Source organism: Oncorhynchus nerka, linkage group LG2 (assembly GCF_034236695.1).
Source record: "Oncorhynchus nerka isolate Pitt River linkage group LG2, Oner_Uvic_2.0, whole genome shotgun sequence".
NCBI lineage: Eukaryota > Metazoa > Chordata > Actinopteri > Salmoniformes > Salmonidae > Oncorhynchus > Oncorhynchus nerka.
The window spans coordinates 65,307,624-65,364,924 of NC_088397.1; the positions used below are offsets into that span (position 1 = coordinate 65,307,624).

The 57,301-nt window shown below is 42.5% G+C and overlaps 3 protein-coding genes and 1 long non-coding RNA gene across 6 annotated transcripts; 2 read left to right on the top strand and 2 right to left on the bottom strand.

Moving 5' to 3' along the window:
• Window positions 1-8,672: 8,672 nt before the first annotated feature.
• On the top strand, window positions 8,673-16,358 carry LOC115139888 (zinc finger protein Eos-like). Its single transcript, XM_029677733.2, is given in 9 exon segments — window positions 8,673-8,945; window positions 10,095-10,146; window positions 10,281-10,379; window positions 10,555-10,818; window positions 11,010-11,177; window positions 11,336-11,485; window positions 11,616-11,747; window positions 11,959-12,549; window positions 12,552-16,358. Coding segments are annotated over 8 exon segments (1,674 nt in total). The 5' UTR covers window positions 8,673-8,945; window positions 10,095-10,109; the 3' UTR covers window positions 12,785-16,358.
• A 1,116-nt stretch (window positions 16,359-17,474) lies between these two features.
• On the bottom strand, window positions 17,475-19,337 carry LOC115139925 (uncharacterized). The gene is made up of 2 exons (XR_003865181.2): window positions 19,250-19,337; window positions 17,475-19,033 (listed from the first exon to the last, which is right to left on the bottom strand). It is a non-coding gene; the product is annotated as an uncharacterized LOC115139925 (long non-coding RNA).
• ccdc65 (coiled-coil domain containing 65) lies at window positions 19,275-28,755 on the top strand. Of its 3 annotated transcripts, none has more exons than XM_029677774.2 (10): window positions 19,275-19,364; window positions 20,849-21,081; window positions 21,214-21,381; window positions 21,637-21,806; window positions 22,536-22,674; window positions 23,094-23,291; window positions 25,115-25,333; window positions 25,471-25,623; window positions 25,707-27,437; window positions 27,567-28,755. In XM_029677774.2, exons 2-9 carry the CDS (start codon window positions 20,935-20,937, stop codon window positions 25,998-26,000), a joined length of 1,488 nt encoding a protein of 495 aa, XP_029533634.2. In that variant the 5' UTR covers window positions 19,275-19,364; window positions 20,849-20,934; the 3' UTR covers window positions 26,001-27,437; window positions 27,567-28,755. The 3 variants fall into 3 exon arrangements, with proteins under 3 accessions (XP_029533634.2, XP_029533625.2, XP_029533643.2); XM_029677765.2 differs by lacking the exon at window positions 19,275-19,364 and adding an exon at window positions 19,941-20,605; XM_029677783.2 differs by lacking the exon at window positions 19,275-19,364 and adding an exon at window positions 19,941-20,605 and having other exon boundaries at window positions 20,874-21,081.
• LOC115139918 (peptidyl-prolyl cis-trans isomerase FKBP11-like) lies at window positions 26,159-28,748 on the bottom strand. The gene is made up of 6 exons (XM_029677794.2): window positions 28,631-28,748; window positions 28,359-28,421; window positions 27,322-27,412; window positions 26,901-26,934; window positions 26,590-26,660; window positions 26,159-26,425 (listed from the first exon to the last, which is right to left on the bottom strand). Exons 1-6 carry the CDS (start codon window positions 28,742-28,744, stop codon window positions 26,226-26,228), a joined length of 573 nt encoding a protein of 190 aa, XP_029533654.2. The 5' UTR covers window positions 28,745-28,748; the 3' UTR covers window positions 26,159-26,225.
• Window positions 28,756-57,301: the final 28,546 nt, after the last annotated feature.

A 57,301-nucleotide genomic window follows, 5' to 3' on the forward strand; every position in this document is an offset into this window, starting at 1 on the left:
AAACATAAAAAAATTACCTCTTTAAAATTGGAATATAATCAGATTCTCTCAGCTAAAATTGCTAAATCTTTTCTCTATGCCAAGCAAAAATATTTTGAGTTTGGTGACAAACCACACAAATTACTCCCCAGACAACTTCGAAAAAATGTGAGTGACCGAATGATTCACAGGGTTAAATCTGCATCTGGGGAATTACTCTCTTCCCCCAAAGACATCAATGACAGATTCCGACTGTTTTATGAGACTCTATATACATCTAAAGCGGATCCTAACCCCTTAATTATGCAAACATTTTTGGAGGACTGTAATCTTCCTGCCCTGAACCAGGAAGATTCTAACTTCCTGAATAAGGAAATATCTCTTGATGAAATTGGAGAAACAATTAAATCTCTAAAGAGTGGCAAGACCCCGGGCCCAGATGGATACCCTGGTGAATTCTATAAAACATTCAGCAACATGCTCTCCCCCTATCTGCACAAAATGTTGATTCAGGCCAATGAGGATGGAGCTCTCCCTTCTACTTTGGACGAAGCGTTCATTACAGTTATACATAAGAAGGGTAAAGATCCAGAAGAGGTAGGGTCATACAGACCAATATCTCTCCTTAATACAGACCAAAAGATTTTAGCAAAAACTCTGGCTAACAGGCTTAGCACTTTAATTGGCAAATTGGTCCATTCGGATCAGACCGGCTTTATCCCTAACAGAAACTCATTCTTCAATCTCAGGCGCCTCTTCAATATTATGTATTCTCAGAGGTTACCCAACGTGGACCTTGCCGTCATATCTCTTGACGCCGAAAAGGCCTTTGACCAAGTTGAGTGGCCCTATCTATTCAAGGTCCTACAGAAATTTAATATTGGAGATAGGTTAATAAATTGGATCCAGCTTTTATATAGGAACCCCTGTGCCAGAATACTCACTAACCAATCATTGTCGCCCCGATTTAACCTCAACAGGGGGACAAGGCAGGGTTGTGCGCTGTCGCCTATGCTCTTCGCCCTAATTATCAACCGCTCGCTCAGACGATTAGATCTCATGCAGCAATACACGGCTATAATACTAAAGATACTCTAAATAAGATCTCCCTATACGCAGATGACATCCTCCTCTATGTAACAGAACCCCAGGCTAGTATCCCAGCTATTCTTGATGTGATCAACTTGTTTGGTACCTTCTCGGGATACAGAATAAATTGGAACAAGAGTGAATTAATGCCCATACGGTTGCAAAATACCTCCTGGCTAGAACATCTCCCATTTAAGTTATCTTCAGAAAAATTTACCTACCTAGGAATTGTAGTTACCAAACAATACTCCTTACTATTTAAAGAGAATTTCCCCTCTCTGATACAAAAACTCAAAGCAAACATACTATTTTGGAGAACTCTCCCAATTTCTCTGCTCGGAAGAATCAATGCCATTAAAATGGTCTTCCTCCCACAACTGCTCTACCTATATCAGAACATCCCAGTATTCATACCTAAATCCTTTCATAAACAACTGGACTCAATTATCAATCCTTTCATCTGGGATTATAAAACACACAGGATAGGTAAAAAACACCTCTGTAAATCCAAGATGGAAGGAGGATTGTCTCTCCCAAATTTTATATTTTATTACTGGGCCGCTAACCTCCGCATTGTTACATTTCTGTTGGATGACGTACTCCCGGCATCCAGCTGGCTTAGTATGGAGCGTGAGGAGTGTCACCCCTTCTCTATTGGCGCTGTGATTTTGTCGCCTGTCAATCTGGAGATGTCACTTTATTGTAACAATCCTATAATACATAGCACAGTCCGAATCTGGAAGCAAATTAAAGTCCACTTTGAGCTCAGACCAATGTCATTCATGCTCCCTGTCGCCAGGAATCCCTCCTTTGCCCCTTCTAACCTTGATAACACCTTTGAGCGATGGGGAGAGTTTGGGATAAGTACCATAGGGTATTTATACATAGAAGGGACCTTTGCTTCCTTTGAGCTGCTGAGGGAAACTTATAATCTTCCCAGAAGTAATTTTTTCAGATACCTTCAAATTAGAGACTACGTTAGAAAACACCTCCCAACATTTGGGAATGCTAAACCTTCCATGTTTGACGGATGCATAAAAATATGCCCCACCTCAGATAAACTGATATCGCGTCTATATGATGCTTTTCAATCTGTTAGCACACCTTCTACTGATACCATCAAGGCAAAATGGGAGGAAGAACTAGGGACTGACATCTCAGTGGCAGACTGGGAAGAGAGCTTGGAGTATATCCACACATGCTCCATTAATTCCAGACATCGTCTCATACAATTCAAAGTATTACACAGATTACACTATTCCAAAACTAAACTGCATAGGATATTCCATCCGTCTGCATCTCCTGCCGGCGCAGGGTTTTTCTTTGTGGAGAAGACCGCACTTCGGTCTGCACTTCGGTCTGCAGGTAGTATAACTTTTCATTACATTTCATTATAGTACAACGGTTTGATTTGTCTAATCTTAGCAATTTCTTCTTAGCTAGCTACATAGCCGTCTTTGTATCAAAGATAATTGCGTAATTATCGTATTTCGTCGTCCTAACGTATCTGCCCAGCAGCTAGCCAGCTAGCTAACGCCCACCGTCTACATAGCTAGCTACATAGCCGTCTCTGTATCAAAGATAATTGTGTAGATAATTGTGTAGTCTAGAGCGATTTTCTAGGTTACCTAGCCAGCTATTGTCGTTCTGTTAACGCAACGTAACGTAATCAACACTGCTAGCTAGCCAGCTAGCCCCTGAATCAACAACGCAGCCACTGCCAGCTAGCCTACAAAGTCAACAACGCAGCCAATGCCAGCTAGCCTACTTCAGCAGTACTGTATCATTTTTAATCATTTTAGTCAATAAGAATAGCAGCACTGTAGAAACTATTACCCTCAACTGAACGACTTGATTAGTGTAGTGTTAGCTAGCTACATAGTTGTCTTTGCTGTCTTCGTATCCAAGATAATTGTGTAGTTTAGAGTGTGTAGTTTTTAGAGTGATTATCTTAATTTACCGAGGTTAGCTAGGCAGCTATTTGTCGTCCTTAACGTAGGAGACACTGCTAGCTAGCCAACAGCTAGCCAACGTCTACCGAATAGAACTTAACAACCCGGTCGCATTCCGCCTCGCTCCACAGGTAGTATCACATTTTCATTTCATTTCATTACAGTACAACGGTTTGATTTGTTTGATCGTAGCTAGCTACATAGCTAGCTACATAGCCGTCTCTGTATCAAAGATAATTGTGTAGTCTAGAGCGATTTTCTAGGTTACCTAGCCAGCTATTGTCGTTCTTTTAACGCAACGTAACGTAATCAACACTGCTAGCTAGCCAGCTAGCCCCCGAATCAACAACGCAGCCACTGCCAGCTAGCCTACAAAGTCAACAACGCAGCCACTGCCAGCTAGCCTACTTCAGCAGTACTGTATCATTTTTAATCATTTTAGTCAATAAGATTCTTGCTACGTAAGCTCAACTTTCTGAACATTCGAGACGTGTAGTCCACTTGTCATTCCAATCTCCTTTGCATTAGCGTAGCCTCTTCTGTAGCCTGTCAACTATGTGTCTGTCTATCCCTGTTCTCTCCTCTCTGCACAGACCATACAAACGCTCCACACCGCGTGGCCGCGGCCACCCTAATCTGGTGGTCCCAGCGCGCACGACCCACGTGGAGTTCCAGGTCTCCGGTAGCCTCTGGAACTGCCGATCTGCGGCCAACAAGGCAGAGTTCATCTCAGCCTATGCCTCCCTCCAGTCCCTCGACTTCTTGGCACTGACGGAAACATGGATCACCACAGATAACACTGCTACTCCTACTGCTCTCTCTTCGTCCGCCCACGTGTTCTCGCACACCCCGAGAGCTTCTGGTCAGCGGGGTGGTGGCACCGGGATCCTCATCTCTCCCAAGTGGTCATTCTCTCTTTCTCCCCTTACCCATCTGTCTATCGCCTCCTTTGAATTCCATGCTGTCACTCTAAACTCATCACAAAGCACAAAGCTCACAAAGGCAACATTACCTCCTCCACACTGATTTAAACACGAGGGCCCCACAAGGGTGTGTCCTCAGTCCCTTCCTGTACTCCCTGTATACCCAAGACTGCGTGGCCTTACACAGTTTCAACTCCATCATCAAGTTCGCTGACAACACGACAGTAGTAAGCCTGATTACCAATAACAGCGAGACAACCTACAGAGAGGAGGTAGGCACTCTGACGGCGTGGTGGCAGGTAAACCACCTCTCCCTCAACGTCAGCAAAACAAAGGAGCAGATTGTGGACTTTCTGGCGGAACCATGAAGGCCTTGGAGGCGGTCAAAAAATTCAAGTGGTGAAGAAGGCACGGCAGAGGGTGGTACGCTCAGCCGAACACACTATTGGGTGCTCACTGCCTGTTTTCCAGGACACATACAACACCAAGTGTCGCAGGAAGGCCAAGAAGATCATCAAGGACCTCAGACACCCGAGCCACGGCCTGTTCTCCCCATTTCCATCACTCAGACGCGGGCAGTAAAGGAGTATCATCGCAAAAATGTTCAGACTGGCCGATAGTGTCTACTCCCAGACCATCAGACTACTGAATAGCCACTAGGTAGTTAGTTACCTGCTCCCCCTGTCCCCCGGACTTCCTGCCGCTCCCCCTATGAATGTTCTTCCGCCCCCTTCTAACAGACACTTACCCTGCCCACCCAACGGATTTTTATTTGTTTTTATCACCTTTATTTAACCAGGTAGGCCAGTTGAGAATAAGTTCTCATTTATAACTGCGACCTGGCCAAGAAAAATCTAAGCAGTGCGACAAAAACAACAACATAGAGTTACACATTAACAAACGTACAGTCAATAACACAATAGAAAAACCTATGTACAGTGTGTGCAAATGTAGAAGATTAGGGAGGTAAGGCAATAAATATGCCATAGATGCGAAGTAATTACAATTTAACATTAACACTGGAGTGATAGATGTGCCAGTAGAGATACTGGGGTGCAAAAGAGAAATAATATAAATAACAATATGGGGATGATGTAGTTGGGTGTGCTATTTACAGATTGGCTGAGTACAGGTACAGTGATCAGTAAGCTGCTCTGACAGCTGATGCTTAAAGTTAGAGAGGGAGATATAAGTCTCCAGCTTCAGTGATTTTTGCAATTCATTCCAGTCATTGGCAGCAGAGAACTGGAAGGAAAGGCGGCCAAAGGAATTGTTGGCTTTGGGGATGACTAGTGATATATACCTGCTGGAGCACGTGCTATGGGTGGGTGTTGCTATGGTGACCAGTGAGCTGAGATAAGACGGGGCTTTACCTAGCAAAGACTTATAGATGACCTGGAGCCAGTGGGTTTGGCGACGAATATGTAGTGTATCATTGCTACAATTGTAAAGTGTATATATTCTTATTGTCATTTGTATTTTTTTTTTTTTTATTATTGTCTCATTCATTCCCTTTTTTGACCTGCACCGTTGGAGCTCGGAGCATAATAATTTAATCTAATCTATTTGACTGTGGGTGTCTATACAGTGCATTCGGAAAGTATTCCCTTTTTCCACATTTTGTTACGTTCTTATTCTAAAATAGATTTTTTTAAATGTTTCATCAATCTACACACAATACCCCATAATGTTATTTTGCAAATAACAAAAAAATATATAGAAATAGCTTATTTACCTACGTATTCAGCAGCATACCACCCAGCATACCACTGCTGGCTTGCTTCTGAAGCTAAGCAGAGTTGGTCCTAGTCAGTTCCTGGATGGGAGACCAGATGCTGCTGGAAGTGGTGTTGGAGGGCCAGTAGGAAGCACTCTTTCCTCTGGTCTAAAAAAAATCCCAATGCCCCAGGGCAGTGATTGGGGACACTGCTCTGTGTAGGGTGCTGTCTTTCGGATGGAAGTTAAACGGGTGTCCTAACTCTCTGAGGTCATTAAAGATCCCATGGCACTTATCGTAAGAGTAGGGGTGTTAACCCTGGTGTCCTGGCTAAATTCCCAATCTGGCCCTCAAACCATCACGGTCACCTAATAATCCCCAGTTTACAATTGGCTCATTCATCACCCTCCCCTGTAACTATTCCCCAGGTCGTTGCTGCAAATGAGAACGTGTTCTCAGTCAACTTACCTGGTAAAATAACAGATAAATAAAAAATTCAGACCCTTTACTATGAGACTCGAAATTGAGCTCAGGTGCATCCTGTTTCCATTGATCATCCTTGAAATGATTCTACAACTTGATTGTATCACGCTTTAGGGAAGACCCAGATGCAGACAGTGTCGAAGTAACAAAAGTTTATTACTAGAACAGGGACAGGCAAAACGACAGGTCAAGGGCAGGCAGAGGTCAATAATCCAAATCAGAGTCAAAAGGTACAGAACGGCAGGCAGGGTCAGGGCAGGCAGAATGGTCAAAACCGGGAAAACTAGTAAACAGGAACTATAGAAAAAGACAGGAGCAAGGGTAAACCCGCTTTTAGGCTTGACGGACAAATCGAACTGGCAACAGACAAACCGAGAACACAGGTATAAATACACTGGGGATAATGGGGAAGATGGGCGACACCTGGGGGGGGGTGGTGATAAGCACAAACACAGGTGAAACAGATCAGGGTGTGACAGATTGGAATCCACCTGTGGTATATTCAATTGATTATACAAGATTTGGAAAGGAACACAGTTGACAGTGCATGTCAGAGAAAAAACCAAGCCACGAGGTTGAAGGAATTGTCCTTAGAGCTCCAAGACAGGATTGTGTCAAGGCACAGATCTGGGGAAGGGTACCAAAAAATGTCTGCAGCATCAAAGGTCCCCAAGAACAAAGTGGCCTCCATCATTCTTAAATGGAAGAAGTTTGGAACCATCGAGACTCTCCCTAGAGTTGGCCAGCCGGCCAAACTGAACAATCGGGGGAGATGACTCTGGCCTTGGTCAGGGAGATGACCAAGAACCTGATGGTTGCTCTGACAGAGCTCCAGAGTTCCTCTGTGGAGATGGGAGAACCTTCCAGAAGGACAACCATCTCTGCAGCACTCCACCAATCAGGCCTTTATGGTAGAGTGGCCAGACAGAAGCCACTCCTCAGTAAAAAGCACATGTCAGCCCGCTTGGAGTTTGCCAAAAGTCACCTAAAGGACTCTCAGACCATGAGAAACAAGATTCTCTGGTCTGATGAAACCAAGATTGAACTCTGTGGCCTGAATGCCAAGCATTGCGTCTGGAGGAAACCTGGCACCGTCCCTATAGTGCCAGCATCATGCTGTGGGAATGTTTTTCAGCGGCAGGGACTGTGAGACTAGTCAGGATCGAGGGAAAGATGAACGGAGCAAAATACAGAGAGATCCTTGATGAAAAACTGCTACAGAGTGCTCGGAACCTCAGACTGGGGCAAAGCTGTTCACCTTCAGGACAAGTCTTTAAATTGCTTCAGTGGCCCAGCCAGAGCCTGGACTTGAACCCGATCTAACATGTCTGGAGAAACCTGAAAATAGCTGTGCAGCAACGCTCCCCATCCAACCTGATGAGTGTTTGAGAGAATCTGCAGAGAAGAATGGGAGAAACTCCCCAAATACAGGTGTGCCAAGCTTGTAATGTCATATCCAAGAAAACTCAAGGCCGTAATCGCTGCCAAAGGTGCTTCAACAAAGTGCTGAGCAAAGGGTTTGAATACTTATGTAAATGTGATATACATTTGCAAAAATGTCTAAAAATTTGTTTTTGCTTGGTCATTATAGGGTATTGTGTGTAGATTGATGAGGGGGGGAAAAACTATTTAATCCATTTAGAATAAGGCTGTAACGTAAAAAAAATGTGGAAAAACACTTTCCGAATGCACTGTATGTGAGAGACTTTATCAAATGTATTTCTCCTTTATTTAACCAGGTAGGCCAGTTGAGAACAAGTTCTCATTTACAACTGCGACCTGGCCAAGATAAAGCAAAGCAGTGCGACACAAACAACACAGTTACACATGGAATACACAAACGTACACAATCAAGAGTCAAGAATCAAGACGCATCAAGAGACACCAGAATGCCACATTTCAACTGATATCATGCAATTAAATCAACAGAAACCTATTCCGATAGTTCTCAGGCGCTACATGGCCTTATTTGGATGTACCATGCAATCACATTTTCTCTTTTGGACACAGAAACACACACACACACACACTGTACAGCAGTAGTGCCACCCTGTGGCAGATAAGTAAACAGCCGATCTAAACTGTTTCGTATACTGTCTTTAACATTACTACCACTGCCAAAGTTCTAGTTTTAGGAATACAAATATGTGATTGAGCTTGTTTTTCACCCAGGTCAGTATAAATGTTTGAAGTCAATCTGCATTATTAGACATGATCAGTGACTGTACCCGACTCTTTCGCAGTCTTATGATTGATATTTTATCCTTCAAACGATTTTACTACACTTCTTCTTCCCAACCACTTGATTTTCATAAACCCTCCACTCATCAACATCTTTAGGGAACAAAAATTATACTGCTAGTGGGCTGCAGCCTAAATGAAACCATCTTTGATGAATACAAGGGCAGCCTAGTTTAGTAAAAATACAACACTGGTGAAAACGGAATCGCCAAGAGTGTGCAACAAATCATTGCATGAAAGAAAGACAGCCTACAGGGAATAAAAAACTATCACATTTTCCTCAGAATTAAAAAACGGGACTTTGTAAGTCCTAGGTCCTATGTGACATTTAATGTGCAACATGTGGGTCAGTGGGGGAAGATGGCAGTCCTTAGCGGAGCCACAAACTCGATACACGACATTCTGTTGATGAGAATCCATGGGAGTTGGAGTAAACCGGTCTGTATCCCGGAAATTGTTTAGGATTTGAGGTAAACGCTGCCGGGAGATGCTGTCGCCGCAAGAGAAAACAAGCGTAGAACCAGAAAAATAAAATCACAGAATCGAGGCCTATCGTGACAGGTACGGGAGATTTTCGAAAAAAGATTTGTGTAGATGCTGTTTCTACAGATGTTTTGTTTAAATGGTTTTAACTAAGTGTATAGCTGACGATGCCATCAGCCAGATAGGCTAGCCGACTGATTAGCTGTAGCAATAGTGAATGTTTATGGGCAGTGGGTACCATAGCAACCGCTTAAGAAACATTATTAATGTAACTAGCCAGCCAGACATGCTAAAACGTGGAATTGAGAGTATACACTTGTATATACAATGTTTGCAATCGATATGATTTAGCTAGGCATCATTAAGAGTAATATTTTATTTTCTTTACTGTTTTGTTTTTGTTATATCGAACTGTCACTGTCGGTCTTTCTGACTTCGGTAGCTAGCTAGCCAATGTTAGGTATCTGAAAGCAATTGGCTAGTTACAGTAGTAACGTTCGTTAACAACTTTATCAGTTGGCAGGCTGGCCAGACAGCTAGCTAGTGGTGGCTGAGCTCAGTTAGCTAGCATGTGCTAACAAACTAGCCAACTAATGAGCCATCTGACTAACGTCAAATATCTAGCTAGCTAACCCTTTCATCTGTGCTACCACAATATTATTTTTGCTAAGGTAGTACAGGTTACAACCCCCACCAAAGTGAACAAAAACGGGTAACGTTACCCAGCAAGAATAAAGTATGTTTGGTGGTTATAATAACTTGCATAACCAATGTAGCTAGCTTTTTAGGCTGTCGCACTTTAAACAAGTAAAGTAGCTAACTAGATGTTTCGATACACATTGACTGAGTGTTAGTGACTATTCCGTACATAAACTTAGCCAAAAGTATCTTGGTTTTGCCCAGTTAGTCTTTCATTGTTATGTACATGGCTGGTAACATATTTGCTTGTATTGCAATCTAGCTCTACCAACCAACTATCCTAAATTACAGACAGTATAGGCCTAGTCCACAGTCTTGAAGAAATTGATAGCTAAGTGTTCAACAAAAGGCCATTGTATCTAGCTCCATTTCATGTCCCCTGAAATTGCTGGGCTTGGCTCAATGAGGGCCAGTTGCACTTCAGGAATTTTCATCTACTATGCATTTCCTGGAACTGAATGTGTGTACAGAAGAACAACTGTAATAATTTAGAGGCTCTTGTCTACATGTTTGTTTTTTCCTTTTCAGTTAGCTGGTGATAGAATGGATGAAGACTGCAATGGCCATCCCTACATGTCAGGTATGGAGGGCAGGGCATGGACAGTCCTTTGTATTAGCTGACTTACTGACCTTATGGTTGAGAAATTATTGAGATGACTGAATAGAATGTCAGTAGGCCTGTGTGGTGTGTCTCTGTGTGTGTGTGGACTGCAGGCAGTGGAGACTCTTCGAGGGAGTTTTCAGGGGCCGTGGGAGGCCGCACAGTGAGCACCCCCAACAGCCAGCACACTTCCCCCAGCCGTTCTCTTAGTGGTCAGTTCCAGTTAGTCAATTCCTTTGTTGTAGAAGTAGGGAACTTTATTATTCCCAAGGGAGCGTATGGTAGTTGGTTTTGTGGCTCAGATGTTTTTATTCAACTTTAGCAAGCACAGATGTGTCTGCTCTCATCATATGTCACTCTCATGGTCTATTCACTGTCTCTCTCCAGCTAACTCCATCAAAGTGGAACTGTACAGTGACGAGGAGGTGGGCCGTGGCACAGGACCAGAGGATGAGAAAGGGGACAAGGTGGAGGAGGGGGATTCTGAGCAGGGAGGAGAGGCAGGAGGTGGCTACAGGGAGCTGGCCAGTCCGGAGCCCATGTCACCAGGAGGTGCCACCCGGCTGCCCAATGGGAAACTCAAGTGTGACGTCTGTGGGATGATCTGCATTGGGCCCAATGTCCTCATGGTGCACAAACGCAGCCACACAGGTGACTGACCAATTAATTGAGTGTTTAGTCCTTTATACGATAAGATTAGTTTGCGGAGCAGATCTGCCCCGAAACCAGGTTGACATTGTGATTTGGGCAAGTGACTGGGAGTGAAACTGATTTCAAATTACTCAAACTGGTTTGAAATTTGGTTTGTTCGGGGTGTGTAAACGGGTATGTGCCTCCCCCAGGTGAGCGGCCATTCCAGTGCAATCAGTGTGGGGCCTCCTTTACACAGAAGGGGAACCTGCTGCGTCACATTAAGCTGCACTCAGGGGAGAAGCCCTTTAAATGTCCCTTCTGCAGCTATGCATGCCGCAGACGGGACGCTCTCACCGGCCACGTCCGCACTCACTCGGGTGAGAGGGATACACTTATTGTACACACATTATCACACACACTTGGGTGAAGAAAATAGGGTCTGAGTTGAGCCTGTCAGTTCCTGTGCAAAGTACACACACACACACACACACATTCTGTATGTACTGTATTTACGGTACGTTGACTTTGTCCCCAGTGTCGTCTCCCACAGTGGGAAAGCCCTATAAGTGTAGTTACTGTGGACGCAGCTACAAGCAGCAGAGCACCCTGGAAGAGCACCGCGAATGCTGCCACAGCTACCTACAGAGCCTGGAGACACAGAAGCCAGCCAGTGCTCACACTCAAGGTAGTGGCAAATAAACGCACACAGAGCAACCTATAGAGCCTTGATAACTTTGACATTTAAATCACATTCATACATACACAAACACTGCATGTTACTGCTTTTATCTACGGTGTGATCATGTTTTCTATAGTAGAGGAGCTGAGGGACCTGGAGTTCATGCCTGACAACCTGCCACAACCTTCCTCAGACAAGATTACGTTCATCGATCGGCTGGCCAACAGCATCACCAAACGCAAGAGATTCACACCACAGAAATTTGTAGGTCAGCACATAATTGGAATGTGTAAAGGGGTGGGGTGAGCAAAGGCACCACTCTCACACACACACACACACACACACAGGTAACACAAAGGGTACAACATCATTGATGAGATCAGGTGTCTGTTTAAAAAAAAAAGAAGACCTACCTTCACCTCACTAGTTTCTCTGAGTTGTGGTACAGTGTGATTCCCTGCCTTCCATCTGCCCTGCAGGACAGAAGCACATGCGCCACAGTCTAGCTGACACGCCTTTCGAGCTCAGCGCCGCCTTTGACAAGGACGGGGAGAAACACCACGGTCTGGACCAGCCACACTACACCGTCCTGGGAGGAGGCTACCTGGGGGTGCCAGGAGCTGGTGGATCTGAAGGCCTCCAACCCCTATGGCTGCCACCCCCTCACCCCTCCTGCCTGTCAGAGCTCCGGCCAGTCATCAGCTCGGCTCACACCCCCATGGCGCCGCTGGGGCCGAGGCTGGACTGCATGGGGGCCGGGGCTGGCCTAGGGTCCACAGGAGTGGGGGGCAGGGAGGCTGCAGAGGGTCACGAGGACCTACCACTTGGCCGCAGCCACGCCCCTTCGCCTAGCAATGTTTGCCAGGACTCCACAGACACTGAGAGCATGCCGGATGAAGTGTTAAGCAATGTGGCGCCTGCCCTGCCTCTCCACAACAACAATCACCACCTCCACTCCAACCACCACCCACCCCCTCCGCCCCTACTGCACCACAGGGGTAGGGACAGACACAGCCCAAGCCACGCCAGGGAGAGGGAAGAGGATGGCAACTCTGCCACCCCCCAGCCCCAGGCTCCCCCACCTCCAGGGAGGCGTTTCGAGTGGTGGACGGAGAGGGGCACGTGTTGCGCTCCTTCCGCTGCGAGCACTGCCGCGTGCTCTTCCTGGACCACGTCATGTTCACCATCCACATGGGCTGCCACGGCTTCCGCCAGCCCTTTGAGTGCAACATCTGTGGCCATCGCAGCCAGGACCGCTACGAGTTCTCCTCGCACATTGTCCGCGGGGAGCACCTGCTAGACTGAGGGATGGCTGGGCAGGCCTCTGTACTTAGGTTTTGTTTGTTTTTTTTACTCTGAGAGAAGGGCCTGCTTGGGTTTGGTCTGCATCACAATAGGGGGTAGGGGTAGTACGAAACTGCTTTTAGTAAATTATTTGTGCAAAGGCGTTGATACTGTTACCACATAAACCTTGACTTCAAATAGGCACATTAGGTCAATTGCATCACTTTTAAAAAAGGAAAGAGAATCCTCACCACTCTGAATGCACTTTTCAAAATGCATGAATTCTTAATGAGAATCCTTATCCTCAAAGTGCCTTTCTCTGCTGTGGTCTACCTTTCCTCTCTTCTCCTGGTAAAAACGGGGTGCACAACAGCGATGCTACCATCTAGACAATGTGATTTAAATGTGACATTTTGAGTTGTTTCGTCGACTGCACTGTAATCAATATTTTAACCAACATAAGAACAGTCAGGCTTCCTTGGAATTTGTCAAAGCTCTATTTGAAAAGCACTTAACGGATCTATTCCATTCCGTAACACACCTAGTCCCTGGGGGTGTGGCAGACAGTGTTGTTTAAGATTGTGTGTAGATGGTATATATTACTGTTGGTCATTTATTTTAATAAGTTGCGGTGCAGACTGGACCCAGGATCCCAAGTTAAATGTTCAGAAGAGATTTGAGGGGTTGGCCTCAATGAGGAGTGCACTTTTGAATTTCAGTTTGGGTATATGTGTGTATGTTTGTTATTTTGGAAGTTAAGTTAAATGAGAGTTTTAGGCTTTTAGCAGTGTGAATGTCGTGGAATGGGGTGCAGTATGTTTGTTTTGTTTCCTTTAATTGCTTTTGTTGCACTGAGATACCTGCTGAGATAATTTATATTTAAAGAAGATTACATTTATGGCCTGCACCTTTCTCTGTGCAACATGTTGAAAGAAATAAAACGTTTTTAAAACTCATTCCACAAAAGAAGAGAGCCACTGCCACTATTTTGGAGTTGACGTCAACAAAGGGCTGGGATGAGATTTTTGGCCATTTTAGGTCCTTGATATCCCACTGCTTTGTGTACTACAAAACAAACCTAAACATGATTATTATTTACAAGTGAGACTTAAAACAACAATTGTATATTCATTGTACTGTGCCTTTCATATGACGTTGACCTGGGGGACATGTATTAACAGCCTTGTCTTGCCAACATATATCTTTATGGATGAGAAGATGTAGTTATTTTGATGATATAACATGAAATATCCTGTCTGCCCCTGCTAAGTAGCCTGCCCATGCTGAATGAATTGCCCTTCACTAGTCACTTTGATTTGCACAGTCACTCATTTCTTAAGTAGCCTAATCATGTTGATGTAAATTGTATTACATCGTCCAAAAAGGAAATAAACATGTTTTTAAAAAAGCACTCGGGCATATAAAAGATTTTAAAATATCCGTTGATAAGTACATGTCCAGAAGATTGTCACCTGCTGCTAAGGCATAAATGAGTAGTGTGTGTGGTTGTCCACAGTCCTCTGTGGTTGAGATTGAGTACGTGGTTCTTCCGAAGTGACGTTGAAATGCTTATTCTTGTTCAATGATTTTCCTTTTTTCTCATTGGACTTGTTTTTATAGAGCACTGATGTTGGTAAACATTTTCCTTGGAATCATGACTCATAGATCCCTTTGGTCAACTTTGACTACCAAGATGTATAGTTTGTATTTTATTTTCCACAACAATGCTTTGCTCAAAGGAACTTGATGAATACGCACTTGTGAATTTAAAAAAAGCACTTACATTGAGAGATTAGGAAAGTGAGGCTAAGGGGTCAGTTAGGTCCTGATTGGTTTTGGCAGTTGCCTTACTTGTTTACCTAATCTCTTTGTCTTCACAGTGAATGAACTTGGAAGCCCGTGGGGTTTATAGCTCTTGATTAGGGCCCCAGAGTTTTCTATGGTCAAGCAAAACTACTGGCCCTACTTATGACACAGATGAAGTATGACAGACTGGAAAATCTGCCATGGGATTTCTTTATAAAATAAATGAAACTTTACCTCAGAATTGCCTCTGGTGGGGATAAAGGTTTGGTGAATGTTTATTTCTTTTGGTGGTTAATTTGACCTTTTATGTTTTGACAGCGACAGCTCTGTATCTTCACTATTTGATATTTTAATACATTTTACCAAAAAAGAAGGAATGTGGCTTTGAAGTGGAGTACAAGAAAATATCAGAAAAGATCTTAAACTATTTAATTACAGGGCATAGTTGCATTAATGTTAATCTGTACTGCTGTTCTAAATGTAATGCCTTATGAACGGATATTACTCTTCAAATTAGATCATATTTAGAATGTAAATAAAAAATGGTGTGATTATTGAACTGATGTGGAAGTTGTGCATCGTTTCACACTAATTCGAAGGGCAGGATCTCTCCAGATCTGTTGTTTCTCTTTAAAAATCGGTCTATTGTGCCTTACTCCCTGAGGTTCACTGTTTGAGGATGTTGGCTCAACATAGATTTGAGGACAGAACACTTGGTCCAGGGTCAATCTCAAGAAGAAGTAACAAATGTATGTGACAGATATTAGGGGGGGGGGAGACTTTAATGAGTGTTAATTATAGCTGTTTCACATCAGTCACCAATCCGACACCTAGCTACATTGACATGACCTTGTCGTTCCACAAACCAGGCTGATGGCACAGCACAAAACTCTAGCTTCTGACTCATCTCACAATAGCTTCCATTTACAAATGTGCTTGTGACTTTATTCATGTGTTATGATGCAAAAACATTTTTTTCTGTAAACCAAATGGCATGTACACAATAATGTACATTAACTGCCAAAGATTAAAGTTTGAGATGGCATGATCTATGTATGATATTACGGGTCTTTATAAGAATGAATTCTGCCTGTCCCAGAGTAGATAGATGGCTTGTTCTAACAGAGCTATATTAAAGAGCTTGTCAACTGAAATACTAGCAGAGATGTCTGGGCTTTGGTAAGTGTGAAAATGCCAATTCAGTTAACCTAACCAGACAAGGATAATATGACAGGATGTCTCATACTTGCCCTGGCAGTGACCAGTGCAGTTTCTCTTACATGAAATCCATTTTGACCAGAAGGTAAGCAAATCCTTGAAAAAAAGTAAAGGAGGTGATCCTGGATTGTATTCTTTGGTGTACTACACTGGATTGCCGTTATGCTTTCAAAACCTGGTGCATGTGGTAACAATGTGGTCTGCTAAACCTTAAAAGTTTTCACAAAAATCTAAAGGACAAATGAGTAAAGCTTATTTTGTATTTCCCCTTAAGTCACCCCAGCTTCAGAGAAAAATATTTTGTTACTGATGTGTGCTTGTTTTTGCCCTCGTTTCAATGTTCCTTTCCCTTTCAAGGTTTCTTGATTGCACTGTGTTTGTGTTCCCTTTGACTTGACTATCTGCTCTGTTACCTTTACTCCTGCCCCTGTGAATTGTGTGGATTCGCTTGAACTGCAGAGCCTTTTTCATGTACCATAATGTAATTAAGTATTTGTGTATCAAGATTAATCTACTGTAAATTTTGTACTGTATTGAAGGAGGGTATTCCAAATAAATACACTTGACTGGCTGATATTTTCTACAATGATAAGACATTCATATTTATAAAGATGTATATAAATGTTTTGCAAGTGAAAAATATATTCAAATCAATCTGTTTTACATGGGCTGTGGAGGAACTCTGGGTGGGCCACCCTGTAGAAAGAGAACACATTCCATCAGAACAGTATTCCACAATCACATCATGCAATAACAGCCAACGTTAGAGGAAAAGCAAGAATGGAAATGTCAGTTTCTGTATTTGACTGAGGATTCTCTCAATCCAAGCAGATATCTCAGACTTGAGGATTTGTGCAGGCCACAGGTGTCAAACTCATTCCATGGGTTTTCGCTCCTCCCTTGTACTTGATTGATCCATTACGGTCACTGATTATTTAGGAACTCCCCCTCACCTGGTTGTGTAGGTCTTAATTGGAAAAAATTGAAAGAAAATAAAGAAAACTAGCACATAGCCCTCCATGGAATGAGTTTGACATTCATGATCACCATTTAATGGACATGGCAGAGCTTGGTGCTTGAGTATTCACAACTGGGCCTGAAGCGGGATGGTGGTGTGCGGTCCTTCCTGACCTCTGTGGAGTGGTTCCTGACCACCTTACAGTGGATGGCACAGCTCACGCAGTAGTGCAGTTTCACATAGAGTTTGGGCAAAACAGGCTTGCCAGAAGAAAGGATGTTTGAGTATGAAGTGTAATAAACCAAGGATCTGGTGGATCTAATCAAACAAAATACATGCTCCAGTGCCATTCAATGCTAGCATTACATGACTAGTTGCCCTCAGACCATTCAACAATCTACTCACATTCAAACACGCTAGCCTCTTGAGATATCTACGGCAGCAGCCTCAACAATGTTCCTGATGACAAACTTTTTTTATGGCCTAGCACATGCCCACAGCCCTTCTTGGCACGACCACAGTTCCGTCTCTTCTTAGTCTATAAACAAAGACATAATGAATATCTTGAAACATCAGCAGAGGCTCACTGTCGAGTTATTCACAAGTGTTCCTCAACTCCAGTCCTTTGTGTAGGTTCATTTCAGCCAATTAGCTACTCCCATTAGCAAGGCTCAGTCAACTGATCTAAAAACATCACAAATGCTGCATCAGTAATTACAGTATAATTAATATAGGTAGAATAATTTGTTTATCACAAACATACAGTGCATACAAAGAACCAACCTGCGATATACCGACTCTTGGTCAACCAAAACAAAACCCATGTTTCAAGCAGGCTCAAGTTCAGTTTCCTCAACTTAAGCCTTATTCAACATACAAAAAGAGAAAATGTTTATAATTGTTGCCTAAGAGTTTCCTATTAGTGCAGTGGTCTTTGTCAGAATAAGCAAGAAACTAGCTAACCAACCATACCGTACCGGCAAATTAGCAATCTAGTTAGCTAGCTGGTCCACAGTTATACAATATTCAATTACAAAGCCTGACTTACTGCATCAACAGTCACAGTACTGTAGAAATGATTTTTATGGCTTTGTTTTTTATTAATATTAATGAGTATGTAAAACAAATAATTCAGTTGAGTTGTTATATAATGAATTGAAATGTATTTAACGTAACTTTAGACAACTTTAATTCATAATGGGAAATCAACCCTGTGAATTGCATTTGACTGATCAGTTGATTCAACATCTTCATGAATGATATCACCACACAGGTTACACAGGGCAGCACAGATTCAAAGTATTTTGTCCATTTTCGATGAGAGGTCGATTGGCACTGACTGTGAGATGATTCTAAACCGTTTGAGCCTTTGAATTACGCGTTCCACATGAACCCTCACGTTGGCTATCAATCTTGTACATGTGGTGTCCTCCACTGACAGCTGTGCGCCTATTTTTGTGAAGGCTGGAATTGTTCATTTAACCTTCCTCTCATACACCAGTTCATGGATTGTGAAGCCCCGGTCAGCCATGACCTCATAATCTGGACAGAGGTTCTCCAAGAACCTAGAATCCAACGTTATATATTTGTTGCTACATCTACCTCCACATGCTGAAGAAATTAACATCACCAGACTGACCACAAGGTACTTGATAGTGTTCTGGGTGTAGTAATGGTTGAATGACTCCCCCCTTGAATCCAGATTCTTGCATTCTGTAAAGCAATTTCTGAGCAGTCGATAATCCAGGTTGGTCCTTGGTAGTAGTCCTTAAAACATTGTGGCATTGTAGCACGGATGATCTCCCTTGGCAACCATGGAATGTACTCCCTCAGACTCTCTTCCATCATGTCAATCCAATAACTAATCACTCAACTGACAATACCCTGGAAAACACCAAACCTTTCTGCTATGTACTGCTGCAGCAAGTTGAGCTTCATCAGTGTCATCAGAAGTTGGTCTGTCAGGTCTAATTGAAAGCTGCCTTTGTAGAAGGGTAGAAGATGTTCTACCAGGAGGGTAGAAAGGGCAGCAAGAGACAAGCCTGTATGCAGTCAACAGAGTGCTTCATTCCTCAGCAGGGTTTTGTAGAGCAGTGCTGCTGGGCACTGTATCCCTGCCTCACAGATAGTGAGCTTTACATGATCACCTGAGCTGTAGTTGTGATCACTTAGAGATGGGTCTTCCCATTGGGTTTGGGCATCCTTCTCTGAAGGTAAATCCATTCTTTCTATTCGTGTTGGCCAATCCCCATTTTCAATTTGGTGACAACTTGAACCTGTTGTGTCATCTGTTAAGAAATCAGTATGGCTTGTCAATGGCAAGTCAATGGACAATTTATAACAAAACACCATACTGCATGGATGCTCCTAATAATATGTAATAATCATAATAATTAAGTATATATATTTTTTTTATTGAGTTGTAGAGGAAATAAATTGTGCTATTATGAGACTGCTTAGCTACAAGAGCATGCAAACTGCTCAAGCGTTTGGCTTAACGTTACCTGTCGCTGATGACTGCCTGACCAACACCCGACGCGTCTTCACGAGTGGAGTATCGTAGCCAAGCCATTTTTCTGGGTGTGGATGCTCCACTGTAAACTTATTGTCAAAGAATTGGTAGGAGCATACAATGGGACGTTTTGGTGATTTCTTTAGATTAAACGCTTTGAGCCAGAGCCGCAAAGACTGTGTCTTTAGGAGGTGGATGCAGGTCATATGGGACTCCGGTTGGTGTTCAAAACATTGCTGTTGTAAAAACTGCCTCCTTCATCAAATTGTGACAGCCTCGTACTGAGCATATAATGATTGTCAGGGTGATTAATTGTAAGATTTTGTGCGGTTCTGTCAGTGTAAAACTTTCAAGCTCTCAAAGGAAAGTATCACTTTTGCATGCGCTAGCGTCACGCGAATGTTGCCGGAAATAGAAACCCTATTGCAACGAACTCGCTGTGACGTTCCAGAATAAGGCGACTACGTTCCATTTTTTCTGCATCAGAATATAAACGAACTGGACCGGAAGCATGGGTGCCGACCGTACATTTCACAACAATGAGAGTTTATAAAAAACTAATTCGTTTTCAAAATCATGGGCAATTCAGCTAAGCACTCACCACCACAGGACCTGAGGGATGGGTGGCGACCGAATTATCTCTCTAGCAACCCTGGATGTTGTGAATGACACAGAAAGCACTCATATGTATTTGTTTTTAATATATAGTTTGCATAATTATGCTATTATCAAATAAATCAAATGTTTACTTATTTTAGTTCTACAAAATAACAATACTATTTTTCTGCGGAAGGATATGTATGTGGCATCTTTGCTAGTAATAGACGTCATTTCCCATTATGCATTGCCATTAATCCGCAATTTACAAACATTTGTTTGTACAATCGAAGTTTCTCTGTTGATCTTACAAATTGACTGGCGCTTCGCTTCGGCATTCCAATACTTTCCTTTCAATGTTATTTGTAAATTATTCTACGTTTTCCTGTCTGTCCTGGACAGCGAGAAATGTCTCCCAAGAAAGGGCACATTTGCCATTATGTTACGCAAATTACGCTTGCTTTATTTGCATAATGTATCGTTTCTGCAACTGGGTATTGATAAACCTACTTTGCACATTATCACAAGTTACTAAATTAATTCATTGTATGATATTGTTCATTCATTGATAATGATTGCTTTGTCGATGCATAGCATTTTCCCTAGCACTTTATTTTTGGCACATTGGCGGCGCGGTATGTGCAGTCTGGCGCGCCCCCTGGGTGGGTTTAACTCCTAGAATGTTGCTAGGAGACCAAACACAAACTCATTTTGTGGAGATCCCGCTATCATATCTCTAGAATTCACACAGGTAAGACATCGCATCATGTTAGTTGTCGCAAATACAATTACGGGTTGTTTGTAAAACTGCATGGACATGGCAGGCTCTGGACAAGACCATATGACAGTAGCTAGGCATTGGTCATTAGTTTTCTTTACTATGCGTTTGCTTGGTTATTGGACAATGACAACCAACTTGATGTTAATTAAATGTTTAGGCTGTTTTGTGTGGGTTCCTCATTTTTTTTAAAGTATGTCTGTCTTACCTCTTAAGTCTTGGCTTCCCATTCTGAATGAAGAGAGCGAAGTGGGCTGAGTGACACCAAAACAGCACCCCAGGAGGAGCTTGAGAGAGGAACCATGCCAAAGAAAGGTGCAAAAAAGGGGGGAGCAGGGAAGCAGGCAGGGATGACGGAGGAAGAGAGACTCTTGTACATGCAGCAGAGGGCCCAGGCAGAGGACGAGATGGCCAAAAGGAAGGAAGACATGCTAACTCAATTTCTCAAGGTACGTTCAAGAATGTAACCCAATGAAAAGTCACACAGCCTGATGCAACTTGTTAAGCCTATTCTATTCTCAAAATGTCCTTGCATGACCTCTAAGTACTGTCCCCATCATCTCTACCCGTAATGCAACCAGGATAAGCTGCAGAAGGAGGAGCGCAACAGTGCAGTGAACCTGCACAAGTTGACGCAGCAGTGGCGAGCAGTTCTCCGCCAGACACGGGCAGCTGAACTGCGCAGTGACATTGCTGTGCTCAGCCAGACCTTTGAGAGGGTGCTGGACCGGAAGGACAGTGTCATCAAGGTTAGGTATTTATTTATTTCCACAAGCATCTGTGAGAGACTTCTTCTTGGTGTGTGTGAGAGACTCAGAAGGCTGCTGAGGGGAGGACGGCTCATAATAATGGCTGGAATGGAGTGGTTACAAACACATCGAAACCATGTGCTTGATGTCTTCGAAACCATTCCATGAATTCTGTTCCAGCCATTACGTCCTCCCAAATTTAGGTATCACCGGCCGCCTGTGGTGTGACAGTCTATATCTCTCTCTCTGCTGTAGTGTTTGGTGTGTGACCTGAGTGAGGCAGAGCAGCAGTCAGCCCAGGCCCTGCGCTCTCACCTGGAGTGTGTGGACTGCCTGCTGGCCCTGCAGAAGGGTAGGCTGGCATCGCTGGAGCAGCAGTGGAACAGCGGCCTGGAGGGACTGAGCTACGAATTCAATTCTGAGAGGTGTGTGTAAAACCTTCTCACACACACCATGACAGATAGACCTATCCGTCCAGTTCTCTAATAGACAGCCAGAGACACTATACACAGTTCTGCACAACAATTAATAACATTTTACATTTAAGTCATTTAGCAGACGCTCTTATCCACTGAATTATGCTGCACTAAACTATTTAGATTAAAAGCTTTTCTAACCTTGATGCAAGTTTGATATTTACTAGATATGCTCTGTGTTGTATGTGAATTGACAGCTGCGTGTGTGTCACAGGCGACCTGTGGCACCTTAATTGAGGAGGACGGGCTCATAGTAATGGATGTAACGGAGTAAATGGAATGGTGTGGAACACATAATTTCCATGTGTTTGATACCATTCAGTCCATTCCAGCCATTACACACCATTCCAGCCATTGTTATGAGCAGTCCTCCCCTCAGCAGCCTCATGTTGTGTGTGTGTGTGGGTGATAGTGTGTGTGTGAGAGAGTGTGTATCTTAAATAATTCCACCCCCCCCCCCCAAAAAAAACTAAAGAACTTTACCTTTCTTGAACTAACACTCACACTTGACTTTTTCCTACTAGTACTGACTTTGTTGATAGCTTTTTTTATTGTACTTACTATGACTAAGATATGTGGTTGTCTCACCTAGCTGTCTTAAAATGAATGCACTAACTATAAATCGCTCTGGATAAGAGTTTCTGCTAAATTACTTAAATGTGTGTGTGTGTTTCCCAGGGAGCAGATCCTGTCCCAGCACCAGCAGGAGTGTGCTTACCTGGAGGATGTGACCTTTGCCATGGAGCAGTTCTACATGGAGGTAGACGGGGAGGCTCGCCAGGACTACCAGAGCACCAGAGACGACATCAAGAACAGGGTAGGGGTCTGGCTCAAACAACCAGCATCAGTTGTTTTTCCCTCTGGTGGGCCTCTTTCATTTCCCCTCCCTCCATTTGCAGATCCTCACAATTGATCTAGGATAATTTCTCCTCTTTAGCGTGCTAGCAGATACCCATAGACTTCCAGCCATTGGGCTAACGCTAGTTAGCATTGTCTTACAAAACTACCTCTAACTTCCTTCATAATGGACACAGACATAAAAATGGTATCCACGAGTTCATCTGAGTTCATCATTTGGGGAAGAAGATAAAGGGCCTCATTGCCAAAATCCCGAAGTATCCCTTTAACCTTAATCGTTATGAACAGAACAAAACAAGCCTTGAACCAGCTGTTAGGGGATGTTGTGTGAGCTGGCTTACATTCCCTGTCTGTGATTTCCTTTCCCTCTCCCATTAGAACATAGAGGAGAAACATGCGTTGAGGATCCAGTTAGAGGGGACGGTGGAGGGCCTGTGGCGTCAGTTCCAACAGGCCCTACGCAGCTACAATGAGGCTACAGAGGACCGTCACATCGCCTTTGAGTCGTTGAGGACCCGCGACCAGCGCAGTGCCCAGGAGATCGACACGCAGATGAGGAGGCTGCAGAAGATGCAGGTCAGTGTAGGGCTACTGAGACTACTTTTCCAATGGGGGCCAATTCAGACTTCGGAAATCTATGCCCTTTTAACATGTTTTGATTGAAACACTTCTCAGTATTTGGTATTCAGACTTACCGTATGCAGGTGTGCAACAAACTCTTTGGGTGTGCCTCCAATATCTGCACTGAATACATTTAATTAAACTGCTGAAAACCCTCCCACTTGTTGGCCAACAGATTTTCTCATGGAGTTTTAATTTAATAGGGTTTTCAGTACATTTATCAAAAGCCATCCCGTTAAATACAGTGTACCTTTTAATTATAATTTTCTCAAGACTCACTAGAATATATCGAGAGAACGGGTTCTGAGTATTAGAGATCAATGAAGAAAGCCATCAAAATATGTTAATCATATTAGTCTGTTTAGTAGATTTAAAAATCTGTTGATTATTTAGGATTAGGAAAGTATTTATGAATCTACATAATTAATACATTTTTAAAAAATGGTTTTGAGTGCCTTTATGCACAACGTATATTGATTAATCAAAAATACATAGGTTTGGTTCATCCTGAAAGTTGCCATATTCAGTTGTTCAATCCATGAAATATTGGAAGGGGAGAAAAGTGTAGTCATATAAATCTACCTTAATCCTCACTGATGATGGAACTGTGATGACAACAGTCCAGTTGTCATGAACCGTGCGCCAAGCTCCAGGTTTAAACTGCCACATTTGGTCTGCCTTCCATAATTATTCAAATAGGCTACATGTCCCAAAATATTGGACAACTTCTAAATAAAAATGATTTACTACTGCTAGCGACCCTCCGCAACAACCACATGGACAGGACAGCGTTTAGAGGAAACAAATAAAGGCCGGCAAAATCAAACAATGGAATGAAGGGAATTAACCCTAAATTGTCAGTTAAATATGTGTGGTTATTACTTATGGTCGCTACCAATAGGAAATTGTAGGAAACAAGAAAAGTTGGGGAATATGATGAAAACATTCTAGAGCGCACAAAGGTACAATTTGGCATGACTGTCATTCTGCTCGGCTATGCATTTCCAAGATTTATCCTTAAAAGTTAAGGCCATACGATTTAAATTATGCATAGCGGAACAACATTTCATACTGTGGGAAAGGAGCATAAATACCTGTCATGTTGATAAGCTTTTCAGTTTGCAGCCATATTACTGATTTCAAATTTGTCTCCAGCGATCATAAATTAAAATAAACCAAAACCAATTGTTATTTATATTTACAATCCCCTTATCCAAACAGATTACTCATTTACCTAGCTCTTTATTAATTTATAAATTACAGTGCGTGGAGAATGGCGTTATTACTATCGGGTAAAAATAAAGTAGTTTTTTTTTAAAACTTGGAACCGACGGGTTGCTTGACCTTATTCATGGTTTCCTCGCGAGTAAAGGTGAAATTATGAGGGAATTAAGTCAAGGTCAGAATAGATGAATCTGTAGACACACCTCCATTTCTGTGATCACATCCCCAAACTAATATCTGGCTGTCACATGCGTTTCCCCATACTTAAGATCAAGGTCAGAATACACAGAGAAAAATGCATAAAAATGGAATGAAGTTCCATTTACAGGCACGTAACTCGGGTCTCCTATGTAGGGGTCCTCCTATGTAGAATAAAGGGTCAAGAGGACTACTCTGAGCAACAGTCTACCATATGAAAATAGAATGCTTACATTGCTCATTTGTTATATGTGATTGTATTATTAACTTTATTTGAATACAGTATTCATGCATGCCCTCTGTGTATGTCAGCATGAGTGCTCGTTTCCCACTGTATTGGTGTCTCTCCCCTCCAGGACTCCATATCTGCTCTGCGCTCTAGGCTGAACTCCAGCCAGAAGGAGAGTGAGGGGGCAGCACGGGGCCTGAGGGCGGCCAGGGAGGAGGTGACCCTGCAGGCTCGCCAGCTCAAGGCCCAGCTGAGCCGTGCCCGCGCAGCCGAGAGGAACCAGCTCACCAACCTCACCGTGCACAGCAACGCCGCTGCCAAGAACCTACAGGGCATCATCACTAAGGTGCTAACGTTAATGCATGTAGACACATACAGTATGTACATTTAGCAACCAAACATACACAGCACACTTATGCATGTGTACTGACTCACATTCACTTCCTATGAATTCTCACACCATCCTGTGATGTTGTGGATCAGGGGGAGAGGCTGCTGCGTCTGGCTGAGATGTGTCGTAAACTGGAGACAGAACATGAGAAAGTCCTGCCTTTCTACACCTCATCTCTCACTGCTGAGGAAGAGAGCCAGGAGAGAGCTAATGCTATGGAGACTCCATCTGAGGAGCTGGCACAGGTATTGGTAGTACTGTATTATACACACACTGATCTGATCTGTGACTCCCACCCAACTTCTCATTTGTAACCCGGTTTGCTCAGGCCATGCTGGACTACCTGGTTCTGGAGCGGTTCTGGCAGCGTTATAACAAGGTTCTGCTGGAGCGGCTGTGTTTGGAACGGGAGAGAGGAGCTCTGACCCAGGAGAACCAGCAACTGCGGATCTTACTGCGCCAGTACCTGGATGGCATCTCCGTTAGTGACGAGATCCTCCGCCATCGCAACCCCCTGCTGATGGTGTCACGGCCCACCCTCGGCGTTCAACCCACTGCTGATGCCCAACGCAAGCGCCACACTGTCATTGAGGCAGCACATGTTGTGCAGCGCACGCTGTAGACTCAATAACAGGCTCACATCACACACCATCACTCCTAGATTAACTTTAAACTGCCAGAATGCACTCCTGACAGAACTCAATTCCTTATTCTATTTGTGTGTTACTTCTTTCTACCAGGTGTCTTACAATATCCATCAAATAAAAGAGGACTATTCCATCCGATAATAACAACGTTCCCTTGTTGTTTTTACATTTTATTATTTAAATAGTTCTGTGAGTTTCCTTTATTTATTCTTTCTCTTCTTGGCCTTCTTGCCTGGCCGCTGGGCATTGGCCTTGTTATAGAGGTAGAGGCCCACCATGCCCAGCAGAGTGGGAACCAGGCCCAGACACACTAGAGGGAAGACATCGTTCACCATCTTCTGCCATGGGGTTACCTGGATCAGTGACATCACCTCCACTTCAAACTCTAGGGCAGCATCAGCTAACAGGACAGAGGGAAGAAGAGTGAGAGAGGATCAACTACTGAGTGTGTGTTGCTGTGCTCAGCCAGACCTTTGAAAAGGTGCTGGACTAGCTAGACAGTTATCAAGGTGAGACATTTATTGCTGTATTTATTATTGTGTGTATGCAGATGTGTTTAAGTACCTGGGATGGTGGGAGGGTATCCTCGCTTTCCATAGGCAAGGTGTGGTGGAATAGTGGTCTTGATTTTTTGTCTAGAGGACCATAAGACAGAACAAGGTTATTCTCATAGATTTACGTTATCCACTATTTGTGACATTTTACCAAAGTAATTTCAGACAGGATCTTTGATTTGCTTCACATAGTGGTAATATCGATATTTGAAACATTGTCCTTGCCTTGCCAAGTCGTATTGAATTCCTAGTGGAAGTGGTTCTAAATTAATGTAGTCCACTTCAAAATGTTGTATTGGCAGACCTAGACTGTTTACTTACCCTTCACAAACTCCTACCAAGCTCTGTTCCAGACCTGTTGGAGATACAGTCTCCCAGTGAATGATGCAATAACAAACACTGCACTGCAAGTGTGAGCTATATTTGAAGGTATATTTAAACAATAAGGCACGAAGGGGTGTGGTATATGGCCAATATACCACTAAGGACTGGATACAGCCCACATACCACAAACCCCCCAGGTGCATTATTGTTATTATGAACTGGTTACCAACCTAATTAGAACAGTAAAAATAAATGTTGTCATACCTGTGGTATAAGGTCTGATATACCACAGCTGTCATGCAATCAGTACTCAGGGCTAGAACCACCCAGTTTAGAATACTGTTAACTTAAGCTAGTGTTCCTGTTTTGTGTGATCAATATATTGTCAAACTGTCTTTTTGAATGGTTGTGATTTTACCAGGGATAACGGTCCTCTTTCCCAGCACAACAACAAGGGGGTCCCGGGACAGTGATGAGTCAATCACCTTGCCATCTGCCAGCAGTTTACCCTGTTCAGAGCATTGGAACAATATGGTAGGTGCATGTTAAGAGATTTTGCACCTAAACTGTGATTCTAATCTAAATAGAAGGTTAAGATGCACATCCCGTTAAAGTCACAGTAAATTGTGAAACACTTGACATACTGTTTAACGTTCTTTACAGGAGTGGCTGCACTGGGCACACTGGTTGAATCAATGACCTCGTCTGTCAATGAAGTCACATGGGACCATTCTAGCCAATGATGGCCGACGGTTTTCACTAGTTAATAGCCACAGTCAAAAATGGTTTTATCGTAAAAATGAAAACAAAATGTGCTTTTTGGATTTAATGGTTGGCAGTGTGGTTAAGATTAGAAAACGTCACCTACTGCTGAAGACAGATTTTAGGCCCAGTTATGCCTCATCCTTTCTGGTTTGGTCATGTTCTCCTGCTCAGACATGACAGATCTTACAACGCCTGGTTAGGTATTTTACTTATCAAAACCACATGTTATAGAAATCTGGTAATGAGCAGGAGTGCTGACGTGTTGCAGCTCCCCCATCACACTATCTACCAAGTAGAATGTTTGGCACGCGGAAAACGTGTCCATTGCACATGGGGTAAAACACGCAATTTACTTGCCATCCCAGATATGATTACAAACTAAGTGTAATGCAAAACTGAAAGTTGCTTTTATTTGACAATATTTGATTGGCACACGAATTTCCCCGTCTTTAGTGAAAAATGAACTTGCTGCTTCACACCGTGCCACATAGGCAACATCGTATCGAGTCAAATGTATCGAGGTGCTATGAATCAGCACCACTTCAACTGCAGAGAACACCTTTGACCAGATTTCATAAAAATCGGCATTTGTCTCAATAAGCATGTAGGCTTATGTCAAACAGGGCGGTGCCTAGCCTACCTTTGACATTGAAATGTTAGTTAGGCTATTAATGTACACTTTTTTCTTACCGTATAGTGGATTTGTAGCGTGTCTCCCATTTCTGACATTATAGAGCAAGTTTCGGGTTTCACCTTATGAAGGTGGAGAAGAAAAAAAAGAAAGTAATTTGCATTCCAAATAAATAAAATACAGTTTTATTACATAAATAAGCGATACATTATCAATGTTAACAATAACAAGCTGATAGGCCTACATAGTTTCAATTTGGTCTGAATGTTGAAATGCATTGTATTCGGCACGTGCAAGATTCGCTGCTTTGGAGAAAATGGACAGAACTCACCAAGGTTTCCACCAATAACTCTTCCACAACATTTTGCTCGGCTTCAGCATCCTGTGCTGCAACATAAACGAAAGCAGCAAGCATGACTAGGATGACCCCAGTCTTGGCTTTCATTGTAAATCCGACCTTTTGGAAAACTATCCAACTAACTTCAGTAGAGCATGCAAGCGCCGACGATTGACTATCGAAGGTAAAGCAGGCTAGACGCCGGTTAAGGCTGATGTGTTGTTATATTAGGCTATGGCGATAACAGGGCAGCCGAACCGCGGACGTTGTCCTAAAACACCTGGGTCAGCGAAGTGCCCGCCTTAAACATTCCGCCAGCAACCCAGAAGTCCCTTGCTGATGGGTAACGGTGCAGTTACATTCTTCGTGTCGGTTGAGGGCAGTTGTGAGTCTGATAAAAGCCCCAGCAGTTAGGATATGTCCTTTCAACTGGCCTAGGACCAGGCTACTTTCATCGCGATCTGAAACCTCAGATCATGGTGGTTGCTGCCCGTTGTGCTGTATCTGATTAGCGCTATAGCCTATTTGATTGTTTGTTTACTTTCCATACCTCACATGACAGTCACCACCGTCTGTACTGACCTGTGTGCCAGCTGGACTCAATTATGTATACATAAACCCTAGATTGTTGATGTTATGGTTGACCATTGAGTCTTTGAAGCCATCGGTCCGCCATATTGACACTCCCCAGTGCAACCTGGTCTCAGAGCAAAGCGTATTATATTCCACTAAAATCCAGCACCTCCATTTAGTGTGATATGTTACATTACATTGACCAACCAATGTTGTAGCGGTCGTACAATATCATATGAATTGCAAGATGTATAGTATCCTACGTCTTGATAATTTAGTTTGACATGTTTTGTTTGACTGCTTTAGTATGATACGCTACGTTAGGTTAGGGCTAGCGGTTATAGGTTAAAGGGTTAGCTACCATGTTAAGTAGTTGCAATGTAGCTAAAAAGTAGTAAGTAATTGCAAAGTTGCTAATTAGCTAAAATGCTATAGTTGTCTGTGATGGGATTCGAACACGCAACCTTTGGGATGCTATATTTTCGCATTATACATCCAATCACGCTTCTTTCATTTTTGTCTTAAGTAATCTAATGTCAGACCAAACATAACATATCATACTAATTTCAGTTTCCTGGATTTACATAGACCAATGTAATGTAACATAAAGTAACAATTCATACTAAATGGAGTGGCACAGATTTTAAGAAAATATAAGCAGCCCTCCATAGGAATTAATGGAATTCTACAGTATTTCAATTAAATGTTTCAAGGACAAAAGTACATTTATTAAAGCATTTTTGTTGTTGTATTTAGTAACATTAGAAATCTCCAAAAAATTATAGCTTAAGAATTTGTTTACATTTGTTTATCTCACGATAATATAATTAAAACATATTCATTAAGGTGTCTGTCTGTAATATAACACACATAGACACTAATAAATGCATTTCTATAGCTTCCAAAATATTTTTTACAAGATGGAGGCACGTTGGTTTCAACACAGCACCACATATTTGTCATCTAGTGTATTTATGAATCATTAGCTAAAATGTAGCTCTTTAAAAGCATTTGGGCATTGGCAGGAACCCCACTATATATACTTCTGTTGGTCCATTTCTAAAATAGGACTCCCATACGTACACAGTCTGGAGGCGGGGGCGCTCCAGTACAGTAGGTGGCAGTAATGCACCATAAAGTTGGATGGGAACCACCAATAAACCCCACAGAAGAAAGGACAGAGGCGAGTCCAGTGTTGCCAACTTAGCGATTTTTTTGCTATATTTAGCGAGCATTCTAGCGACTTTATCTGGTGTTTTTGGAGACTGACGTGAGAGCACGTATCGTTCTTACTCTTCTCAACGAGCAACGGGTGCTGCTGTGGGCCCAATCTCCATCACAAAGCACTCACAGGTAGCCCAGTCCTCGCGCAGCAGTCCCTCCCAGCTGCAGTCAGAGCAGGAGATGTTCACCCCTCCGCATCCAAACTGCAAATGAATCGCGCAAGTGGGAAGCTGATGCTTGCTTACATTCTGGACGGGATGTAAATGTAAAATGTTCTTTGTCTAAAATAAATCACTGCACAAAAATAAATCACTGCATTTGACTCCCACAGCCTGTCATTTACTCACCTTGCCACTGTGTGTGTACCTCTCTGTGACATAAGCTAAACATCTAGCTGGCTAGCTCATAATGTCTCAGTCTTAACAGTACACTCAAAAATACAGAAAGGACTGGGAATCAAACCCTGAATTCAAAGGCTGTTTGAAGCTGTTTATTGGAGATGATACACGGGCATCCTGTATTGTAAGGCCGATTTCTACGCCAAACTTAGTGATGTAAAAAAATACATGACAACTCAAAAACATACTCAAAAGACAAGGCCTTATAACAGTTCCACCCAAAACAAGCTGCCATTTATGGTTTAAAAAATAGACTCTGCAAAAAAGGCAGAGGCCACCATGGCATTAGCTATCGCTGAACACTGTTCCATGCTGGCATGTGATCACATTGGAGAAGCACGTAGAGCTGCTTTCTCAGACTCTACTGCTGCTACCCACTTCAAAATGCACAGGACAAAGTGCACAGAAATTATTAATGGTGTTCTAGCACCCTACTTTCTGAAAAAGTTGGTCTCAGATGTGGGTGACCAGCGTTTCAGCCTCCTCGATGAGTCTATGGATGTACGTGTTTCTAAGTACCTGGGGGTTGTGATAAGGTACTTTCGTGACACCAAGCAGACAATTGTATCAACAGTTCTGTGGCTTGTTGAGTTGGAGGGAGGAGATGCCAAATCTATAGCCCGTGCTGTTGTGGCTTTCCACAAGAAGTGTTGTCTTAAAAAATAGAAACTCCTGGGGATAGGGACTGACAATGCCTCTGTTATGACGGGGATTAACAATGGGGTCCATAAAGTGCTGAAGGAGGAGTATGGCCTCAAATATCTGGTTCTTATTCGCTGTGTGTGCCACTCTGCAGCTTGCTGTAAGTCATGCTTCCAATGACACCATCCCCCGTAGTGTGGAGTACTTGGTACGAGAGACTTATAACTGGTTTTCAGTGTCTCCAAAGTACAGGGAGGCCTACAAGGCCATATATGAGACCATCAACTGTGGGGGGAAACCTTTACAGATAACCAAGGTGTGTGCCACATGTTGGCTCTCCATTGAACCTGCGGTTTCACGCATTTTGGACCAGTGGGAGGAGCTTAGGCTGCATTTTGCAGTCACCAAGTCCAGTGAACACTGCTACATGGCTGAGGTTTTATACTCCTCAAAACATTATTGTATCTGACTTTTTTGAAGTCAGTGCTGGGTGAGGTACAGTTGGCCATCAAGGCTTTTGAGGGAGAACAAGTAGATCCTCTTAAGCTACTTGACAGCTTGGTTAGTGTTGATAAAAGGATATTAGAAGGGTGAGCCGGTTAAGGATCGATTCAGACCAGGTGTTAAAATTGTACGACAAGCGACAGTTTATTTCAGAGGGAGAATATCTGGTACACGTAAATACGGCTCTTCCGTTAGTTCGTGTTGGAACAGCAGGCAGAGAGCGCGTAAACAGTCAGCACAGCCCTTATATACGTCACAGAAAGTAGGTTGACCCTAGGAAGATCGGATCTCCGGATTGGTTCAGCTGGTTGTAGTCTGTAGTCTTCCGCCATTGGCTCAGTTGTCTGTCCGTCATCGTAGGATCTTCTTCGGGCACAGTGTTCGGTTAAAAAAGGGAGATTATGTGTGTAATGTGGGAGCTATCCTGTAGGGGACCCCACAGGCTTTACTGTGAGTTGTAGCCATGTAATTAGCAGTAAGTTTAGTCACCTGCATACGAAATAGCAATTCCTTACATTAGCCTGATCAAGTCTGTGAGCAGCAGGATGCTGAATCCACTAGCAAATGTTGATGTACTCAAAGGGCCAATAAGAAGCATTGTAGTACGATAAGAGCGTCTGCTAAATGACTTAAATGTAAATGTAAATGTACATGTCAGTTTTCAATGTGGAGGAAACTCTAAAGCACAATAAGAGCCCTGGAGAAATATAAAAAATTGCCAAACTCCTTGGCTACTCCCCTGCAGAGATAGACAAGATTCATCTTAGTAAATGGAATCAGACAAAAAAACACACTGGGCTTCTGGAGTGAGATTTGGAAGTTCAGGGATGCAGCTGATATCAACCCGTTTCAAGAACTTGCCATGACTGCTGTGTCTGTGTTGTCCTTGCAACACTCGAATGCTGAAGTCGAGAGAGTATTCAGCCAGATGAGTGTGGTAAAAAGCAAACTTAGAAATCGGATGTCCTTGCAGACCCTTAACTCCATCCTGTACATTCGATATGGACTGAAGCTCTCTGGTGAGGTTTGCTATGAGCATCAGCTGCCTGATAATGTTTTGCAGCCGCTTACTCATTTAAGTCAACTCCCTCAATTTGCTGAACCTGCCATAGAGAGCCTTGACCAAAATGACGATGACTACTCTTTGTGAGCCAGCACAGCCTGTGTGTGTGTGGAGGGGGATGGGGATTTTTTTTTTTTACCTGAATTAGGGCCAGAGTAGTTACCATAATTTTCTCACATTGCCATTGACCGTTTTTTCTATTGTCTCTGTTTTGTCCATTTAGATTGTTAATGTAGATTGTATACAAAAGATGTAAAACAAAATATATGGTTAAAAATGTTCATGTTTTACTGTGACTTGTTGAAGGCTCCTAAGTGGACCATAAGGTTAAAAACCAAACCAAATTAAGAAAAATAAAATAAAAAATAAAATAAAAAACTAAGTAACTCCACCAGTGTCTCTTTTGGGTCACTTTTGCCGGTTCCAAGCCCGGATAAAGTAGGAGGGTTGGAATTGTGACCATAAAAAAATGGAAGTATCGACAGAAGAAAGTTCATTTTTTGTCTTAAACATATTCAGGGTGTTTTTTACTCACTTTTTGTCTCTCCCACGTTATTCTTCTCTCCTACAGCGTCCATCACAATTACATGCATATGGCCAATTATGCAAATTTGGCGATGACGTCATTAAGCATCTTTTAGGACAGCCAATGGCTACTTTCCGTACTGAGGAATTGGCAACACTGCAAGGAGCTGTTAGGGTTAGTTATAAATACACTGCTCAAAAAAATAAAGGGAACACTAAAATAAAACATCCTAGATCTGAATGAATGAAATATTCTTATTAAATACTTTTTTCTTTACATAGTTGAATGTGCTGACAACAAAATCACACAAAAATTATCAATGGAAATCAAATTTATCAACCCATGGAGGTCTGGATTTGGAGTCACACTCAAAGTTAAAGTGGAAAACCACACTACAGGCTGATCCGACTTTGATGTAATGTCCTTAAAACAAGTCAAAATGAGGCTCAGTAGTGTGTGTGGCCTTCACGTGCCTGTATGACCTCCCTACAATGCCTGGGCATACTCCTGATGAGGTGGCGGATGGTCTCCTGAGGGATCTCCTCCCAGACCTGGACTAAAGCATCCGCCAACTCCTGGACAGTCTGTGGTGCAACGTGGCGTTGGTGGATGGAGCGAGACATGATGTCCCAGATGTACTCAATTGGATTCAGGTCTGGGGAACGTGTGGGCCAGTCCATAGCATCAATGCCTTCCTCTTGCAGGAACTGCTGACACACTCCAGCCACATGAGGTCTAGCATTGTCTTGCATTAGGAGGAACCCAGGGCCAACCGCACCAGCATATGGTCTCACAAGGGGTCTGAGGATCTCATCTCGGGACCTAATGGCAGTCAGGTTATCTCTGGCGAGCACATGGAGGGCTGTGCGGCCCCCCAAAGAAATGCCACCCCACACCATGACTGACCCACCGCCAAACCGGTCATGCTGGAGGATGTTGCAGGCAGCAGAACATTCTTCACGGCGTCTCCAGACTGTCACGTCTGTCACATGTGCTCAGTGTGAACCTGCTTTCATCTGTGAAGAGCACAGGGCGCCAGTGGCAAATTGGGCCCTCATACCACCCTCATGGAGTCTGTTTCTGACCGTTTGAGCAGACACATGCACATTTGTGGCCTGCTGGAGGTCATTTTGCAGGGCTCTGGCAGTGCTCCTCCTGCTCTTCCTTGCACAAAGGCGGAGTTAGCTGTCCTGCTGCTGGGTTGTTGCCCTCCTACGGCCTCCTCCACGTCTCCTGATGTACTGGCCTGTCTCCTGGTAGCGCCTCCATGCTCTGGACACTACGCTGACAGACACAGCAAACCTTCTTGCCACAGCTCGCATTGATGTCCCATCCTGGATGAGCTGCACTACCTGAGCCACTTGTGTGGGTTGTAGACTCCGTCTCATGCTACCACTAGAGTGAAAGCACCGCCAGCATTCAAAAGTGACCAAAACATCAGCCAGGAAGCATAGGAACTGAGAAGTGGTCTGTGGTCACCACCTGCAGAACCACTCCTTTATTGTGTCTTGCTAAATGCCTATAATTTCTACCTGTTGTCTATTCCATTTGCACAACAGCATGTGAAATGTATTGTCAATCAGTGTTGCTTCCTAAGTGGACAGTTTGATTTCACAGAAGTGTGATTGACTTGGAGTTACATTGTGTTGTTTAAGTTTTCCCTTATTTTTTTGAGCAGTGTATTATTACCGATATAGACATCTGTAGTGTGGACAAAACACTTTTGTCCAGCATCTCCACTTTGACAAAAAAGGTAGTTGTATAATTGAGAACAGAATCTTGCAGAATTCAATAGTTGGGACAGCAGGTAGCCTAGTGGTTAGAGTGTCGGGCCGATAACCGAAAGGTTACTGTATTGAATACCTGAGCTGACAAGGTAAAAATCGGTCGTTCAAGGCAGTTAACCCTTGTTTCCTGGTAGGCTGTCATTGTAAATAAGAATTTGTTCTTAACTGACTTGCCTAGTTAAATAAAGGTAAAAAATATATATATTTGTTTCTCTGTGATTGTCATTTTAATGGAATCCTGAAAGAACACAACCCTGTCCACAAACATTTACATTTAAAGGTACAAAGTTATAAGAAAAGACACAAACATCCACCTCAAATAATATGTTTCTCTTGAACAAATAGCATGAAAAACAACCATTATGTGCAGTATTAATTAACCATCCTTACTATCCATTTAATGTAAATTTACCAGTAACTGCAGACTTTACATCACCATGAAGAAAAACGATGCACAATACATTCATTGAGTACATTGAGACATCAGATGTTTTGTGATGTGATGATGTGTCTCTGTTGGTCGTGCATGGTGCTTGAATGCTAGGGTTGTGGGTTTGATGCCCACGGGACCAGTAAGAAAAAGTATGAATATGTATGCACTCACTACTGTAAACTGCTCTGGATGAGAGCAGCTACTAAAATGGAAAAAGAATGGATAGACCATTTCAGTTTTCACATAGAAATGTTGCATTTGCAAAGATTTTCAAGAAACTGGAAAACATATATCAAGCAAGTATTTTATATTCCACAAGTGTTATCAGATTAGCTTTATTGTACTGATAATTATCAGACTTAAGTTACAAATGCTGGTAAACACTCAAATACATTGTTTACATTTTTGACAAAAGACCAATATAGACTTCCTGCCGCTATGTGTGTGCCTATATCTGATGTACAATTCATCACGCCAAAATCATTTGTTTTGCATTATCAGTTTGTATGCTTCAATAAGGATTTGATATATTTTGCCATTACCAGCACACCTATAAGGCATGATATGCCCATGCTTAAAGCTTTACAACCTAGTGTTTAGGTGATTGACTATTGCGAATTTCTCCCATTATGCTACCATTGCTGTTTTTCCCACTGGCAAATATGGTCTGATCTTTTTCCGACTGTATTGCTTATTCTTGAATGCAGCGTGTGTCAAAGTTGGAGGTAAGTGAAGATGCAAGCACGCAATATTACCAAAAATACCGACAAATATCAAACAACAGGGCATAGTGAGACATAATTCTATTTGTGTATGTATATTATTTTGTTTCATAGATGTACTGGCTTGTAGCTGGCTCTAACATCACATGCATTTATGTACAATTGAATGGGGGTGTATTGCCATGACGATGGCACGATGCTCTCGCTGTCTGCTTGCTTCTCGTGATGAAACATACACTCCACCTTTGGGAAATCATTTTCATACTTTGACACATTCATTTGAAAACTAAAAGCGAGATGAGCTTATTCTCTTGAAAAGTAGGCTAACATGCTCCTTGCTATTTTTGCTAACAGCCAAGAAGCCACCTAGGTGTAAATGGTGTCCATCCTGAATAGGCTTGGCTATAGGCTTTATCACTTGTAGACTTGAATCATATAGGCAAAATAAGGAGGATGGATAATGCTGCTATATGAAGATAGACTACTTGGCTAATGGTGTGAAAAAGTACCCAAATGTCATACTTGAGTAAAAGTAAAGATACTTTAATAGAAAATTACTCAAGTAAAAGTGAAAGTCACCCAGTACAATACTACTTGAGTAAACGTCTAAAAGTATTTGGTTTTAAATATACTTAACTATCAAAAGTAAATGTTATTGCTAAAATATACTTAACTATCAAAATTCCTTATTAAACAAACCAGAGGGCAAGTTTTTCTTGTTTTTTATTTATTTACGGATAGCCAGGGGCACACTCCAACACTCAGACAGTTTACAATCAAAGCATTTGTGTTTAGTGAATCAGCCAGATCAGAGGCACCAGGGACAGGGCCATAGAGATCCTATTCTAATACCACATTTTATGGACAAGACAACATGCGACACAACAGGGCAATGATAGCCAATGCTCACTTCTCCCTCTGGATTAAAAAAATGAAATACACAGCAATTATAATATAAATTCACCAATTATGCTATTCTTGATGACATCAGATGTAGGGAGGGTATTAATCTAAAGACAAAGGCAGTCCTCAAGGAAAGTTGCTGGGTCACACCACGAATAAGTGCATTTGATATTTTAAGTAGAAATTGTTTACAAATATTACATTTGAGAAGCCTGGTATATTAAATGAAGTTGTCTTTTACATAGAACACATTCAATAAATTAGATTTTATATTAATAAAGACTTGCTACAGTGCCAAAATTCAGCATCCTCTGTGACTTTTAGGAACATTTTAACCCACTTAATCACAATATTTATCCATGTTTTCACTATCATTATTAAGGCCTATTTATTTTGTTGATTTGATAAAGTCATGATTAGTGATTCATTTTACGGTAAAAAAAAAAAAAAATGTTAAGGTCAAACCTGTTAATGCTAAATTAACTCTTGTTTTATTCCTTCTATTCCTTTAAAATCGTTTTTTCAAAAAGAAACATTGAACATCTAATAGCCAAATCATAATGTTAAAGCAGGTGAGCTGGTTCTACTCCTTTGGCCGTTTTGTGGTGAAAAACTGAGCGTGTAGAGTTCATAACACGTCAACTGTTAGCCATAGATGTGAAGCTTCCATTCAATTGCCTCTCCCTGTTGTACACACCAAGCTTCCTTCCCCCTGTCACAAGGGGATTCATGGATGATTGAAGATGAAATAGTCAACTCTTTTGTTACCTTATTTGGCACTTACTATGGTCCTTTGTTATTTACATTTTTAAAAATATGAATATATGATCTTTATGACAGAATGTAAAAATGAGGTGAAATAAATAAAGAGAGAGAGAGACTGTCTCTAGCTGTCTGTCTCTGTGTCTTTGTGAGATAAAGCCAATTAAAGATCTTCAATGACTTGCAAAGTGGGAGTGTGTGTGTTTGTGATTTCAAATCTGCCTGGTTGGGAAATGTGTGTTGGATTCTGATGTACTATGTTTGATTCTGCTTTATCTTTGTCTCGTTTGATCCATCAAAAAAGTTGAGTTTATTTGATCTTTCCTCCTCTGCATACACATTACATCAATCTGATCTACATTGGTTACCCTGGTGAAAAGTTTAACATTTAATAAATGTATTTGCTTCTCTCAGCCCTCCCTCCTGAACGCCAGTCAGCCATTCGCTGGGAGCTGCCATCAAATCCTAACCCAATCCAAGAACACTCTCAGAACCATGGGTGGAGAGGAAAGCCAAGCTGTCACCATCATGAGGAATATTTTTGGGAATCTGCTAAATAGTCTTATAGGGAATATTGGTATGTACTCACAGACACACAGTACAGACTCAAACTCTCACACACTCCCCCTTTCTCTTGCACACAGGCATACATGATAAGAGGACACCTACATGTATTTCAATGAACTGTTTACACTAAAGTCCAAGTTCTCCACTTACTGTACCTCATCTTTGAATCGGGTTCTCTGTCAGGTGTATGGAATATGGAATGGCCCATACTGTGCTGAATGTTAGTTTACAATAAGGCTGTAGTGTTACTACTGTAGTGTGCTCCTCCCCACAGGGTTTAATGTGGAGACAGTGGATTACAAGTACATCCGCTTCATTTTATGAGACGTGGACGGCCAGGACAAGATCCACCCACTCTGGAGACGCTACATCCAGAACACACAGGGTGAGCTACATTCAAACATCCATTCACTGAAATATTGTGATGAGCCTTAGGTTCAACTTTGGCAATGACATTCCCCCTATGAGCCCTTCATCTCTCTCTCTCTCTCTCTCTTTCTCTTGCTTTGTCTTTCTCGCTCTCAATCCTCTCTCTCAGGTCTGATCTTGGTGGTGGACAGTAATGACAGGGAGCGAGTCAATCAATCAAATGTATTTACACTGCTCAAAAAAACAAAGGGAACACTTAAACAACACAATGTAACTCCAAGTCAATCACACTTCTGTGAAATCAAACTGTCCACTTAGGAAGCAACACTGATTGACAATAAATTTCACATGCTGTTGTGCAAATGGAATAGACAACAGGTGGAAATTATAGGCATTTAGCAAGACACCCCCAATAAAGGAGTGGTTCTGCAGGTGGTACCACAGACCACTTCTCAGTTTCTATGCTTCCTGGCTGATGTTTTGGTCACTTTTGAATGCTGGCGGTGCTTTCACTCTAGTGGTAGCATGAGACGGAGTCTACAACCCACACAAGTGGCTCAGGTAGTGCTGCTCATCCAGGATGGGACATCAATGCGGGCTGTGGCAAGAAGGTTTGCTGTGTCTGTCAGCGTAGTGTCCAGAGCACGGAGGCGCTACCAGGAGACAGGCCAGTACATCAGGAGACGTTAAGGAGGCCGTAGGACGGCAACAACCCAGCAGCAGGACCGCTACCTCCGCCTTTGTGCAAGGAGGAGCACTGCCAGAGCCCTGCAAAATGACCTCCAGCAGGCCATAAATGTGCATGTGTCTGCTCAAACGGTCAGAAACAGACTCCATGAGGGTGGTAGTATGAGGGCCCGACGTCCATAGGTGGGGGTTGTGCTTACAGCCCAACACCGTGCAGGACGTTTGGCATTTGCCAGAGAACACCAAGATTGGCAATTTCGCCACTGGCGCCCTGTGCTCTTCACAGATGAAAGCAGGTTCACACTGAGCACGTGGCAGACGTGACAGAGTCTGGAGACGCCGTGGAGAACGTTCTGCTGCCTGCAACATCCTCCAGCATGACCGGTTTGGCGGTGGGTCAATCATGGTGTGGGGTGGCATTTCTTTGGGGGGCCGCACAGCCCTCCATGTGCTCACCAGAGGTAGCCTGACTGCCATTAGGTACCGAGATGAGATCCTCAGACCCCTTGTGAGACCATATGCTGGTGCGGTTGGCCCTGGGTTCCTCCTAATGCAAGACAATGCTAGACCTCATGTGGCTGGAGTGTGTCAGCAGTTCCTGCAAGAGGAAGGCATTGATGCTATGGACTGGCCTGCCCGTTCCCCAGACCTGAATCCAATTGAGCACATCTGGGACATCATGTCTCGCTCCATCCACCAACGCCACGTTGCACCACAGACTGTCCAGGAGTTGGCGAATGCTTTAGTCCAGGTCTGGGAGGAGATCCCTCAGGAGACCATCCGCCACCTCATCAGGAGCATTCGCAGGCATTGTAGGGAGGTCATACAGGCACGTGGAGGCCACACACACTACTGAGCCTCATTTTGACTTGTTTTAAGGACATTACATCAAAGTTGGATCAGCCTGTAGTGTGGTTTTCCACTTTAATGTTGAGTGTGACTCCAAATCCAGACCTCCATGGGTTGATAAATTTGATTTCCATTGATAATTTTTGTGTGATTTTGTTGTCAGCACGTTCAACTATGTAAAGAAAAAATTATTTAATAAGAATATTTCATTCATTCAGATCTAGGATGTGTTATTTTAGTGTTCCCTTTTTTTTGAGCAGTGTATATAACCCTTCTTACATCTACTGATGTGCTAATTGATTATGCTAATTAGTGTCAGTTGATGACAATTCTCCCGGATGCGGGATGGGTAGATCCAAGATTAACACAGTAAATTCATCAGGCTTAAGCCATGTTTCAGTCAGGCCAATCACATCAAGATTATGATCAGTGATTAGTTCATTGACTATAACTGCCTTGGAAGTGAGGGATCTAACATTAAGTAGCCCTATTTTGAGATGTGAGGTATTACAATCTCTTTCAATAATGGCAGGAATGGAGGAGGTCTTTATTCCAGTGAGATTGCTAAAGCGAACACCGCCATGTTTAGTTTTGCCCAACCTAGGTCGAGGCACAGACACAGTTTCAATAGGGATAGCTGAGCTGACTACACTGACTGTGCAAATGGCAGACAAACAGCCTGCTGCCTGGCTTGCACCCTATCTCCTTTACCCTAATCTTGGCACCCAGAAACGAATCAGCTACTCGATTTTGGAAAATTGTAATGAAAGATGACCTTAATCCAAACTAGAAAATTGAACTCAACCCATCAATCACCCCCTTGTCCCCATAACTGCCATGACTGTGGGGTCAACATGTCTGCTTTTGCTAACATTTTACCTTTGACCCCTGACAGAACCTTCCCAATGCCATGAACGCGGCTGAGATCACAGACAAGATGGGCCTGCACTCCCTGCGCCACCGTAATTGGTACATCCAGGCCACATGCACCACCAGTGGGTACAGCCTCTACAAGGGACTGAACTGGCTGGCCAACCAACTGAAGAACAAGAAGTGAGAAGTGGGAGAGGTACTAGGTGAACCAGGCAGGTAGTGCTGAGCAATTAACCGAAATGTCAGTTATTTTTAGTTTTTTTAAAACAACTAATTGACCGGCCTTCCATTCCATTTCATTCAGGTATTTCCTGTGAGCTCAATGCGCACACTGCGCTGCAGTTTCTCTAGAGATAAATCAGATCAAGCCTGAACTGTGGAATATAGTAGGGAGTTGTATTTTCCAACAGGCCAATGTTCTACATAGTTTAACGCAGAAAAAGTGATAATTAACTACAAAGACCATAATCCATTACAGGCCTACGTGTTTCTGTTATGCCTGCTATGTAAGAGACCGAAGAATGCACAGTTGCTTCGTGAGGTATCTCTACCTGAAAATACATTACCTAAGTGATTGATAGTTGGTATTCAGCAGTCATAAAGTATGCCTAATTTACTTTTAAGAACTACTAAAATAGTGATTTTGTCAGACAGCTTTAAGCAGCAGCTCTTTTGAGATGAGATGATGACTTGGGATGAAATAATAAAGTCATCAAATAAAACAAATGTAATAACAACTGAAATATTGTATTAATTAATTATTATTTATTAGTGATGTAATGTGAATAAATTATGGTTAATAAGTAATAAGCAGTAATGGGCAGTCACTACCATCATGGTACTTGTATTAATATTTTTATTCTTTGTTGTTACAGCATTCAACCAATATAACGCATAGTGCATTCAATGAAAAAAATATGAGTGATTATTTTTTAATAATCGAACCGAAACCGAACTGACCTCAAAAAGCACTAATCTCTCAGCACTACAGGCAGGACAACACCACTGGGAATGGGGGTGGGTGAGTTGGTGGTATGATAGTGGGTGAGAGGACTGGGGAGTTTCTCAGGTTTGGCTTGGTTGCTTTTTGTTAAGGTTCGGCCATTGTTTGTTTTTTTTCAATGTGAATCGTCGCGTGGATCGTCGCCGGAGGCTCCGAACTGGGAACCACCGCCGGAGGCTCCGGACCGGGGACCGTCGCCGGAGGCTTTGTACGTGGAGCCGGAACAGGTCTCACCGGACTGAGGAGACGTACTGGCAGCCTAGTGAGTGAAGCTGCCACAACACATCCTGGCTGGATACTCACTTTAGCTCGGTGAGTGTGGAGAGCTGGCACAGGACACACTGGGCTATGACGGCGCACTGGAGGCATAGTGCGTAGAGCCGGCGCAGGATATGCTGGGCCGTGGAGGCACACTGGAGGTCTGGAGTGCAGAGCTGGCACAACGCGTCCTGGCTGAATACCCCTTGTAGCACGGCAAGTGCGGGGAGCTGGAACAGGCCGCACTGGGCTGTGCTGGCGAACTGGGGATACCGTGCATAGAGCTGGCGCAGGATATCCTGGGCCGAAGAGACGCACCGGAGGCCATGAGCGTTGAGCCGGCACAAACCGTCCTGGCTGAATGCCCAGTCTAGCACGGCAACTGTGGGGAGCTTGCACAGAGCACAGGGCTGTGGCTACTCACTGGGGACACCGTGCGCATCACCGCATAACACGTTGCCTGACCAGTCACATGCTCCCCACGGTAAGCACGGGGAGTTGGCTCAGGTCTGAACCCTGACTCCATCAATCTCCCCGTGTGCCCCCTCTCGTTCTTGCCTTGTTGCTCCAACTCCTCGTAACGTCGCCTCCTGCGGACGGCAATACTCCCCGGCCCTTGTCTAGGGTCCTGCTCCCTCCAGGATTTCCTCCCAGGTCCAGTCCTCCTGACCACGCTGCTTGGTCCATTGGTGGTGGGATCTTCTGTAACGTTTGTCATCGGAAGGAGACCACGGTGCAGCGTGGTAGGCGTACATTCTTTTATTTAAATGTTCCACCTAGAAATAAACAATACAACGAATGAAAAGCTTTGTCGTGCAAACTACATGCACTCAAACAAAGACAAGGTCCCACACTGAAGGAGGGAAAAAGGGCTGCCTAAGTATGATCCCCAATCAGAGACCATGAAAGACAGCTGCCTCTGGTTGGGAACCACACTCGGCCAAACACAAAGAAATAGAGACTATAGAATGCCCACCCCAAATCAAATAAAACGGCTCTCTCAGGGCGTGACAGGTACAAAAATGTGATGTTGTCTGTGAACATAAATTATGATAATCAATGGGAAATAGATGAATTACCTAGTGACTTATTGATTAATTATCAAGTATCTGGGGTGTCATGGACACCCTACCTTGTAAAGCTGTAAAGTGATGTAATAAAACAAAGGAAAATAGACTAATTTTCTCTATGGCCTGTCTCATAGGCTCTGTGTGAACGTTACTGAAATGTATCTGACAGATGTGGTGACAGATTAAACTAAAGTAGATGACATAATCAACAATCAGAGTATTATTGGCTATAGCCCTCTATCTACACTAGATCCCAGCTGCGGTTCTCCAGTACCCCCAACAGTTCACATTGTTATGGTAGCCCTTGACAAGCACAACCGATTCAACTAAATCATCAGGCCCTCAATGACTTGAATCAGGTATGTTTGTCCGGGGCAAAAATGTGTGCCGTTGGGGGTACTCAAGGACCAGAGTTGGGATCCACTGGTACAGAGTGCTCCATCACATCTTACCTAGAGCCAGGACATAATCACATTAAGTAATTTCTGTAATAAACCTGTGCATCTTTTCATGTTGGCCAACATTTCAAAAATGTTATTGCCATATGCCTATGAAATGTTTCATTGCCTGGCCTAACATGAAGGCAACTTTAGTCTAGCTGAATGAAGATATTGTGAAACAACCTCTACATGCTTGTGTTTAACTGTCTATCTTTGTTTATTGTATTTGACCCCATACCTCACTGTTAACCAAGATGAAACAAGAGGTCCTTTTTCGAAATTATAAGATCTTTGAGAAGATCTTCCTGGTCGAATCTCTGGCTATAAAGAGATATTTACTATTCGTTTTTTAACATTGCATAACAACAGTAGGTTTATGGCAATGGCACAAATAAGAACATTTTGGGGTGTTTTTTGGGGGGGTTCTACTAAGCTAACATATGGAATTGTTTCAAGATGAGCATACCATGTATCATTTAACTATATGATTTGGAATTTTAGGAACCTTTTATGTATGAAAAAAAAAAAGATTAAAAAAAAAAAAAAAGATTTGATACAATATTGAATAAAATATTATACCCCATAGAAACGCATTGATTAACACATTCATAAATGGCAAAAAACAGTAAAAAAAAATCATAAGGGAGTGTCTGTCCTATTATCTAGGAGATATAAGAAAGCTCAGAAATTATTTTTTTTGGACAAAACTACCTCCATACTTCTATTAATTCATTCCGGCGCCGACAGAGATGGCCGCCTCGCTTCGCGTTCCTAGGAAACTATGCAGTTTTTTGTTTTTTTACGTGTTATTTCTTACATTAGTACCCCAGGTCATCTTAGGTTTCATTACATACAGTCGAGAAGAACTACTGAATATAAGATCAGCGTCAACTCACCATCAGTACGACCAAGAATATGTTTTCCGCGACGCGGATCCTGTGTTCTGCCTTACAAACAGGACAACGGAATGGATCGCATGCAGCGACCCAAGAAAACTACTCCGAAAAAGAGGGAAACGTAGCGGTCTTCTGGTCAGACTCCGGACAAGGGCACATCGCGCACCACTCCCCAGCATTCTTCTTGCCAATGTCCAGTCTCTTGACAACAAGGTTGATGAAATCCGAGCAAGGGTAGCATTCCAGAGGGACATCAGAGACTGCAATGTTCTCTGCTTCACGGAAACATGGCTTACTGGGAAGACGCTATCCGATGCGGTGCAGCCAACTGGTTTCTCCACGCATCGCGCCGACAGAAACAAACATCTTTCTGGTAAGAAGAGTGGCGGGGGCGTATGCCTCATGACTAACGAGACATGGTGTGATGAAGGAAACATACAGGAACTCAAATCCTTCTTTTCACCTGATTTAGAATTCCTCACAATCAAATGTAGACCGCATTATCTTCCAAGAGAATTCTCTTCGATTATAATCACAGCCGTATATATCCCCCAAGCAGACACATCGATGGCTCTGAACGAACTTTATTTAACTCTTTGCAAACTGGAAACCATTTATCCGGAGGCTGCATTCATTGTAGCTGGGGATTTTAACAAAGCTAATCTGAAAACAAGACTCCCTAAATTTTATCAGCATATCGATTGCGCAACCAGGGGTGGTAAAACCTTGGATCATTGTTACTCTAACTTCCGCGACGCATATAAGGCCCTGCCCCGCCCCCTTTCGGAAAAGCTGACCACGACTCCATTTTGTTGATCCCTGCCTACAGGCAGAAACTTAAACAAGAGGCTCCCACGCTGAGGTCTGTCCAACGCTGGTCAGACCAAGCTGACTCCACACTCCAAGACTGCTTCCATCACGTGGACTGGGACATGTTTCGTATTGCGTCAGATAAAAATATTGACGAATACGCTGATTCGGTGTGCGAGTTCATTAGAACGTGCGTTGAAGATGTTGTTCCCATAGCAACGATAAAAACATTCCCTAACCAGAAACCGTGGATTGATGGCAGCATTCGCGTGAAACTGAAAGCGCGAACCACTGCTTTTAATCAGGGCAAGGTGTCTGGCAACATGACCGAACACAAACAGTGCAGCTATTCCCTCCGCAAGGCTATTAAACAAGCTAAGCGTCAGTACAGAGACAAAGTAGAATCTCAATTCAACGGCTCAGACACAAGAGGCATGTGGCAGGGTCTACAGTCAATCACGGACTACAAGAAGAAACCCAGCCCAGTCACGGACCAGGATGTCTTGCTCCCAGGCAGACTAAATAACTTTTTGCCCGCTTTGAGGACAATACAGTGCCACTGACACGGCCTGCAACGAAAACATGCGGTCTCTCCTTCACTGCAGCCGAGGTGAGTAAGACATTTAAACGTGTTAACCCTCGCAAGGCTGCAGGCCCAGACGGCATCCCCAGCCGCGCCCTCAGAGCATGCGCAGACCAGCTGGCCGGTGTGTTTACGGACATATTCAATCAATCCCTATACCAGTCTGCTGTTCCCACATGCTTCAAGAGGGCCACCATTGTTCCTGTTCCCAAGAAAGCTAAGGTAACTGAGCTAAACGACTACCGCCCCGTAGCACTCACTTCCGTCATCATGAAGTGCTTTGAGAGACTAGTCAAGGACCATATCACCTCCACCCTACCTGACACCCTAGACCCACTCCAATTTGCTTACCGCCCAAATAGGTCCACAGACGATGCAATCTCAACCACACTGCACACTGCCCTAACCCACCTGGACAAGAGGAATACCTATGTGAGAATGCTGTTCATCGACTACAGCTCGGCATTCAACACCATAGTACCCTCCAAGCTCGTCATCAAGCTCGAGACCCTGGGTCTCGACCCCGCCCTGTGCAACTGGGTACTGGACTTCCTGACGGGCCGCCCCAGGTGGTGAGGGTAGGCAACAACATCTCCTCCCCGCTGATCCTCAACACGGGGCCCCACAAGGGTGCGTTCTGAGCCCTCTCCTGTACTCCCTGTTCACCCACGACTGCGTGGCCACGCACGCCTCAACTCAATCATCAAGTTTGCGGACGACACAACAGTGGTAGGCTTGATTACCAACAACGACGAGACGGCCTACAGGGAGGAGGTGAGGGCCCTCGGAGTGTGGTGTCAGGAAAATAACCTCACACTCAACGTCAACAAAACTAAGGAGATGATTGTGGACTTCAGGAAACAGCAGAGGGAACACCCCCTATCCACATCGATGGAACAGTAGTGGAGAGGGTAGCAAGTTTTAAGTTCCTCGGCATACACATCACAGACAAACTGAATTGGTCCACTCACACTGACAGCGTCGTGAAGAAGGCGCAGCAGCGCCTCTTCAACCTCAGGAGGCTGAAGAAATTCGGCTTGTCACCAAAAGCACTCACAAACTTCTACAGATGCACAATCGAGAGCATCCTGGCGGGCTGTATCACCGCCTGGTACGGCAACTGCTCCGCCTCAACCGTAAGGCTCTCCAGAGGGTAGTGAGGTCTGCACAACGCATCACCGGGGCAAACTACCTGCCCTCCAGGACACCTACACCACCCGATGTTACAGGAAGGCCATAAAGATCATCAAGGACATCAACCACCCGAACCACTGCCTGTTCACCCCGCTATCATCCAGAAGGCGAGGTCAGTACAGGTGCATCAAAGCTGGGACTGAGAGACTGAAAAACAGCTTCTATCTCAAGGCTATCAGACTGTTAAACAGCCACCATTGAGTGGCTGCTGCCAACACACTGTCATTGACACTGACCCAACTCCAGCCACTTTAATAATGGGAATTGATGGGAAATGATGTAAATATATCACTAGCCACTTTAAACAATGCTACCTTATATAATGTTACTTACCCTACATTATTCATCTCATATGCATACGTATATACTGTACTCTACATCATCGACTGCATCCTTATGTAATACATGTATCACTAGCCACTTTAACTATGCCACTTTGTTTACTTTGTCTACATACTCATCTCATATGTATATACTGTACTCGATACCATCTACTGTATGCTGCTCTGTACCATCACTCACTCATATTTCCTTATGTACATATTCTTTATCCCCTTACACTGTGTATAAGACAGTAGTTTTAGAATTGTTAGTTAGATTACTTGTTGGTTATCACTGCATTGTCGGAACTAGAAGCACAAGCATTTCGCTACACTCGCATTAACATCTGCTAACCATGTGTATGTGACAAATAAAATTTGATTAGATTTGATTTGATTTTAATTTGTATGGGTTATGTTCAGATAACTCCTGAGACACTTGTGGGGGTAGTAGAGCAAAATTGAGAACCCTATCATGTTCGTGAGTCTCTTCTTTCCATAGAGTGGTCATTAGTTTGTAGCCCAAAATGTTGGGACACTACAGACGTTTCTGTGAGAAGACTAATTTTTGGGATGTCTCCTGGTCTGACAAACAGCTGTACCTCTGCCACTTTCCAGGCAGATGCATAAGGGTGACATTGGCGGATGTGAGACGCAGACCAATTTCTCTAGCTTAAACTAATGGATTTTGATAGGGATTTTTAAAATGATGTTCATTAGATTGACTCATGGGTGCGTCAATACACTCTTAAAGATTTCAATTAGTGCCTGTCTGTTCAGTCACTGACAAACACACTCACACAGACTGGAGTTACAGGCAGAGCCAGTTTCAAGAGAGCAGTTGTTAAGCTGGCTCATCCACTCAGTTTCTCTCCCTCAGTGTGTGCGTGTGTGTGTGTGTGTGTGTGTGTGTGTGTGTGTGTGTGTGTGTGTGTGTGTGTGTGTGTGTGTGTGTGAACTATTCTGAGTCATTGTTCAATCGACAACCATCCTGATGACATATAGACAGTATATTCATATGCAGGTCCTCTACTAGGATAATCATCAGTTCATCACTGTCTGTCACAGAATACCAACATTTAAATAGTTGAATTCATTTGATGTACTGAGAAAAACAGTGTTTCAGTGACGCACATGAGAGAATGCAAGAATCGTTTCCCCCTCTGTGCAACCTTAACCCCAGTCTCCTAACCCGTTATGTTAATTATCCTTGCCTGCTGCGTAAATTCTCCTAACCTGCTACGAAACAGTCACTTCAGTATAGAAGTGGAGTGAAGAGCGTTTCCTTAATAAACAATTAGTTGCAAGTATTACGTTGTAGACTTGACGCAGACCGTTTTGGAGTAGCCTACAGACGGCGCATTTGTCTCTGGTTGGTTCAATGACAGTCTCTTGTCCAATCAGTGACTACTGATGATTTTACACACCAGAGAGGTTGAAAGATTGTAAACTCTGTGCCAAACCGATATACACTCGCTCTATCCTAGCCTATATTTTTGTCAATAGGCATACGAGTAAGTTTTTTACGTTTAGTTTTTCTGTAAATTAAATGAATGTTTTAATCCATTCGAATCTGCTGAGTAGCCTTCTGCTGCAAAGAGAACGTTCAAGATTGGGGACTCTTAAATCCGAATGTATTTATTTAGCCTGTTCTCTTTGAGATACGGTACATAGCAGGGGATACATGTTTACATTTAATTGATTTATTTGACTAACAATTCATGAGCAGGAGGAAACCGTCGAGCGTAGTCAATATTGTACATCTCTCCCAGCTCGTAATGTTTGATAAATTGTGTCAACTGTCGGAATGAGGGGACTCCGGAAGGTGCTCGCGCTATGCTTCGCGCTACCATGGCTCCAGCTCACCTGCGCTCAAACTCAAGAAGGTAAGTTTCGTGCCTCTATTGGGCTTGCCGTCAAATTGATTAGACTTTCTCTCAAGTCATTTCCTCTTCCCCCGACAGTGCCCAAATTTCTGTTTAAAAAAACTATTATGAAAATGAGGAGTCATTTGGGAATTGGCCCAAAGTGTCTCATTTTGTGGCATACCTCATTTACGCCCCAAGAAAGTTGCCTATTATTTTGTCAATAATCCCAATATGGTTCGTGTTTTTTTTAGGAGGGACCAATCCCACAGTTGTGTACATAAAATAGTCAATATGGCATCACTTGTCCTCGCCTAAATCGGTGTTGTGAATCTGACCCTAGAGACAAAACCAGTTTCATATGTGCTGAACCTGTTTGCTGTGCGTTAGTCGACTTAAGTTAGCCGACATTCGAAACAGTGTGCTTGTATGTGTTTGTGTCAATTGTGTCTGTGTTATCGCTTGCCATGCAAGTTGTTAAGGAAAAGCAGCTCCTCCCTATAAATGTCTAAGAAAACAATGTTTACTTTCTGTTTTTCTGTGTCTTTCTCACTTTGCACCTCAAAAGTGTTCCTGGAAAATACTTTCAAATCTATGCAGTGTATTCACCTGGTATTCATAGTGGGTCAGGTGTGAGTGTGTATAGCCTCCATGTCAGAGTGAGGTGTTGTGATTCGAATCACAAACAACCACGAACGCTGGCTGAACTTTGCCTCTGTAATTATGTCATCCGGCTGTAGGTAAATAAAGTGGTGCATTGCAGGAGGAAAACCATGTAAACAACAGGTCAGGGCGCAGGTGATCCCCATCAGGTGACAGTCAATGGAAGATAATAGGCTGAAGTAAATAGACTCATACTGTACATGTCACACAACAGTACAAATATATTTCATGTAGATTTTGAAAAGCATCAAATCAATACTTTATTTCCTCTGCATAGCACACTATCCTTATTTCAATGTATTCTCTAGAGATCTATAACTCCTCATCAATATCTGGTAAACAATTCATTCATTGCTGGTAAATGTTGCATGGATCCATTTTTTTTTTACATGTTAATAAATTGTTTATTACACAATGGACCAGAGTTGAATCTGCATGTTAGAATACTCACACTTTATTTACTGAGGGACAGCTGGTCCTATATGTAACAGGTCGGCTCCAGTCAAATTTAATGAAATATAATTCGATTGATGGACTGGTTGATTAATTGTCCTATATGTGACCATGAGCACTGGTCAGGTAGTGCTTTGTTGTCTTAGCCATCGGGGATGTGGCACAGAGCTCAAGATTACAAGGCCCTGTGTGCCATAAACTCATATCAGGGTTCAGAGATAACGATAACTGCCATGTCATAAAAATATACCTATCACAACACTTTCTCAGGTATCTCTGAAGCTTGGATTTTCCTCAATCTCTTCAAGCTTGTTTTCTATCACCTGGAACTGTGTATGTATGTGTGTGTGTGTCTGTCTGTGTGTGTGTGCGTGTGCATGTGAGGGTTGACATTCCTGGCATGACTATTCTAATGCTCAGATGTTTGTGACTGTAGCATATTTATCTGAATCATTTAATTCTTGTTACGTGACACAAATTTATTTTTAATGATTGATAATTTAGTGATTTCTGGTAAAGACCTTAATTGAATTATGATGCACACCCTTGTAGAAAATGCATTATTTTTGGTTAATAAAAAACAATTTACCTGTTCAGGTTTTATAATACAGTTATACATCAGGATATTATTTTTGATGATATATCGCAATATTATTATTATAATTGAAATGGTTCCAATATGTATTTAAAGCTTTGATTTAATTTCCTTCTTTGTAATTGCACAATAACTGCCCACACAAAACAATTTGTGCCTTACAGGTATCCTCTCAGTGTTTACTGCTTCACAAGAGGGACACCTGTTCTTATTTACGGATACGTCACAAAAAAATGTTGTCGCACCGGTTAGTGAGGCATGTACTCTAGCATGTTATTGTGTAACCCCTGAACTTTTCAATGTGAAACTCTCAGTCAACACTAGTGTTCCCTTCGCAACACAGGTAGTTGGACCCCTTACAGTGAATATTTACCATTTTCATCAATCACAAATAATACCCTGCATCACTGATGCAATTTTCACCAGTATGTGGTATATTTTAACAACTCTTAGTACAAACCTCAAAACAGATCATCAAAAAGGCAGTTCTTTCAAAACTCTAAGTACAACACACAAAATCCTACACACACTTTTTCACCAAACTTATTCATCTAGAAATACATGTTTCACATTGTTCATATTAAGTCATTGCCTTTTACAATGCAATGCTCATATTACTTTTGAGAACTACATGATTAAAATATATGTCTGTAAAGTATAAGCTTCTCACTGTAATCAGTGCCTGGAATCTGGTTCAGGTTATTAATCTACCTACCAGGGTGTTTACAAATACTACAGAAACAAGATCATCCACATGTATTGATCACATTTTTGCTAATACTGTAGGACTTTGTTCTAAAGCTATATCCGTACCCATTAGTTGCAGTGATCACAATATAGTGGCTATATCCAGGAAAGACAAAGTTCCGAAAGCTGGGCCTAAAATAGTATTTAAGAGATTATACAAAAGAGTTTGCTGTGAGTTATGAGGATGATGTTAAAAATCTTTGCTGGTCTGATGTGATTAATAAGGAGCATCTAGACGCTGAACTTTATGAATTTATAAAATGTATTCTTCCAATTATTAATAAACATGCACATGTTAAGAAACAGACTGTTAGAACTGTTAAGGCTCCATGGATTGATGAGGAATTTAAAAACTGTATGGTTGAAAAAGATGGGGCAAAAGTAGTGGCTAATAAGTCTGGCTGCACATCTGACTGGCTGAATTACTGCAAATTGAGAAATGATGTGACTAAACTCAACAAAAATAATAATAAACTGTATTATGAAGCCAAGATCGATGATATAAAGAATGATGGAACCATTTGATGTTGCCAATTATTTTAATGATTACTTCATTGGCAAAGTGGGCAAACTTAGGCAGGACTCATGTATTAAAAAACAAATAATGAAAAAAAGCATTGCAAGTTGGATTTTGTAAAGTTAGTGTGGGAGAGGTGGAAAAATTATTGTTATCGATCAATAATGACAAACCTCCTGGCATTGACAACTTAGACGGAAAGCTACTGAAAATGGTAACTGACTCTATAGCCACTCCTTTCGGTCATATTTTTTATCTGAGCCTAGAGGAAAGTGTTTGTCCTCAGGCCTGGAGGGAAGACCAATTCATTCCGCTACCCAAGAGTGGTAAAGCAGCCTTTACTGGTTCTAACTGCAGACCTATCAGCTTGCTGCCAGCTCTGAGCAAACTGTTGGAAAAAATGGTGTTTGACCAAATACAATGCTATTTCTCTGTTAACAAATTAACAACAGACTTTCAGAATACTTATAGAGAAGGGCACTCAACATGTACTGCACTGACACAAATGTCTGATGATTGGTTGAAAGAAATTGATAATAACAAGATTGTGGGAGCTGTCCTGTTTGATTTCAGTGCAGCCTTTGACATTATTGACCATAACCTGTTGTTGAGAAAACGTATGTGTTATGGCTTTTAAACATCTGCCATATCTTGGGTTCAGAGCTATCTATCTAATAGAACAGATAATTTTCTTTAATGGAAGCTTCTCTAATGTCAAACATGTAACGTGTGGTGTACCGCAGGGCAGCTCTCTAGGCCCTCTACTCTTTTCTATTTTTCCAATGATCTGCCAATGGCAGTAAACAAAGCATGTGTGTCTATGTATGCTGATGAGTCAACCACATACGCATCAGCAACCACAGCTAATGAAATCACTGAAACCCTTAACAAAAGGTTGCAGTCTGTTTTGGAAGGGATGGCCTGTAGTAAACTGGTCCTGAACGTCTCTAAAACTAAGAGCATTGTATTTGGTACAAATAATTCCCTAAGTTCTGTAACTCAGCTGTTAAACAAGTTGAGAATACTAAATTACTTGGTTTTACCGTAGATTGTACCAGTACAGGAAAAAGAACAAACATGTATCCACTCACTACTGTAAGTCTTTCTGGAGAAGAGCGGCTGCTAATGACTAAAATGTAATTGTGAACTGTCATGGTTAAAACATAGATTCAATGGTTGTAAAGATAGGGAGAGGTCTGTCTGTAATAAAGAGATGCTCTGGTTTTATGACACCACACTCCAAAAAGCAAGTCCTGCAGGCTCTAGTTTTGTTTTATCTTGATTATGGTCCAGCCGTGTGGTCGAGTGCTGCAAGAAAAGACGTAGTTAAGCTGCAGCTGCCCCAGAACAGAGCAGCATGTCTTGCTCGTCACTGTAATCAGAGGGCTAATATAAATACTATGCATGCCAGTCTCTCTTGGCTAAGAGTTGAGTAGAGACTGACTGCATCACTTCTTCTTTTTATAAGAAATATTAATATGTTGAAAATTCCAAATTGTTTGCATAGTCAACATACACACAGCTCTGACACACACATTTACCCCACCAGATATGCCACCAGAGGTCATTTCACAGTCCGCAAATCCAGAACAAATTTGAGAAAGTGTACAGTTTTTATTGAGCTATTATTGCATGGAACTCCCTACCATCTCTTATAGCTCAAATGAACAGCAAACCTGGTTTCAAAAAACAGATAAGCAACACCTCACGGCACAACGCCTTTCCCCTATTTGACCTAGATAGTTTATGTGTATGTATTGATATGTAGGCTATGTGTGCCATTTGTAAATTGATGTAGTTCTGTCCTTGAGCTGTTCTTGTTTATTAATGTTCTGTATTATGTCATGTTTCATGTTTTCTGTGGACCAACATTCCAAAATACCAAATACCAAACATAAAAAGTATGATATGTACTCGAATGTACTACTATGATGATGACTGTTATGTAACAAATCAAAGTTTTTTGGTCGTGTACAAAGATTAGCAGATGTTACAGCAGGTGTAGCGAAATGCTTGTTTTTCCAGCTCCTACAGTGCTGTAATACAATATTAATACAATACTCATTATATTTCATAGTAAACTTATATTGGTGTGTGTATATCAGTGGTTGTGTGGTGAAAGATGTTTACAAACAAAATAAATGCACAATGAAAGGTTTTTAATTTAAGACTGACTGCATTACACGTTTTTAAAATTCACCATATACTTGTGAAAATAGTACCAAAGTAATAAAAAACATACATCTCAGTGAGGCATGTGTGTGTGAATAGACCTCTAAGCTATGCGGTAATCTCTTGGTGTCCTGAGCCAAGTTTCTGTTTACCTCATCCATCGTTTATATCACTTTATAAAACGTGTTTATCTCCTCCTCCCTCTTTTCTTTCTTGTCTTTCTTTTCTTCCCTTTTCTTTCCACTCCACTTTTTGAGTGTTAAAACATTGGAAACATTAATGAAAATTACAACTAAAACTTAATCCAGGACTGAGTAATGTTTCGAGAGTGTTAGGCAACTGGCTATGGCAGTAATGTTTTCAAACGTGTTAGGTTACTATCTATGGCAGTAATGTTTTCAAACGTGTTAGGTTACTGTCTATGACAGGAATGTTTTCAAATGTGTTATGTTACTGTCTATGGCAGTAATGTTTTCTAACGTGTTAGGTTACTGTCTATGACAGGAATGTTTTCAAATGTGTTATGTTACTGTCTATGGCAGTAATGTTTCTAGAGTGTTAGGCAACTGGCTATGGCAGTAATGTTTTCAAACGTGTTAGGTTACTGTCTATGGCAGTAATGTTTCTAGAGTGTTAGGCAACTGGCTATGGCAGTAATGTTTTCAAACGTGTTAGGTTACTGTCTATGACAGGAATGTTTTCAAATGTGTTAGGTTACTGTCTATGGCAGTAATGTTTTCAAACGTGTTAGGTTACTGTCTATGGCAGTAATGTTTCTAGAGTGTTAGGTTACTGTCTATGGCAGTAATGTTTCTAGAGTGTTAGGTTACTGTCTATGGCAGTAATGTTTTCAAACGTGTTAGGTTACTATCTATGGCAGTAATGTTTTCAAATGTTAGGTTACTGTCTATGGCAGTAATGTTTTCAAACGTGTTAGGTTACTATCTATGGCAGTAATGTTTTCAAACATGTTAGGTTACTGTCTATGGCAGTAATGTTTCTAGAGTGTTAGGTTACTATCTATGGCAGTAATGTTTTCAAACATGTTAGGTTACTGTCTATGGCAGTAATGTTTCTAGTGTGTTAGGTTACTATCTATGGCAGTAATGTTTTCAAACGTGTTAGGTTACTGTCTATGGCAGTAATGTTTTAAGTGTTAGGTTACTGTCTATGGCAGTAATGTTTTCAAACGTGTTAGGTTACTATCTATGGCAGTAATGTTTTCAAACGTGTTAGGTTACTGGCTATGGCAGTAATGTTTTCAAATGTGTTAGGTTACTGTCTATGGCAGTAATGTTTTCAAACGTGTTAGGTTACTGTCTATGACAGGAATGTTTTCAAATGTGTTATGTTACTGTCTATGGCAGTAATGTTTCTAGAGTGTTAGGTTACTGTCTATGGCAGTAATCTTTTCAAACATGTTAGGTTACTGTCTATGGCAGTAATGTTTCTAGAGTGTTAGGTTACTGTCTATGGAAGTAATGTTTTCTAGTGTGTTAGGTTACTATCTATGGCAGTAATGTTTCTAGAGTGTTATGTTACTGTCTATGGCAGTAATGTTTTCTAACGTGTTAGGTTACTGTCTATGGCAGTAATGTTTTCAAACGTGTTAGGTTACTGTCTATGGCAGTAATGTTTTCAAACGTGTTAGGTTACTATCTATGGCAGTAATGTTTTCTAACGTGTTAGTTTCCTGTCTATGGCAGTTTTCAAACGTGTTAGGTTACTGTCTATGGCTGTAATGTTTTCTAACGTGTTAGGTTGCTGTCTATGGAAGTAATGTTTTCTAGTGTGTTAGGTTACTGTCTATGGCAGTTTTCAAACGTGTTAGGTTACTGTCTATGGCAGTAATGTTTTCTAGCGTGTTAGGTTACTGTCTATGGCAGTAATGTTTTCTAGCGTGTTAGGTTACAGTCTATGGCAGTAATGTTTTCTAGCGTGTTAGGTTACTGTCTATGGCAGTAATGTTTTCAAGCGTGTTAGGTTACTGTCTATGGCAGTAATGTTTCCAAGCATGTTAGGTTACTGTGTGTGAGTTTTCTGTGAACTCTTCCACCCCTCTCCATCTCTCTGTCTGCCATCTGCAAATACTGAAGTGTCAGGACCCAGTTACGAACCCGGGTCTCCGGAGTGAGAAACAGTCACTTAACCAACTGAGCCACGAATAGTCGGCAGAACCCAGATGATGAGGCAGACA

Coding starts and splice junctions, on each gene's coding strand:
- LOC115139918 (XM_029677794.2), bottom strand. CDS start 28,744: ATGAAAGCCAAGACTGGGGTCATCCTAGTCATGCTTGCTGCTTTCGTT. Junction 28,422..28,630: donor AGTTATTGGTGGAAACCTTG/GTGAGTTCTGTC, acceptor CACCTTCATAAG/GTGAAACCCGAAACTTGCTC. Junction 26,426..26,589: donor ATACCCTCCCACCATCCCAG/GTACTTAAACAC, acceptor CTGTCCTGTTAG/CTGATGCTGCCCTAGAGTTT.
- ccdc65 (XM_029677774.2), top strand. CDS start 20,935: ATGCCAAAGAAAGGTGCAAAAAAGGGGGGAGCAGGGAAGCAGGCAGGG. Junction 21,082..21,213: donor TGCTAACTCAATTTCTCAAG/GTACGTTCAAGA, acceptor TAATGCAACCAG/GATAAGCTGCAGAAGGAGGA. Junction 22,675..23,093: donor GAGACGACATCAAGAACAGG/GTAGGGGTCTGG, acceptor CTCTCCCATTAG/AACATAGAGGAGAAACATGC.